Source organism: Lactuca serriola, chromosome 4 (assembly GCF_051521515.1).
Source record: "Lactuca serriola cultivar US96UC23 chromosome 4, Lser_US96UC23_V15, whole genome shotgun sequence".
In the NCBI taxonomy this organism is placed as follows: Eukaryota; Viridiplantae; Streptophyta; class Magnoliopsida; order Asterales; family Asteraceae; genus Lactuca; species Lactuca serriola.
Genome location: NC_136411.1, coordinates 396,363,320 through 396,420,147, shown reverse-complemented (window position 1 = coordinate 396,420,147; position 56,828 = coordinate 396,363,320). Strand labels below are relative to the sequence as shown.

Genomic DNA, 56,828 nt, shown 5'->3' with positions numbered 1-56,828 from the left:
AATTGTTAATTTAAATATAACGTTACAAAGTCAACTTCAATATAAATTTCAGTTCTACTTAAAACTCAAAGAATATTTTGTGAATAGTTAAAAATGAAAAATTGTAGTGCTAAGTACAAAAATAAAATTGTAGTATCAATTTAACTAAAATATTTCTTAAAGATATTCTTATAATCGTTAAAAGTTTTCACACAAGTAGCTTAAAATAATTTACAATAAAAATAGTTAAAAATAACTCTATATAAATGATTATATTGTTACCTTTAAAATAAAAAAAAATTGTTTGATGTTTTAAATAATTACAATGATAGAAATTAAAACGTTAATCAAATAAATTAAAAAAAAATAATTAACAATAACAAAAACTATAAATAACATTAAACCATATATTACATTTAATTTTATTCATGAATAACCCACGGGTAGAGGTCATTCTAAAGATTGAGATTATGCGGTTTTAATAGATGTATATATAATCAATATATTATATCAATTTAATATACGAATTATTATATCAAATTTAATAACCACATTATTGTTATATTTAAAAAAACATATATTGGTAGATATTTCAGCTATATAGATGCTTCTGCGCAACGCGTGGGCATTCGCCTAGTATGTGTGTGTGTGTGTGTGTATATATATATATATATATATATATATATGATACAAAACCACTATAATGAATTTGGGTACCTACGTTTATATACCCTTAAGGATATATTCACTTTCCCTTATATATACAAGGGCGGAGCCAAATTTTTTTTTTAGGGTGTTCCTTATAAAATAATTGAAATATATATATATATATATATATATATATATATATATATATATATAATAAAAATAAATCTAAAAAAGAAAAACTAAAAACTAAATTAAATTAGCTAAAAATGGAATTATGCAAATTTATAAAAGTTGATGTGTGAAATATGTAAATTTTGAAAACTTACTTATTAAAAGAATTTAACCTCCAAATATAGCGAGCCGAACTGTAATTTTAGAAATGAATTACAAAAAAACATAGGAATTAAATGGCATTAGGATTGAACTCTTAAACTATGGAATAGAGATATAGTGCCTTGCCGCTAAGCTACATGTGTTTATTGAATAACTTACCCCCAAATAGGTTCATATATCTATATGCAAAAAAAAAAAAATGAAAATTTGGGGGTGGGCATTGGCCTACCGTGGTTCTAAGATGGCTCCGCCCTTTTATATATATATATATATATATTCACAGGTATAATTTTTTGTTCATGATAAATATTTATGCTAGATTCATTGATCTTCATCGAATAAAACTCAATAATTTTTCCTCTCAAGAGTACTAATGGTTTATTCGCAACGTACCGTTCAATCATGCAGTAAGAATTTAATATCACTAGAGAGTCACAAGGAAACATACTTCGGTCTATTCAAAGGTTATTCAAAGATTTTGAGATAATATCTTTGGGTACTTGTATGATATTTGCAATGTGATTATTAACGTCTTTTTAATTGTTGGTCGTTCATTATGATCTCGATTTGACTATGTTTTATACAACAACACATGACCATTTTTTCATTAGTCCAAATCGATATTGAATACGGAAGTGTGATATCCTCCTTTTTCCATTAGTCTTCCTTTTTTGGAACAACTATATGTATTAAAAAAATGTTAGCTAGAAACTAGCAAAGGAACAAATAATTAGTTCATGAGGGGTTTTGCAACCACGGAAATAGCGGAACAAATAAACTCTTTTCTGTAATTCACGTTCCTGAAAATTATCGTGTTCCGATATGTCCAAAGAACCCAAATCAAAGTAACACAAATCGTCTCCATAATCACCCTTCGGAAACTTGTTACAACTTGGCTATCAATTATTGCAACAAATCTTGAAAAGAATAAAAAAGAGGAACTGATTGGTTTATCGGTTTATCCTAACCGTAAGCTTTTTCCAAAGTTGTCGAGCCAAAGTGTATTTTAAGCACAAATGTTCCACATACTCTTGCTAAACACGACAACAAAGATATATCACTGAATCCACATCACCACTTCTTCTATCTAGTTGCATCTAGTAGGTAGCCTATTAAGAATAAGTCTCCAAATAAAAGGATAACTTTAATCGAAAGAAATATATTCCACCTAGTAATACCATCAGCAAAATGAAGGACCAAAAGATCCAAATGAGATATTGTGTCTTTAACCGAAAAAACATTATCCAACCCAAAATCTCATCTCCAAGTGTCAGTTTGCTCTGAAATATGAAACGGATTTAGCACATCTATTAATTGTTGAAACTGAGAAGCTAATATTCCACCACCAATAGGATGATTCCAAGGAATCTCTCACCTGTGTGATTGTCCCCATAATTACTAACTAAGAAATCTATGTTAACTGGAAACACAAATAATCTAGAAAAATAAGCTCTCAAGATGAAGTAACATCCCAAAATTTAAGGCCAAAAATTTCATTTTTATAATAATAAAACATCATCCAAAACGTGTTCATAATACCACAAAAGAAATTCAGAGTATGCCAATAATCATTCAAATGCATAAGGTCAACAAAATGCGGAACAATATGGTGTGTGCGATGCGATCATCCTGAGCCCTTCCCCTGTAATCAGGAAGTACCTGAAACATAAACTGAAAACCATAAACACAAATCTTAGTGAGTTCCCCAAAATACCCCCATATCATACATATCAAACATAAAATGATCCATTCCCCACAACCATTGTGCCCTGCCCGACATCGAGCCCTACTCGGAACAGATCTGTCAAAACATGAGATAGGCCCCGCCCATCACATTCTTCAGGCCTATCCTAGCATCAGGCCCCACCTGACATTCATACAGACACATAAATACATGCAAGAATCACTAAGCTAAATAGCATACAATACATCCATCAGGCCTCGCCTGACATCAGACCCTGCTCGGTATACATATCATATACTACACATGCAAGATTCATACACACAACTAGCATCCTAATCATAAAATATCACGTGCAAACCCTAACTTAGGGTCTTGGACCTTATTTAAAGGCCTTAACTGATGGGTATTTAGGGTTACAAGATCAATGCCACAAACGGAAAATAATCAAAAAACAATTTCAATTAATTAGGGTACATGCAACCTAATAGGATTTATGTCTTTCATGTAAAGGCAACATACTTTGAATGCAATCCTATAGAACTTTCCTATGAACTAACTAAGTCATAAGAACAAGAAAACTAACCTTTAATATTTTGATTGAAAACAATCTTGAATCCTTACTTGAAAACCTTTGGTAGCAAGCACCACAAGTGTCGCGCCTCTATTCAATTGCTAGGTTTGAGGGCAACCTAAAAGGACTGTGCTATTATAAATTCAATTTTATACCAATTATAGTTATGGTCTTAGATACCTAATCCAATAGTCTCCCACTTGGATAAGTCTAATAACTATAACTGCCAGTATAACTTCCAAACTGTCACACCCCCAAACCAGGATGGCAGAAACGTCCAGGGGCGGGTGACTATCATGTAGTGTATCATAACCGTTGAGTATAAATGTTCAAAGCAAACACAACCAACATATATATAATTGAAAAAGTTACATCATTTTTACGTATTACATGTTTCAAAATATCAATTACAATATGTTGTTAAAAGATTTGTTTAGACGCCTAAGCGTCCCATCCTCAAAGCCAGTTGTTACATGATTTACTGATTTCCTGAGAATACAAGTTATTTGAAAAGAGAGTATCAACATTTAAGTTGGTGAGTTCATAAGCATTTGTATGTATATTTGTAAACCTTTTCTATGAAATGTAGTAATGTTTGTTTTCCAGAAAATACTATATTTTCCCTAAAATGAGATGTGGCCTTAAATGAACCAAGACCGAAGCGTATAAGTAATTTTCCTACTTAAAATGATGTTATGCAGTTTTGTTTGTATATAAAACTGTTTGAAGACTGTCTTCGCGTAAACTAAAAGTGTCATTGTTGTTTTACGTGAGTTTTAATTTTTATCTTATAACCATGCTTGATTGACCCAGACTGCCTTGTTCGCAACTTTCTTCAGGTGTCGATTTCGTTATGACATTTGTCACCCCTAGACCTACTGGTCTAGCTGTTGCAAGCAACTAAGGTGCAGGATTGTCGGTCCCAGTATAGATCTATACACAACTATCACGCTCTCCCTACAAGAGACTCTGGTTATATTTAACAGGACTTTCGTGTGTACTTTCTAAGGTACCGTGAAGACAAAACTCACTAAATTTGTTCAACGAGTTTACGTGTTTTTGTGTTGAAAATGTTTGTATAAATGATTATCCCCTAAGACTGGGATAGCTATGAAAAACGACGTGAAATCTTTAGATATGCATTTGACAATATTTTACCATTTGCTCAACAGGATACAAATGGAGTAGAGTTTCGTAAACTATATATGTATATTTTCGATGTAGAAGACAAGTTTGTAAACAAAACATATATATGTAAATGGTTTTATATATATATATATATATATATATATATATATATATATATATATGAATTTTAAAAGATGATTTGGTATGTTTCGTAATTGTTGTTCATATTCTTACGTTTTTATTAGAAACTTTGCATGAAATAATCCTTAAGTTTGATACTAAAGACCTTTTTGTACTTATCACTTTTGTAAAAATGGTAATTAAACATATTTAAATGATTGTTTTTTAACTTCCTTAATGTATAAACATTGCTCAAAAATATTAGAAGGTGTTAATAAATCTATAAACCACTTTTGACAGTTTTACCCTTTACTGTCCCTATTTTTAGAAAATTCATAGCAAAATCATCGTAAGTCAAAAACTGAATCCGTCACCTCTGAGAGTTTATAAAATGAGTCTACTTTATTCCTAATTTTTATTATGATTTTTAGTGGTCTCAAACTAGTGTGAAAATGAACATCTTCACAGATTGGTCTGAAATCACTTCTGAAATGATAGGCAGTTTTATAAAAATCGCCATAAATTGTAGAAAAATCGTATGAACGCGTGCGAGTAGTCCTTAGAAAGGTATAAACTCTATTTTCATATTGTACAGTTTTGAAAGATATTAAGTTTAAGATGGTCAAAACAGTCCTTGAATAGGACTCAGCTTTTCTGTAGAAAGCTGTCATTTAAATTTAAGTTATGTTTAGTGTTCTAACTTGTATTCCCTCCCTTAAAACTTGAAGAAAACATGAAAATGTAGGGGTATGAACTCACCTTATGTGAATACTTGAAGAATGTAAGCTTGAAGATGAAGAACTTTTGGGTGTTGGTTTGATGCTCCAAAACAGCCACTGTTTTGGCTATGTTGCTGTCACGAAAACTTTACAGCAAAAGAGTAAGAAAAAGGGTAGTTTACTCACTATTTTGAATCAATAATTTTGAGTATCATAACAAGTAGCTTCCAGGGGTATTTGGTGGTAAAAATATCAAGCAAAAGGAGGGTGTAGATGGGTGAAATGGTGGCTGAAACACAAAAGGGACAACAACCCTTTAGTTCATGGTTTTGATGGTTTTGGAAGGAAGTTCTTGTGGCTGAAAATGAGATGAAGGTTGAGAGTAATTCCCTGGAGTATTGGCTGGTGAATTTAGGGTAAAAAGATGAGGAAATTTCGTGATTATGAAGGAGGAAAGGGTGGAAGAGGATAAGGGGACAAAACCTAGACTAGCTTGTGATGGGATGTGAGTTTAAGTGATGTGATCTTGTCTAGCCACTTGCTTGGGTGGTTGCTTAGAGATAGAGTTAGTTAACTAACTAACTACTAGTTATTTAGTTAGTTAGGAGTTCTAGTTAAGGAGAGGGAAGGTCTTAATCTCGGAAATTAGAAGAGGGATTAATAAGCATTCTTAGTAAAATGTCTTAAGTGATTAAGCACTTATAAGTTAAGCTGGCACATATCTCCAGCAATTCTCTTCACTTAAATCATGACCCATAACTAGTCATTCACTAGATAATAATACATATGTACAAATACATACATGTATACTTAGTATAAAATAACAATGTAGTTTTTGTGTATTTGAACTTTAATGTTTATGTTTTATTCTTTTTATTCAAAAACACTTAAATACATTCTAATTATACCTTATAATAATTCATTTTATATTTTTATTTATTTAAATATAAAATTTATTGACCAATGTATAATTTCATGACATTTAATCGGTTAACCATGTCGTTAAACACGTTTTGTCACTTTGGTACGTATATTTGTCAAATTTAGATCCTCCACATCTATTAAGCAAACGTTTTACATAGAACCTAACTTACTTATCAACTAGAGACATGTTGATACAAAAATTAAGATTGTTGCGTTTAAATGATGTTATATGCTAATTTCACAAACCGGTGATGGTTCGTAGTCATACATCATAACGAAATTTATCAATAGTTGTTTTATATTTCACAATAACTTATTTAAATAAAAGAGGTTAAATTCCTTCAACCATTCTTGATAAAATACTCATATTGCTTATTAATCAAAACATAGCATCGTACGATCGTTCCTATTTTTACCAATTGTTACACAAACTGATCAACAAATTGTAACTACCAAAAGCCGTTGTCGAACTTTAACCCAGTCAGTAGCATGTCCTAAGATAAGTGATCAAATATTCCTCCGTTCTACAAGATATCATATAGACATGGGAAAAATCCGTTTTACAATTCCTCCATTCTACAAGGGGCCCAAAAATATCGCTTTTCCCGTTGGGGCAAAAGAAAAGGATAAACTTTGACTTATATGCTTGCACTATTTACTTATCAACTCATGCACAACAATACGTTTTATAACATCATGTTACTGATGCATTTATGTATTATAAATGCACAACCGACTTGTAAACAACAACTCATATATCTCCATTTAAAGAATATAAGATATTATCGTCTCCAAATTAATCATGATAAAATCCATGAAGTAATTCACATAGCGTAGGTTTATCCAATACTTAAAATCCCTATTTTCTAAGTACTCATGAACATTTTAGCAAACAATTGCTATGTCTAATCCCCATAGACAATCTAGAATTAAATTCATGACAACCTTAATTCGCTACTTACTTCCAAAAGTACGATCGACTGTGGAAATTCAAATAATCATATTATTCAGGAAGTAAAACATGCAAAGTGAAACACAATAATAACCTAATTAACTATGGTCTCAAAAATATTTAATATCAATAAGACTCTTATTATTTAATCACCATATTTATTAAGACTTTATTTACTGTATAATGTTTCGAGTAATCAACTAAACACTTGAATTAAAACATCAATCATTCCATGTTATGAAAATGCATACTATGTCTCTCTATGGTCCTTCCTTTGTGAACATATCGACTGGACACTATTCCAATGATGCTCATTTCATAATTCCAAATTCTTGTTACTACCAAATGTGTTAGAATTCCATCTTTACATGCAATTTCCTTTTGTGATGTCGAAGCCTCAAAGTCACAGAGACTTTGCCAACGATATTACAAAAATTTTCCGTTAAAACTTTGTTACTTAAAACAATTCCATGGAAACAAAGTCTCAAATTCAAGATACACTCCTTGAAAACCTTCCTTGCATTAAAGTTCCTAACTCACATGTAGATTTTAATAACCAACTCCCACTATGGAAACATTTCCATATTCCATATAACCATCAATTCTGAATAAGAATAATCTCAATCCAGAATCATGTCAATATGGTCCGTCCAAATCAATATCATACTTCCAGCTGTCTACAAGTAGCCAATCTTTTGGTATAACCTTAGAACGTTCTTGACAGTTCTTCAAGAACTTTAGTCACACAAAGTTCTAGTCCTTTTTCCCTTCTCAATGCCCAAGGAATTTTTTCGAAAAATCAAAACAAGTGAATATTATAGCATACACAATCGATCCTATATCCGAAGCATATGAGACTCGATTCATAAGACCTTGTATCACTTGCTATAATAGTTCCATATATTGAATTTCCTATGTTGAATCATTTCAATATGATATTCATATATGTCCAAGACTAAGTTCTATTAAACCCTTCAATCTAAACTTTTAGATTTAAAGTATGAGTGCTCTCTCCCTTAAGTCTATCATAGAGAAACAATTCCCAAACTTTGCAATTTGCAAATTTGAAAACTTTGTTTCCTATAAATAGTATTGCCAACTTGCAACATTTAACATAACAATTATGCTTCCACTAGCATAACAATTATGCTCCTAATATCACAACAATTATGCTCCTAATAGCACAACAATTATGCTCCCACTAGCTTTGGCATGTACCCAAAAATCAACTGGATTTCTAGAAATCAACACTCTTGACTTCCTTACTAAAGTGCATATTTCTGATACGTGACGCTTTGTTAAGTCTTCAACTAGAATTCTCAATCTTATACACCTTTCATTAGATAGTATACGTGTGTGTGTGTGTGTTCAAACCCTTTCAAAACTTATAGCCATATGTCCTAAACGTTCAAAATAGTTCCTTGCCAATTCTCTCAATTCGAACTATGAAAAGGGATGCTGCAATCATATTGAGAATTTGAGAACTCAATTAACACAACTACTAACCATAATGATATTTATCATATTCTTAAAAACTACTAGCGAAAATGTTTCCTCATAATTATTCTTATAAATTAGAGTGAAACCTTTTGCCACCTAGATTTTATGGTGTATATGTTCCTGTCCGTGTGAATTTATCATTTTCAACCTATCAATCATAAGACAAGGTTTATGAAAAAACCAAATTCAAATTTAGCTTTCATGGGCTGAACTTTGCTTGTTCTTAATTTCTTGTCATCTGGTTGCTCAAGGGCCTACTAGTGCTTCCAAGTTGTTAAACAACTCACCCATATTGATCAATGTACTTTCACTTACCAACATGCTTTGCCTTTTGCAGTCAAATGAGAACTATAGAACTTATAAGCATTGCCAAGTCAACTAAAAGATGTACAGAAACAAGAATGTGGCAATTAAACACAATAGGTTATCAACCTCAGGTCGTGTACTAGTGATAAATAAAAGGTTTAATCTCGATTGACTCTTAAAAATTTTCAAGATCAATAAGACCCCCACTGACTTCTTGACATATAAGTTTTTCTCTCAAGGAACATTCCTTGACGAGCTAATACAAATATTCAAAAGTTAATGTGGATTCTCAACAAGAAACACTTCATGAAACTGGTCTTAGTTTATCATTTGTTTTAACCAAAACACCATAACTTCTAATTCCAAATGTGATAAAGTAAGAAAACATTATTACTCCACATTATATGAGGTGTTATAAACCTACTTAGTATGAAATAAGTTTCAAGATACGATGTGTAGTAACTAGAGCATGACTTTAAAACTTGATTAGAAACGAAGTATGAATCATCGCACGATTGAACCATTTCAATAATATATGATTCCTCTTCTTAGTCAAACAATTGCACTAAGATGTTCTTTGAGGATCAATTGAGACATAGTTCAAAAATCATTAAGATGATCACAAAACATGATACTAAAGTACTCTCCTTTCCTTTCAGATTGGAGAACCTTTATCTTTCTGCCTAAAAGATTCTTCTTATTCGTTTTGCTACTCTTTGAAACTTTTCTAAAGTATCAGAATTATGCTTAATTTTATAAACACAACCACACTTACTGAAACATCAGCAAATCATGACGAATAAAGTTATTCATCCTTTATGGTAGATCTGAATAGTCCATATCATATGAATCAGATCCATTAATCCTTCACTTTGACTCACATAAACATCTGATCAATGAATTAATCATAATCTTCCAACGATCAAGATTCTTATACATCACACAATTCAAATAGCATGACTCCAAGTTTTTTTTATCTAATTGAAACTTGGGTGATGAGAATTATCTTGCACTTTATTAACTAAGACATTACCACAAGCGATGTGTAACAATAATCAAATCCATATTTAACATTGCTAATAATACAAATGCAACCAACATATTCATGAATGCCATTGTAATATAAAGCAAGCCAACAAATAAACCAAAAATTCACTTTTATTGATAATAAACGAAAATTTGGAACTTTTCCTTACAACGAATAAAATGAAAACTTTGTCTCTAGAAATTTCCTAATCAATCTATTAAATTATCATAACTCCTAAGCAGTAGCTTCCAAAATCTAATCATCGAACCATGCGACCGAAATCCATCTCTCACGATTAGATTCAGCTCACTCTTCTTAAGCTTCCTTCTTTCTCTTAGATCCTACAAAACATCAAAATGTGATCATCACATCATGTATTAATAATCTATGAATAAGAACTTGTTAAAAAAAATGGAGTTATATAATGGATGTACCTGAAGTAGAGTCGCACGACTTGACTTTACCATCTTTAAGATCTTTTAGGTAATATAGGCAACTTCGCAACCAATTTCCCTTTAATTGGCAATAGAAACATATTGACTTCTTAGGTTTAACACATGGAACTATCTCAGAACCATCCTTTCTCTTTACCATACGATCAAACGGTTTGACCTTGGTTGATCCTTTTCCATTGGGAAGAGAAATATTTTCTAGACAACCATTGTTACCATTGTTAATGTCCATGGAAACTTTGGAATTAGATCCTTCAAACACTTTTGCTTTACTTGTGCTCTTAAGCATTTCTGCTTCAACAACAATCAACATATGTGTTATATTAATTAGGGTCACGTCGTGGTTGTTCATATAAAAGTCCTCGACGAACTAATAATATGACTCAGGAAGCGAAGGTAGAACCAAATCAATGGCTTGTTCCCTTGGGAAAATGACACCCATCCTTTCCAATTTGTCAATGTACGATTTCATTTTCAGAACATGCATACACACATAGTTTCCATCTCTATGATTACATGCCAATAGGGTTTGAATAGTTTCGTATCTCTTAACTCGTGACATGGGGAGAATTACAGGAGGAGGAAGAGTTGGAGAAGCATGATGTTCAATTCCAGCATTTCCCAAAGAAGAGAAAGCATTTTCACTTCCATTAGAAAGTGGAAGATCATCTTCAGATGGTAGAGGAAAATCATTTCCAAAAGAATGATGAAGACCATTGTTGTCTGAACTTTACATCTATAATAGGAGAAAATAGAATTCAAGTTAGTTGACTTTAATCCGTAATTATTAACCCATAAATTTAAATTAATGCTAGGATCCATATTTTCGATTCGAACTTTGAAGAGGGATGTCGTAATCAATATCAAATCTATTTTAGGTAGGTAATGCTTTTACCAATTTCAATCTTATGAAACTCCTAGATCTTTTGATATTCACTGAATCTAATCAATGACATGTTTAATCTTGTAACGCCCGTAGATCAGGGCTAGTCAATTTAGAGACGATAGGCATCAAAAATGAATTTTTGATGAAAGATTATTTAGAATGAATAATCTTAACTAAGTTGTAGTATATGTTACAAGGATTCCGTACATATAAAGAACGCCGAAATACGAGTTATAACGAAGAACTTATGACATGTCGAAGTTTCGCGACAGAACCGGCACGACACAGCGCGACGTAAAAAGTGAATTTACGTTAGAGCGATATTTAGCCTTAGCAATCTAAATGAAAGTCGTAGAATACGTTAAACCATGAGCGTGCATAAAAAGAACGTCCAAATCTGACTTCGTATGAGGAAGTTATAATTTTTCTAAGTTTCGACTTAGCGGTTTGCAGCCCGAATGCTCGATTTGAGACCGAGCGGTTTTTAGCCAAAAAAATCTAAATGAGAATTGAAGACCTCATTAATTGTAGTAAAACGATAAAAAGATAGGCGAAAACGGACGTCGGATGAAGAAGTTATGATTTTATAACGGAGTTTTCCTGTCCCGGCCTACTAAAAATAAACAATAAAAATAAAGTCAAAATTAGCCGACAGAGTCTAAACGAAAGCTGTAGATAGTAGTCTCACCTACGCGTGGATATAAAGAACGTCGAAAACGGAGTTCATATGAGGAAGATATGAATTTTTGAAGTTTATTTAATATTTTCGAAATTAAATTTAAATATAATTTTTTGATATTATCCAAGGGAGGAGTCACCGGGCTTATCCAGGTTACGCCCCGAGTAACCTAAGAGTACGCCCCGCGTAAATCGCAGATCCAGACCCTATAAAACGGAGTCGAGTGCAGCCGATTCAATTGCTCATTTCTCTTCTTCCTCTTGCGTTTTTGCATCGTTTTTCGTGCAAGAATTATCCCGAAGCCACGGTATTATTCCCGAGCCCCGAAGCAAGTCCCGAGGCCCCGAAGATCCCGAGAAGTGCGATTCCCGAGCCGAAGCTCTGCCCGCGAGAAGTTCGATTTTTGTGAAGATCTTCCAGATCTATCGAAGAATACTACTTCTACAAGCCGTAGTGCTGTCCGATCATCTTCTGATCAAGTGAGTGTATACTACCTTTCATAAACACGATAATAATACAAGTATGGTTTGAGTGTATTAAGTATATTGTTGTTTATATGCGTGAGTGTGTGGTCACTTTCTTCTAACACATAAATATTAAGTGTTTGCTATGAAATACGTGCTATGTGTTTATATATTATTTGTCTATTTGAGATGGGCATGGAAATTGGTGTTTTATACATGTGTTAAATGATTTAAACTGTGTAAGTATTTATATCTACAAAATTGTTGGGTAGAACATAGGTAGATGGAATAGTTGGTGACTATGGAGTTAGCGCCTATTGTATAAACCTTGGCGACGATGTGACTTCATGCTTATTTGATAAACCTTGGCGACTATGGAGTTAGCGCTTGTTGAGTAAACCTTGGCGACTATGGAGTTAGCGTTTGTTGAGTAAACCTTGGCGACTATGGAGTTAGCGCTTGTTGAGTAAACCTTGGCGACTATGGAGTTAGCGCTTGTTGAGTAAGCCTTGGCGACTATGGAGTTAGCGCTTGTTAAGTGAACCTTGGTGACTATGGAGTTAGCACCTGATAACTATGAATTTAGTACTTGATAAATAAACGTTGGCAGCAATGGAATTCGTGCCGATTCCTTATGAATAAATGAATGAAGGATAGTTGGTTTTTAGGGTAAAACCTTAAGAAGATAATGGGGATGGGTAATTGGGTTGATTGTTTGTTGATTAAATATAATAATTATATTATTGTGGGTTGAAAACCCTATATGCTCACCAGGCTCCCAAGCCTGACCCACTCAGTTTTCTTTTCATTACAGGTAATGGCACAAGGGTATAAGTTGGTGGACTTGACGAGAGATTTTGGGATTATAGATCAGTAGTTATAAATAACTATTGTAAGATCTATTTTATATTGTTTATTCTTTTGGTCTGTAACGAACATGACATCCCGAGGTTTTATTATTTAATGAAAATACATTCTTTTCGAGAAATGTTTTGATAAATGGTTATCATATTTTATTTTGGGAACAAATTCCGCAACCGTTTTCTTTAAACGATCACTCTGATTTATAAAACAAAGCATAAACAAATCGGTCTTTTCTGGCCGTGAAATTGGGGATGTCACATTTGGTATCAGAGCATTAGTTTAAGCGAACTAGAAATTTGTAGGATTTCTAGACTCAAACTTAGAATGCTAAGCGATGATTGTGAGATGAGTGTCTACCATGTTTTAGGCACGAGCACTAGTATATTTTAGGAAAGATGCCTAAAATGCTTTTATGTGCTAAATGCTATATGTTTGCCATATATGAAATTTTTGTTTGGATCTATGGTCTGTTGCCAACCAGATCTGGAAACCTTATGTGTTTAGGATTTTAAGCGTTTGATACGATATTAGAACTAGCATGTAAACGTTTCGGGGGTGATAAGGAGATTTATACGTTTATCGTAATTAAAGCTTTCTTATCTTAAAAAAATTCTCGCTTGGTACACCGAATGTCTGCTTGGATGTACAAAAGGTCATGGTGAAGACTTGTAGAGAATTGAATAAATGGACGAAATAAAGAAGGCTTATGATAGTGAATGACACCTATCGGAAGATATCGTAAGAGTGGTATCTTGCCTTTAGAGTATGTCTTATGAAATAAAAGTACGTTTAGAGGAGTACGGTACGTCTAAAGTACACCTTCGATTGGCAGGATGATGGAACGATTGGTGAAATTCTTGAAGTTGTCTCATCGTCTGATATTTTCATCACCAATCGAGTTGGAATAGAGTTGATGATTGAAGATTGAGCAGTGAAGAAGTCCTAGTAGAGTCTAGGGAAATTGTTTATGATTACTTGGACACATTCGTATGTGTTAAATTGTTTTGTGATTTTCTTGTATGGTGACTTGGTCGACTGCGGGACAATACTTGGGACGAGTATGAGTAGGTGTGAAAGGTAGTAGATGCATATACTACCGGAAGCACAGGACTCACACTTGGATCAGGGGAAAGTCACAAGGTTACCAAGAAGCTAGTGATTGATTCCATTTTATTCTGGTATGTCATTACCATTGTTTCGGTAATGACTAGTAAGATGGTTCTTGTTCCGACCCTAGTGGTCATATTTAAATTTGAGTTCGACTACGAGGAGTATGTTATGTGGTCTAGAGGACCAAGTTAGATGTAACATCTGACTTAAGTCAGAAGGTTGAAGTTAATGCGATTGATAATGTCGCCCTCGTTGTTAAAAGAAGTTGTAGGTATAAATGCTACATGCTGAAATGTGATTATATCACATTAGAATATGAAGGAAGGTATATTCCATTTTGGAATTTAACTCTAAGAGACCTGAGTCTAAGCATTGCATCATTCGATGAGAGGTCAGTAGAGCACGACCCATCGGTTTGTTACAATAGATAAAGGAAAGTATTTATCCTGAGAAGAAGAAGGAGTCCATAATAACAACTTATTTGGTAACTCGAGGGTTACGATTGAAAGTACAACATAGTACGATAAGCAGATGCAAGATTGGGCATCGTCTGCGGTCAAGAAAGCCATAGGGTTAAATACTCTTTCGAGGAAACATAGAATTTAAGGTTATTACCAAGGATGAATAAATAACGTGTGGAATCATTATGCAAGTTCTATTTTCGTTGATGATTCCGGGACGTAATCATCCTAAGGGGGAGATAATTGTAACGCCCGTAGATCAGCGCTAGTCAATTTAGAGATGATAGGCGTCAAAAATGAATTTTTTATGAAAGATTATTTAGAATGAATAATCTTAACTAAGTTGTAGTATATGTTACAAGGATTCCGTACATATAAAGAACGCCGAAATCCGAGTTATAACGAATATTTTATGACCTGTCGAAGTTTCGCGACAGAACCGGCACGACACAGCGCCACGTAAAAAGTGAATTTACATTAGAGCGATATTTAGCCTTAGCAATCTAAATGAAAGTCGTAGAATACGTTAAACCGTGAGCGTGCATAAAAAGAACGTCCAAATCTGACTTCGTATGAGGAAGTTATGATTTTTCTAAGTTTCGACTTAGCGGTTTACAGCCCGAATGCTCGATTTGAGACCGAGCGGTTTTTAGACAAAACAATCTAAATGGGAATTGAAGACCTCATTAATTGTAGTAAAACGATAAAAAGATAGGCGAAAACGGACGTCGGATGAAGAAGTTATGATTTTATAATGGAGTTTTCCTGTCCCGGCCTACTAAAAATAAACAATAAAAATAAAGTCAAAATTAGCCGACGGAGTCTAAACGAAAGTTGTAGATAGTAGTCTCACCTACGCGTGGATATAAAGAACGTCGAAAACGGAGTTCGTATGAGGAAGATATGAATTTTTGAAGTTTATTAAATATTTTCGAAATTAAATTTAAATATAAATTTTTGATATTATCCAAGGGAGGAGTCACCGGGCTTATCCAGGTTACGCCCCGCGTAACCTAAGAGTACGCCCCGCGTAAATCGCAGATCCAGACCCTATAAAAGGGAGTCGAGTGCAGCCGATTCAATTGCTCATTTCTCTTCTTCCTCTTGCGTTTTTGCATCGTTTTTCGTGCAAGAATTATCCCGAAGCCCCGGTATCATTCCCGAGCCCCGAAGCAAGTCCCGAGGCCCCGAAGATCCCAAGAAGTGCGATTCCCGAGCCGAAGCTCTGCCCGCGAGAAGTTCGATTTTTGTGAAGATCTTCCAGATCTATCGAAGAATACTACTTCTACAAGCCGTAGTGCTGTCCGATCATCTTCTGATCAAGTGAGTGTATACTACCTTTCATAAACACGATAATAATACAAGTATGGTTTGAGTGTATTAAGTATATTGTTGTTTATATGCGTGAGTGTGTGGTCACTTTCTTCTAACACATAAATATTAAGTGTTTGCTATGAAATACGTGCTATGTGTTTATATATTATTTGTCTATTTGAGATGGGCATGGAAATTGGTGTTTTATACAGGTGTTAAATGATTTAAAATGTGTAAGTATTTATATCTACAAAATTGTTGGGTAGAACATAGGTAGATGGAATAGTTGGTGACTATGGAGTTAGCGCCTATTGTATAAACCTTGGCGACGATGTGACTTCATGCCTATTTGATGAACCTTGGCGACTATGGAGTTAGCGCTTGTTGAGTAAAACTTGGCGACTATGGAGTTAGCGTTTGTTGAGTAAACCTTGGCGACTACGGAGTTAGCGCTTGTTGAGTAAGCCTTGGCGACTATGGAGTTAGCGCTTGTTGAGTAAGCCTTGGCGACTATGGAGTTAGCGCTTGTTAAGTGAACCTTGGTGACTATGGAGTTAGCACCTGATAACTATGGATTTAGTACTTGATAAATAAACGTTGGCAGCAATGAAATTCGTGCCAATTCCTTATGAATAAATGAATGAAGGATAGTTGGTTTTTAGGTTAAAACCTTAAGAAGATAATGGGGATGGGTAATTGGGTTGATTGTTTGTTGATTAAATATAATAATTATATTATTGTGGGTTGAAAACCCTATATGCTCACCAGGCTCCCAAGCCTGACCCACTCAGTTTTCTTTTCATTACAGGTAATGGCACAAGGGTATAAGTTGGTGGATTTGACGAGAGATTTTGGGATTATAGATCAGTAGTTATAAATAACTATTGTAAGATCTATTTTATATTGTTTATTCTTTTGGTTTGTAACGAACATGACATCCCGATGTTTTATTATTTAATGAAAATACATTCTTTTCGAGAAATGTTTTGATAAATGGTTATCATATTTTATTTTGGGAACAAATTCCGCAACCGTTTTCTTTAAACGATCACTCTGATTTATAAAACAAAGCATAAACAAATCGGTTTTTTCTGGCCGTGAAATTGGGGATGTCACAAATCTCGATTATGCTCTCACTTTTGTGATTGGCATGCTGAGTATCACAAACGATATGTGAATAACCATGCATATTAGCTTGCCACTATCGATGACATTTATCATCTCGTTTTAATGTGCCGGTTAACCACACACTCCATTAATCAATGATAATTTCGAGACACCCATTACTACCCTTTATTAGTCCCCCATCAGTGTACCAGTTAACCACACATGCTCCACTAACGACTCATAAAGTGTAATGTCCAATTTCATGGATTAGCATATAAATTCATATTTTCCTAAAGTAACTAAGAATGACATTTTTAAATAGTTTAGTTACTTTTTATCATTATACTTTTAATGAGGTTATGTCCTATCAAACTCATTCGGCTAACGACCCTCCACCATACAAGAGAGCGGTGGGTAAGAATGGATACCAAATGACGGTGATTTTAATAGGCCGATTTCTTAAACTCCACTTATAGTATGACTTCGTGAATGAGGCGTACCAACAGTTCGACTGACTATAATACAAATTAAACTTTTAATTATATACATAGTATAAGGTGTATTCTAAAATATTTTAAAATAACAAGGGTTTAATCTTTTAATAAATTAAACTTTTGATTTAATTAAATTTAAAGCATTTATGGATTTATTAATTATTTTTTTAATTAATCACTTTAATTAAATTAATAGTAAGATCCATAATGAAGTATTTTAAACTTTTTAGAATACTAGGGTTTGTAATAAATTTTAAAATTAAGGTAATTTAAATTTAAGATAAACCAAATATTATTTGACATTTATTAGTAAGTTCCATTAATATTCAAATTAATTATTTAAGCACTTAAAAACTTAATCATATTAATCACAAAATAATAAATCAAGTCAAATGCTAATCTCCTAACATCTAAGCTTTTAATTTATCATACAAGATACATCAAAATCGGATTTAAGGATGAAACAAGGCATGTATTTATCATATAAAAGTTGTTAAGGCAGATTAGCACTAGATTTTCGGATATGGTCTAGGTTCACGACGTGAGCATGCAAGCACACAACGTGAGTTGTGATAAATCGTAAACAGGTTTCTTTGATGATTCACCAATATGCAAATACGTGAAAGAACAACTGGGCTTTGATACCACTGATGGGTATTTGGGGTTACAAGTTCAATGTCATAAGCAGAAAATAATCAAAAAAAATCTCAATTAATTAGGGCAGATGCAACCTAATAGGATCTGTGTCTTTTATGTAAAGGCAACATACTTTGAATGCAATACTATAAAACTTTCATACGAACTAACTAAGCCATAAGAACAAGAAAAAATAACCTTTACGATTGTTATTGTAAACAATATTGAATCGTTACTTGAAAACCTTTGGTAGCAAGCGCCACAAGTGACGTGCCTCTAATGGTCCACACCCAAACCCTAACAACCAGGGGACTTGAAGAGAGAGGGGGGGGGGGGGGAGAGAGAGAGAGGAGAATAGAAGAAAAAAAATCGGAATTTCCTCTAAGGAATAAGGCATGGACAAAATTAAACCCAAAGAGGGGTTTATATAGGTGTTAGGAAGATATTGGATAAGACAGGTATCACCAAGATAACCCTAATCCATTAACTTCCTCCCTATGGCATCCAAAGCACCCTTAAAGCCCAAGGAAACCCTAAAAGGGATCTAGAATTCGTTCCCCCTCTTTATGGGAGGTTCTAGAATTCTTCAATGCTCAACTATTGAACATTGTCACATTTAGTCCTCCTACTTTTAATTAATCCAATTAATTTCTGATTAATTATTAATTAAATAATACTAATTCCAATTAATATATTATTCTTATAATATATTAACAAATTATTTATTTTGATATCTAATTAATTTATTAACCATATAATAAATTAATAAATCATGCTCTCTCTCTCTATCCATCTCTCTAAAAATTATCATATTCAATTGTTAGTTTTGAGGGCAATCCAAAAGGACTATGCTACTGTCAATTCAAGTTTATGCCAATTATAGTTATGGTCTTAGACAGCTAATCCAACATTAGCTTGTGTCCAAACCCTATTATCTCTAGCCTCCATTAATATTAACCCTAAAATTGAAACCATAGCCTTCATTTGAGCATTCTTGAGGCTTTTGAGTGATTTGGAGTGTTTTTGGTCCACACCCTCATGTACTTGTGGTAAGTGCGACAAGGTTCATGAGGGTGTTAGTCGGTTTTCTTCTGGGTGCCACTAATATGGCGGGTAGGGCCATATTTTAAGGATTTTCATTAGCAGGGCCTAGTATTGAGCACCAGGATTTGTTATCACTATGATCAGGTTGTCCATGTGAAGGCAAATTGTTCATTGCTTGCTACAAGACCGGTGCAGCCTCCATCCCCGACTACTCTAAGGATTACGAATGGACGCTAGGGCAGAGCGGAGCCCCCGAGGGCTCGAGGTCGTGCTTTCCCGCTCACGGTAAAGGAGGCCAGAGCGGCGCTGGATGTCATTACTGGTATGTTTCCATTTATTATTCTGTCGAGATATTTATTTGTATGCTTATGATTGTATTTCTGTTAGGTACCTTCTTAGTGAACTCCTTGCTGCTCTTGTCCTTTTTGACTCAGGTGTGAGTCGGTCTTTTGTGTCTCGTTCCTTCAGTATGAGTTTTGATATGTCTCTTGGAGAGTTGGAGTGCCTGTTGCGATTTTCCATCGCCAACAAGCACGGGATTTCTGCATCAAGCATTTTTTGGGATTGTACTTTGGAGATTTTTGGGGTGTCTTACCCCGATCGATTTGATCCCTATTCCTATGAGGGATGTATGTATGATAATAGGGATGGATTAGTTTAGAAAATTTGGTGACATGATAGATTGTGAGGGGCAGCGAGTTGTAGTTCAAACCCCAAGTGGGGGAGAACTGATTATTTATGGAGAGGGTACCAATGTTGGATCAGCCTTTTGTTCTGCTGACAGGGCTCAACAGTATCTACAACATGGATGTTTGGGATATCATGTTTATGTGATTGACACTCGGGTAGAGAAGGGGGTTTTAGTTTCAGTTGTACCTGTAGTCAAAGAGTTCCCAGATGTATTCACATATGAACTACCCGGTGTGCCTCCCGCGAGGCAAGTGGAGTTTAGGATTGATCTGATTTTTGGTGTGGCCCCGATTGCTAAGGCGTCGTACCGATTAGCACCACTAGAGATGTATGAGTTGTCCTCTCAGCTTCAGGAGTTGTTTGGCAAACAGTTTATCAGACCGAGCAGTTCGCCTTGGGAACACTGATCTTGTTTGTGAAGAAGAAGGATGAGTCTCACCATATGTGTATCAATTATCAGGAGTTGAACAAGTTGACTGTGAAGAACCGTTACCCATTTCCACGGATTCATGATCTCTCTGATCAGCTTCAAAATGCATCTTGGTTCTCCAAGATCGATTTAAGTTCATGGTATCATCAGATGAAGGTTAGAGATGAAGACTTAGAGAAAACAACGTTTTAAACTCGTTATGGTCATTACGGGTTCGTGGTGATGCCGTTTGGGCTCACCAACGCACATTCAGAATTTATGGATTTGATGAATCAAGTGTGCAAGCCAATGCTTGATCGTTTAGTCATTGTTTTTATCGATGATATCTTGGTCTATTCCAAGACCAGGGAGCAGCATGAGGTGCACCTTCGAGAGCTTCTGGGAGTTTTGAGACGGGAGAGGCTTTATGCAAAGTTCTTGAAGTGTGAGTTTTGGTTACGGGAGGTCCAGTTCTTAGGACACCTCGTTAACCAGAATGGGATTCTGGTCGACCCTACCAAGATGGAGGTTGTTATGCAGTGGGAGGTCCCAAAGTCTACTTTGGAAATCATAAGCTTTCTAGGTTTAGCAAGATATTATCGGAGATTTATTCAGGATTTCTCCAAGGTTGTTGTACCCCTTACTTGTCTGACGAAGAAAGGCATGGATTTTCGCTTGGGGCTGAGCAACAGGTTGCGTTGATTTTTTTTTTTGCTAAAGAAAATGCTACGTTATCAATAAAAACGGGCTATAACAAGTCATGCTCCTTTTAGAAGGTAATATAGACTTTAAGCCCTTATAAAAATAAAAAAAAACGAAAAAGAAAGAAACATAATATAAGGAACTTTTTATAGGAACGAAATGTTTATTTTCAAAGTGTAGGGATCAAAACGAAATGTTTGTATTTAGAGGGTGTTTGACATTCCTTTTGAAATTACTTTTTTTTTACTTTTGGCTTTTTTAAAAAGTCAAAAGTTTAAAAAGTTGTTTGGTAACTTCAAAAGATCTTTTAAATTGATTTTTTAAGAAGAAGAAAAATGAGGTGGTTAATAAGTTATGAATATGTGACTTTTACCAACTTTTGGCTTATTTCCCTTTGCACCCTCAAAAGTTTACATAAACACATTTTAAAGCTTTTTTTTAGGAAAAAGAAATAAATCAAAAAGTCGTTTTCTAAAAAGGACCTTTTAGTTTAAAATGCTATCCCAAACACCCTGTGATTTGATTTTTGTATATCTCACGTGAGAATCAACGAGAGCTCGGTTGCATCTATTGAAATGGCGGAAGGACAAAAACTTAAAATTGCCCCAAAATGAATAAAGTTTGATAAAATTATGGAGGAGGTGGAAGAAGATCGAATCAGTCTGTTACAAGATTGCTTGCTTCTTGAATTCCTCTCTCGTTTACCTTCTACAAAATGCACCATAAGAACAGGTACACTCTCCAAACGATAGGAACATGTATGGACGTGTCAATTTTGAACGAAATGTTGTTAATCAATCCGGTTCGGATTTCGTTTTGATGGTCAACAAAACCCTACCTCAATGTCGCCAAATGAAGCTCAAGAAATTCAGAGTGCACACCACTTATGATATTCGATTTGAATAACAACTCAACACTTGGATTTGTTATGCTATATGTTGCAACATTGAAGAGTTTAATTTAACGTTTTCGAATTTGTAATGGGGAGTTAAGTTTCTGTAAGATGAATTCTTCTTAACCAATTCATGTTTCACTGATATCACATTAATTATACAAGTAACAAACAAAGTTGATAAGAAGTTTCTTTTATTCATAAAAAAATATACTGTATAATTTAGTCATCTTCATGGTATCACATATACAGAATACAGTATGTAGTTTAATACACATTGCTTCAATAAGAATCGACTGTAATTGTACACAACATACATTAGTAGTCTTTACAAATTACAAACAAAAATTGTCTCCAACCTCTATATTTCATCATTAACACAAGTCAAACACTCAAAACTCATCATCCTGTAATGAAGTTGCCTTTTCCAATTTCACCTAAAACATAACCAAAATTCATCAAAAAACCAAAAAAATCCCACACTTTTAATAACAATCCATCAAGAACCAACAAGTTTATACCTTTTTCAGATACTTTTTGTGAAGTGTCATAGACCCGAGCAAGATTTCTTAGCATCCAAATTCCATGAAGTGTCATTCAATATCTGTCAAAAAAGATGAATCAATCAATCAAGAAACACATCATCATGATGAAAATGTTGAAGGAAACTTTCGTGTTGTTAAGAAATGAAAAAGAAAAAGGTTTGACCTTAACAACATCATCGAGTCCCTTGGCTTCTGTGAGCAATTTGACACTTTTCTCCTTGAGGACACTTGCAACAAGAAACACAGAAATGGGGAGAGTTTCTTCATCTTTAGCCCCACTTCTCAAAATTTCCCTTTCAAATTTGCCACATTGTCGTGATGATTTTGGTTTTGCTTTAGCATCTTCAGGTCTATCAGAATCAGGTTCCTCATATAAATTGTAAAGATCAGGATCATACTCCAAAGCCCACATCCACATCATCTGTTTCAAATTCATTAAGTCATGTATTGAGTAAAGTGGCTAAATGAGTAATGATGTTTGTCTGAATAAAGTTTGGTGTCTTTATAAGGTTATTATTATTATTTATTACCTCCCATAAATACAACGAATCACCAAAAGAAAGTTCTCTTCTGAACAAAACCATAAGCATTCTGAATGCGAATAAATAATCACCACCACCTAGGTGATTTGCATTCGTGTTAATATTAGTTTTTTTAGCATTTTTATTATTATAAAAAAATGTAAAAAGGTTAAAAAGTTATTAAGAAAGTACCCAAGTGTTGATGAAGCTTAGGGTCAACAACTTGAATAACATTTGCTAAATTGCAAAGTTGTGACTCAACCCCAACAGATGCCCCTACGCATTTGAAATTCCCTCTCTTCAAACCCATAAATAAAATCACATTTAATTTCTTGAAATACAATCATTAAGTCATTACTCATAGCTTTAGAAATGATAATACATTAGGGTAAATGAATATATATATATATATATATATATATATATATATATATATATATATATATATATATAAATACCAATGTACGCATTAAACGTTCAAAGCACCAAAATGCATCTGCTTGATCGTCAAGAAGCATAATCATAGGAGAACAAAGATCACTCATTCCTGTTTTGATACGTTTACAAAACATACAAATCATAATTAGAATCTTTCACATACCATTTTCAAAAGGGTGTTACAAAATATAATAATAATAAAAAAACCTTCAAGAAAAAGAAAATTTTTAATGATTAAATCAACATCCACCTTGACCATAACCGACTTCTTTATCAAACCAATCATACACCGAAAGAACATCCCACAATTTTGACAAGTTCTCCTGCTTTTCATAAAACACAAGTGTCATATCTGTTCGAACCACATCAAGACCTATTATAAATAGTAAAATCCAAAGATAAAAAAAAACACTACATTATAATGATTAAACAATGTTGAAACTTGAAAATGAAATGATTTTTAAACATGTACATGATAGAATCTTTATATATCAACCTATTTGATGTAGGGTAAATTTCCATTGGATTATCTTATTGTCTTCTTCCTTTGGGACATATATTTCTTTGCCTGAATTGACTACAATATATGAAATGTATGCATTAGTAAAAGTGTAAAACCATTTAAACAACTATTAATTTGTGACATTTGTCAAAAGGAAAAAAAAAGATTACTTTTTTCTTGAGTTGTTGGTGTCATAAGTTTCTCAAGGTTTGCTTCTAGAAGCACTATTGGATCTTGAGTTGGGGTTCCATCTTCTGATATTACAAGAGCAGTTATAAACTTGCCACTTCCAACAAGTGGAAACATGTATGTGCATAATTCTTTTAGTCTTCCATATTCTTCTCTAAAATCATAAAAACGATATATATATATATATATATATATATATATATATATATATATATATATATATATATATAAGTGATCATCATAAAAAAAAAAAAGAATTATAAAGAGAAAATACTTAAATACCTTCTTGTTAGGCGTATCTCTTTTCTCTCCTCATATGTACTCTTGGGATCAAAACAACCGAGTAAAAATTCTCATACTTCTCCTCTAATCGTTGGATGTATCCCCTTAGTTATATCAACGATTCATCAAAAAATGTCAAATTAAGTACAAATTTAATAGAAATTTCAAATTTACGTTAGTAATTTGGCTGGGAAAATAAAAACGTACACCATGATAAATTCGACCAAGGGTTTGGCCTATATCAAGATGACCTTCTGGACTGAATGCTGATTGCCACTTCCTTACACTAAGAGTCTTCCCCGACTAGATAAGCATTTTACGAATTAGAAGCCTTAAAAAGAATCAATTTAAAACGTTAGGATAAATCAAATTCCAATTTGTAATTTTAAACATGTTCGTCTTCTTCCTCGTAGATCCAACATGAAGAAAAGAACTTTTAGCAAACAGTGAAATTGATTGGTATATATATAAATATGATTATAGAAGAGAGATGGGTTTACCTTGATTTTAAATTTGTTTTTAGGAACATCGGTGCATTCAACTCAAACTTCATAAAATGAATCTGTCGGAAGCCCTGGGTCTTTCCACAATATATTCATCATCTCTTGTTAACTTATCTCTTCAAACAAAACTTGAAATTCGTGAGTTTTTTTTCTTTTTGTTCTTTCAAGAATGGTACACCCCGAACCCTAAAACACCCGACGAAACACAACCCATATGAGATCTTGGTGGGAATACCCAAAGCGACAAACTTTTTTTCTTGTTTTCTCTTCCTTTTCGTTATCAATTATGGGGTTTGTTTGTCTATTTTTCTCTTTGTCGATTTGAGCGGAGTTGGGTACATGTTCTTCGTTCTGGATGGGTGGAGGCGGCGGCGGCGGCGGTGGTGGTGGTGGTGGTCAGATGGTGGTGGTAAAATGAGCGGAGTTACCGTATTTTCTGATTTGCTAAAGCTTTTTCCGAGAAGATCATTATTCTCAAATAATTGCACGATTTTCCTTCTTCTGTGTTGAGTTGTGGAGCGCAAAAGACGTGAGAATGTGGGATCGAGGAATGTGAGGTCCGGCCGCCGTGTTTCGCGGGGAGGACTCGTTCAGTCGTTCGTCGCATTTCATTGTATTAAAGCTGCGGAAAATCGATGGAGACAAGAAGGCCTGAGGAGGAAACGAGTGTTTTGATTGCACGCTCCTGTGGGCGCATGTTTGATGCGAGGAGTTTGAGCATGAGTCGTCTAGTTGACCCATTCATAAAAGGTGTCGTCGTCTTCGGGTGTTGCTATTGACACCCGATTTATGGGTTAAAACCACCGTCAAAAACCATTTTGACTTTGACTTTGGTAAAATAATTTAATTTAATGTGACTGATACTGATGTGACTTAAAGATAATAAATATCGTGTTTTGATTTTCTTCGCAGCTTATCAAACAATCAATTTATATAAATTAAATAATTTTAACATTTTTATCCTTATAGTTAAAATATATATTTACTTTATATCCTTTTCTATTTAAAAAAAATTACTTTTAGTCCTTACTTTAATTTAGTATATATTGATACTTCAACTTTTTCACACATATTATATATATATATATATATATATATATATATATATATATATATATATATATATATATATATATATATATATATATATATATAAATGGTCCCTATGATTTAGGGTAATCTACGAGTTAGGTCCCTAAATTTTTTCTTAACTCGGACAGTCTCTATTAAATCTTTTTGTTGTACGCTTAATCTTACCTAAAAAGACTGTTATTATCTTATTAACTATTTTAATTAATATTTTATTTACAAATAACTATATTTATATTTATAGTCATTTAACTTACCGTATCGGTTAAGGAATAATCGTAGATTAATATGAGCTTAATCAATATAGAAATTAAAACAAAATATTTATATGAAAATAATCAAAGATAAATAAAAATATAATAATTATTATAGTTTATAACAAATCCAGTTTTTATGTATAGTTAAATAAAAATACAATAACTATTTAATGTAGTTTTTTTTTGTCTATTTTGTTATATCATTAGTTTATGTGTTTTATTTTTTTAATTCAGCCTGAAGAGGTTTTATTGTTACTTTTTAAATGTGTGATCTTAACTGTTATGATAAACAACAATCAAAATAATAATTATATTTTAACAACTGTTTGTTAAAAGAATAATCTTAAATAAATCCACCGCTTATTAATACCTATTAAGTATATATTGTCTGAAATAATAAAACATTCTCTTCATCTTTATTTTAACAAAAGAAATATAATTTAAATTAAAATACGAGGGGATTTTTTTTTAATATTTCAGACAATATATACTTATTGGGTATTAAAAAGTGGTAGATTTTATTTAAGATTATTCTTTTAATAAATAATTATTAAAATATAGTTGTTATAACAGTATAATAGTTGTTTTTTCTTATATTTAAGATTATTCGTTTAAAAAGTAACAATAAAACCTCTTAAAGCTGAATAAAAAAAAAGTAAAACATATAAACGAATGATGTAAACGAAAAACATATAAAAAAATTAAATAATTATATTTGATATTTGATAGTTATCCGGAGTTCTATTTTAATTTGTTTATTCGAGCATATATATATATATATATATATATATATATATATATATATATATATATATATATATATATATATATATAATGTGAACGAACAAAACTTAAAAAAAATATTAAAAGTAAAACATATAAACGAATGATGTAAACGAAAAACATATAAAAAAAATTAAATAATTATATTTGATATTTGATAGTTATCCGGAGTTTTATTTTAATTTGTTTATATATATATATATATATATATATATATATATATATAATGTGAACGAACAAAACTTAAAAAAAATATTAAATTGTATATTTGATTATAACATCAAAAATATTAAAAAAAATTTAAACCCTAAAAGCAAATATGAATAAATAAATGTAAGAATAAATGACATAATAATAATAATAATAATAATAATAATAATAATAATAATAATAATAATAATAATAAAATGTTAAATAAAAATGGAAAAGAAAAAGGAAGAATAAGTTAGTATTTTTATATGAAACAAGGACCAAAACTATAATATTTATAAATCATAGGGATATAATCTGTTAATTTTTAAACTTAGGACCAAAACTATGAATCAGACTAAAGCTCAAGGATCATTTCTGTAATTTATTCTAAAAAGACATGAAAATGCTTTTGAAAAACGGACACTGTCTGTGTGTCGTTAACTTTTAATGATTTTTTAATTAAGTTTATCGGATGGTTTGAATCGGTGGTTTTGACTCGATGGTAATTCAATTAAAAAATTATTAAAAATGTAATGAGTGTAGATATGATAACCGTGTCCACTTTTAAAAAAATAGTTTATGTTCTTTTTAGAATAAAGAGAAAATTACACGGTTGGTCCCTATGGTTTGCTCTTACTTGCACGCTTCGTCCCTGGAAAGAATTTTTAACTCGGACAATCCTTATAACTTTATTTCGTTACCCGCCTAGTCCTTCAGTTAACTTTCCGTCTTATTTGGGGTTAGGAACTACTCACGTGAGTGGCACGCTGGGGGCATTTTTGTCCTTTCAACCCTACAATATATTAGCGCCATTTAGAATACAGACCGATGGTTTTACGATTCCGATCATCGTCAAACCAAAACACACACAAACACACACTTGTCAGACGAATTCCCTTTCTTCTCTCAAACGAAAACCCTAGTCGCTAGCTAAAACTTTGTATGCTTTTCCAAATAATCAACAATGCCGGTTTGGAATTTAAGTGAAGCACGAGGACGGATGATCAGTGAAGCAGAAGTTCGTCTTCAATATGGTAAGTCCGCCTAGTCCCTAATCTCGTTTTTATTTGCATTTGCTTCGTGAAATCCTACAACCCTAATCAAATGTTAATCAAAATTTTTGGGGCATTTCCTTAATAGGTGATCATCCGACCATGTTTTGCATGCTATTAAACCATGGTGGAAAGTTTACTGATTTTCCTAGAAGGAAGTATGTAAACGGAAAGAGACATTACGTTGACTTAATAGACATCGAGACTTTCTGTGTTCACGATATTGATGACATGATGGTGAAACTTGGGTATATCGATGAAAATCTACATGTGGAGATGTACTATCATTTTCGAAGGCCACTGTGCGATTTGGATTTTGGCTTGTTTGCTTTAGCTTCAGATGATGATGTAAGGCATTTAGCAAAATATGTTGGCCAGCATAAGCTAATAGAGGTGTATACAGAGCACGGGCAAACGAAATTACACACATACTCGATGTCACCAAACCCATCTAAGGTACGTATAGTTGAGATTGATTGTACCCCAAAAAGATTGTTTTTGGAATGGCATGATACACAAGTTGAGCCTAATGATGTGTTGACATTTGAGCCTAATAGAAACAACCCTCCTGTTTCACCTACTAGAAATGAGCCTTCAATTGACAAGGTGGACATGGTAAGTGATAATGCAAACATCATGGAAACTGAAATTGAACATAGTAGTGATGATAATAGCAGTGGTGATGATAGTGAGAGTCAAGATGGTGACTTTCTTCTAGACGAAGACAATATCATTGATGATGTTGAAGTTGACATGAGAGAATTCCACTTGAATGTTGACCCAGATGTTGAGTGGATTGGAGGTGCTTCTAAAAGAAAGAATCATGTAGTTACAGAAGATGGGAATGAAGCAGACCTTGAAGTTATAGATATGGAACTTTTCTTGTCCGACTCTTCATCGGATGATGGGATCGAAGGAGAAAGAAACAAAAAGATTAAAGCTATTAGAAGGGCGCATGAGAACGAAAATGCTCAAGTCAGTGAGCCTTTCTATTTATATCAGAAATTTAATTCGTCAAAGGAGTTTAAAGATATGGTTAACCAACATGCAATAGATACAAGAAGGGAGTTGGATTTTGAGAAGAATGATAAAAACAGAGTAAGGGTTGTATGCAGGGGAACCATAACAAGCCTAGGTGGTGGGACCGGTCAAGAAGTAGTCAATGAAGAAGGTAAGTGTCCTTGGGTTCTTTTAGCCAGTAAGTGGAAACGCGACAAGGATTGGACAGTTAAAACATATGTTAGTGAACATAAATGTCTTCAAACAAGAAAGGTTAGGTCTTGTGATTACAAGTTTCTTTCAAAGCAAATTTTACAACTGGTGGAAGCAAACCCAAAAATTCCAGTCAAGGCTTTAAGGGAACAACTTCAACGTATCTACAAAGTAGATATTTCTAAGATGAAAGCCTTTAGGGCAAGAGAAGCAGCCTTAAAAATTATCAGGGGTGATTATGCCACTCAGTACAAGATCTTACAAGATTATTTGTTAGAAGTGCAGACTCAAAACCCAGACACCACTATCAAACTTGATGTCGAAAGTGAACCAAATCCTGATGTTGAGACAAGAACCTTCAGACGCGTGTACGTGTGCCTTGGTGCTTTGAAGCAAGGATTTGCAGCAGGGAAGAGGGATTTTCTTGGGGTAGACGGGGCTTTCATGAAAGGACCTTTCCATGGTCAAATTTTATCTGCTGTGGTACATTTTCTCTTATGTTGTGGTTGAACCATATATTTTGATTTATTTTTTACTTTTATTTATTGGATTGTATTGCACAGGCTTTAGATGGGAATAATGGAATATATCCTTTAGCATATGCTGTGGTTGAAGCTGAGACACTGAACTCTTGGACATGGTTTTTAACTCACTTGGGTGATGACCTAGGGTTGGCTTCAAATTCAAATTTTACATTTATATCAGACAGGCAAAAGGTTATTTTCTTGTGTTTTGAATACTAATATCTAAAGGAAAAGAAATCATTGACATAATGTATCTTTCTTGTAGGGTTTAAGTTCTGCCATCGCAGATTTGTTTCCTTGTGCAGAGCACCGTTATTGTGTTCGCCACATACACGAAAATATGAGGTCACGTTGGAGAGGGGATAAGTTTAAAGAACTGCTTTGGAATTGTTCAACAACATATACTGTGCAAGAGTTTGAAAAAGAAATGGAAGAAGTTAGAAAATTAAACCAAGAATGTTATGAGTGGCTTAAACAAATACCACCTCAACATTGGGCACGTTCTCATTTTACAGGTTTGACCATGTTATATATTATAATATATGATAACTATTGTTGTATACTTGTTATGCACCCACTCTGGTCACCTTATTTTAGATAAAGGGTAGTTTGGGGTAATCATCAAATAAAGAGCATCTTGTTGGTACAGGGGCATTATGGGTATTTTATATTATTTAGTTGTTATGACTGATAGTATAAGAGGGTAGTGGGATAGGAATTGAGATATCGATCTTTTCTGTTAACCTGGAATTATTTTCTTTTGCATTCTGTTGTTTACATTGTGTTCTTGTTGTGGTTACTCATTAAATTAAGTGAGTTCATAACAATACTCTAATGTTTGCTAACCAATTATACATGTATTCTATTAATTAATAGGGAGAGCACATTCTGATATTGTGATAAACAACATATGCGAGTGCTTTAATAGCAAAATAATAGACGGACGTGACACACCAATTATCAATTGCTTAGAGTTCATCCGGGAGTACATCATGAAGAGGATTGTGAATGTTGAAAAAGAAATTGACAAAGCAACAGGCCCTTTGACTCCAACAGCTACCAAGCTATTGCAAAAGATCAAAGATCAGGCAGAGGAGTATACAGCATCATTTTGTGGAAATGGGAAGTACCAAGTGAGTGGACCTTGGCAAGATCAGTGTGTAGTGAATGTGAATCAACGAACGTGTTCATGCAAGAAGTGGGAAATAACTGGAATGCCATGCAAACATGTTGTATCTGCAATCTGGGACATGAGGAGAAATAATGGTGCAATTGGTATTCCAGAAACCTTTGTTCATGAATGTTATTGGCTATCAACCTGGAGGAACATGTACTCTTTCAAAGTGGATCCGATAAATGGTAGAAGATTGTGGATTAAGTCACCTTGTCCAACTACTTTGTTGCCTCCAAAACACCATGTCCCAATAGGAAGACCAAAAAAGAAACGAAGGAAGTCAACTACAGAAAAAGAGAATATGATCAAAGGGAATACAGTTTCTAGAGCACAAAAAACTGTTACATGTACCAAATGTAACAACAAAGGACACAATGCCAGGACTTGCAAAGGGCAGTTACCAACTGTTGGGAAGAAGGGAAAAAAGAAGAATGAGAAAGGAAAAGAGAAGGATAAAGGAAAAGAGAATGAGAAAGGAAAACAGAAGAAGAAAGGAAAAGAGAAGGATCCATTGTAAACTCTTTTATCATGTGATGCTCTTATTTTGGTTAAGCTATTATGTAATGTGATGTTTGTATTGTGGTTAAACTATTATGTCATGTGATGTTTGTATTTTGATTAAACTGTATTGTGTTTAGTATCACCAAAACAATTGCAGTTGGTACTTAGACATTTGTTTTTGGTTAAACTCTTATGTAATGCTTTTGTTTTAATGTTATCTAATGGATCAATTATTGGTATGTTTTTGGTCATTTCATTTGGCATGTTTTTGGACATTTCATTTGGCATGTGTTTGGTCATTTCATTTAATGTTATATAATGGATCATTTGGCATGTTTTTTGGTCATTTCATTTGGCATGTTTTTTTGGTCATTTCATTTGGCATGTTTTTGGTCATATGTTAAATGAAAAATACCAAAAGATTATAGTTGCATTGCATCTATTAATTGTACCAATGGATACCCTTTCTCTCCCAATTCCAGCAATACAAGATGGTAATAATCCATTGTAATCTTTTATAAGACAACAAACTGCAACTATTAATTGTACCTAAATATACCATTTCATTAAAATGCAGCAATACAAACATGCTAATATTACCCTTTCATTAGATTATCTTCAACCAAAAACCATTACTGAAATACCTAATACTACAACTTGTAAACAATTATCCCAAAAAACAAAATCCAACTGACAATTAACAACATTTTAAGGTTCCGATTTTGGATTTCAAGTTCTTCATTCTGGATTTCAAGGTCACGATTTTGGATTTGAAGTTCTTCATTATGGATTTCAAGCTCAAGATTTTGGCTTTCAGCCTCATACGTATGCTTTTCTTCATCTACCCACGAAATAAATCCACTTCTTGGTCCCTGAAGTTTTCAATACCCTCGATTAGCACAAACTAGGGTTCATCCTAGAAATTACCAAAAAAATTGATAACTCAATACCTGTAAAGGGCATGCATAAAAAGGCCTACCAGGATTTCTCTTTGTTCCTGCAGTTCGTATGATCCCTACAGCTCCACACTTGCATTTCACCATAATCAATTTTGTGGATCTTCAATCTTCACGAGCAAAAGAAATGGAGTAGAAGAGGAGAACTGGAAGCACCGATTGAGAAAAGAAGGAAGGAGAAGTAGTTTTAAGTCCGTTGTAGGGTTGAAAGGACAAAAATGCCCCCAGCGTGCCACTCACGTGAGTAGTTCCTAACCCCAAATAAGACGGAAAGTTAACTGAAGGACTAGGCGGGTAACGAAATAAAGTTATAGGGATTGTCCGAGTTAAAAATTCTTTCCAGGGACGAAGCGTGCAAGTAAGAGCAAACCATAGGGACCAACCGTGTAATTTTCTCTAGAATAAATTATAGAAATGGTTCTTGAGCTTTCGTTCTCATTCACATTTTTTGTTTCTAAATTTAAAAATTAACAGATTGCATCTCTATGATTTATAAATATTACATTTTTGGTCCCTGTTTCATTTAAATATAATAACTTATTCTTCCTTTTTCATTTTCTTTTAACAATTTATTATTATTATTATTATTATTATTATTATTATTATTATTATTATTTATTCTTACCTTTATTTATTCATATTTGTTTTTAGGGTTTAAAAGTCTTTTAATATTTTTGCCATCATATTCGAACATACAATTTAATATACCTTTTTTTTAGTTATGTTCGGTCACATTATATAATATTTTTTTTAATATATTTTGCTCGAATAAACAAATTAAAATAGAACCTCGGACCAAACGCACAACAAAAAGTTATAATAATGACTGTTCGAGTTAAAAAAAAAAGTTAATGATCAAACTCGTAGATTATCTCAAACCACACAATATATATATATATATATATATATATATATATATATATATATATATATATATATATATATATATTTACTCTATTATTAAACATATTACCAATTTCTTGAAAATTAAGAGGTATACCCATTACAACATAACGTACAATCTTATCAAACTTCCATTCTAACAGTATACCTCGTTGTATCTTTACGCTGTCTTTAGATCTTGAAAACACTAAACCTTAACTTCCTCTAGCCGTCAAAACACACACCTCTTTTGTCTCATTCCTTGTTCTTTCAAGTTTCCGGCAGCCCTCCGGTGCCACCACCCTCCTCACGCTTCCGCTACAACCTGGAATAAGTCACCGACCATTCCTTCCTCCGTTAACCTTCTCTACCTCTGTTTTTCTTCATAAAACTACAAACGCACACGTGTCTTTGCTCAAGAAAAAGGTAACAGATATCCTACTTTTCAAACCCTAATCTAGCCACCGCCATCGCACCATTCATTAGTCACCAACTTTTTCTCTCTCTTAATCTCTCGATCTCTCTTCCTCAATTTCTTTAGTCTAAATCACCACCGCCACCTGACCAATAGAAAATACAATGTACAGATGTTACACTTGTGTCTCTACTCAAGGAAATGGTAATGAAGATGTAACTTTTGAAGCCCTAATCTAGCCACCTACCATCGCACAAATCATCAGTTGACAGCATATTCTCTCTCTCTCTCTCTCTCTCTCTCTCTCTCTCTCTCAGACAAATGGACTTCACGACCACCACTGTCATCTTCTGGTGCTTACATTTATCCCCATTAATGAGAAATGTAAATGAGGCTTAGCGTTATCCAGGTTAATTATTCTCCTTTCTCTATCTACTCAAAGTCGATGTAATTCATATTTCCCATCAATTTCAAGGATACCAAAGCTTTCAATCCCGATAGGGATTTTGGTAAAATGCTTTCATCTTTTCAAAATTGGGTTTTAATCAACAAGAATCGATCTAGAACTAAGATAAATGGTGTGGTTGTTTTTATTTAATACGGTTTTTTAGTACACTTGCTCTAAATTTCTTCCTGTTGTTGTCAATTTTTGTTACTGCCTCCAAAGACAGGTCATTTCCACCAAGGGGAATGGTTTTGGTGCTTATATTTCTTCTTGATGCAACATGTCCAACAAAACAAAGTGATCAAACAATTCCTAATGAATGCCTAACTGAGGCTTTAAGGCCAACTGTTCACAATTTCTACAAAGTCTTAACAACTTCAGACATATTGGTAAATTTTCTTATTCTTATGTTCTGTAACCTCTAACCCTCTACCCCTTTCATTACTCTCTTTTTCATGCTCCAATTCGCCAAATTCTTATATTTTCAGGACGTGACACAAAAAACTCCTACTCAGGGGGTAACAGGAAAAGATCTTCATGGAACTGAGTGGCAATTTAATATACAAGGTTCTTATACTTAACTTTGTTTCTTTATTTTGTTTTCTAATATTCTTTTACTCTTTTGTGAATATCAATACTGATGAATATAAGCTTGTCCAACTGGGTAGGCCCTGTTGGATTGGACCTTAGGCATGGGGCAATACCAGCTACTGAAACAATTGACAAAGGGACAATAAAAGCAATAACCGATCCCTACCGATCCCTCCCTCTCCCTTTATCTCCTAGAAAAACAAAAATATCAGCATAAAAAATATTTCATTTGGATTCTGTTTCACTTGCTCAATATGTGTTTATTTGTTTAAAGTCCTCAATTGTCCCAAAGTGAAGCTGTTTAACCTTATTATTTGGGTTCTAATCGAAAATGGAATTTTAGATTTTCTTTAGTTTTAAATTTGTGATTTGCCTTTTAATTTGGTCGTTGTGTCTTTTGGCAGGAGGGTCAGTTCAGCAGACAGTAGCCAAACATAAGTATGCATCGAAAAACCCAGTCCTTCCATGATAAGAAGACGTAGTGACCATGTTGTAAAAGGATATTGAAAGCCTGTCTTAAGGTAATATGGTGATGATAGCAACAATTACTTGGTCTTAAAGTAACTCATGAGGTTGTAGGATTCCATTTTCATTTGGATGAGATGATTTTGACTTGCAAATAGACAAAACAATTTATGTTTCTCATCATTAAGCTCTAATGGAAGTGTACATTTAAGTTCTTTTTTTGTCTATTGTGAATTTTAAGGTCTGATGCTTAATGCCGGTGTCAAAAAAATGTATTATTTTTGGTGTAGCAAGTCAGGTCTGATGCGGTTTTAAAAAATGTTTTAGGGCTAATGTTTTTTTTTTTTTTTTTGTTATTGTTTAATGACTTAGTAGAGGTTTGATTTTTTTGTTGAAAAATGTCTGATGCGTGAAGCGATTAGTTGTAGAGCCTATGTATGCTTGGGATGGTGAAACACATCACAGTGTTGGAAGAACTATTGAGATAGAAAGTGATGGTCTCCTAATAATGAGATTCCAAACCATGGCAAGCTGATCCTTTTGACATGGAAAAACTAGAGGACTTTAAGGTAAATCAACAAACACATCTTTCAAATTTTTTTAAGGGAATTTTATGTTCTTTAACAAATATGACTTATGAGCAAATTATCTGATATGGAATGGAAGGTTAGAGATTGGTTGAGAGTTAAGGCTTCTGTGTCCTCAATACAGGTGGGAGGACATAACCAGGAATAATATTAGGTTCATCCACAGTTTAGAGGAAGATGGTGACATGGGAATTGCCTTATGCTTAAGAAGGCTCTAATATTCTAACTTTTTTTTGAGGATATTTCAGAAACTTATCAGCGACGAGGCTCTTTGGTGGAAATGCAAAAGTAAATTGCTATTTATTGAAGCCGTGAATCTATGAATTTGAGTATAGTAGGATGTTTTGGTAATTATAACATAGTACTTTGAATATGTTAATATGAGTATATTCGATTGGTTTAATAATTCCTAAAATACTGAAGTAGGTTGTTATTGTTTAACTCTCAATACATTACTTTTTCTTGCATTTGACCTCATCGGAGAAATGAAAGTATTTTGATTTTATCTTGCACACACAAATCCTATGGTAGCCTTGGGCTATAAAGTAATAGAGTAGAAGCATCTACTAAAATTTAATAAATCATTTATAAAGAATTGGGAACATATGATTTATTAGTTTTTTTAATTTTATTTCATGGATTAATGTTTATTTCTCTTTTTAGGTATGTGTTGATCATAATGATGTTGATCTTGACAGTGAACCATGCTTATTGGTGAAAGATACAAGTTATACATGTTTGAAACATAGTTGGAAGCCTCTCCTAATTGGAGACCATATTTGGACGATTTTTGCTCCTAATGTTGTTTTGTCCCTGATGTTAAAGTTGGTTAATTTCGTTCTTCTGTTGCTTTGCCTCACTCAATTGGAGATCATTTGGGACCTTTCTTCCGATGGGGTGGTTGCATGATAAATATATGTCCTTTTAAATGGTGTTGTGTTCCTTGTTCTAGAAAATCATAATTCTTAAATGTTTTTTTTTTAATATTTCTGTACTTGGTCAATCCTCTTTCCTGTTAAAAAAACTTATTTATGGTGAGGTTGTTGCCAATTTGCATACCCCCCCCCCCCCCTCCCTCTCTAAAATTTGTTTTATTAATGTTGTTTTGTATATGTGGTCTTTTTAGTTCCTTATACTATCTTTTATGGTATCTTTTATGGTGATATGCTCCGGTTAGCTTTATATACACAAAAAATAACAATAAAAAAGAATTAGAGCGTTATTTATGGTGACATGCTCCGGTTAGTTATATGGTTTTAGTAACGGTTGTAAGGATTATTCATCTTGTTACCACTTCAACCATTTAATTTAACAAAGTGGTGTATAACATTAAAATGAGCAAAAGAAAATGGAATTTACATGCATTTTGGTGAGCCAATTCTTCAATCACTAAAATATTTTTTTTTAACCTTTTAACTATTTAGGGTATAAAAGTTTACTTATAAAATAATAGAATAAATCTAAAACATTAATGGCAAAAAAATCGAGTACTTAATGGAATAACCTTAAAATATCGTTGATTTAATTAAAAGATGATAGAATGTTTTCTAAATATTCATTGCACAATAGAAATAATTGACTCTTGAAACTATTCACTTAAACGAAAAATTTTACCATCCACCGCCTGCATGTCGAAAGGAATCTAATTGCTAAAAGGAAACTATTCTCCTAAAACTATTCTCCTAGGCCACTTATATAACAACGTATTCCTGTCAAAATGAAAAAATTCGTTGAAAACAAGATTACTCACCCCCTCCTTCCTCCATTATTCACACCTGTCGCTTAGTGCGGGTAAACGACTACTTATATATATATATATATATATATATATATATATATATATATATATATATATATATATATATATATATATATATATATCAATGTATGGTAAATTGAAGTAATAAGGATTGAAACAAACTTTTTTAAATAGAAAATAATATAAACTAAAAATATGTTTTAACTGGTAAAAATGTTAATATTAATTAACGTTTGATAAATTGATAGTTGGATGGGGTGGGAAGAAAACTGTTCAATAAAGATGCTGTAGATAGGGGGATTTTAAAGATACCGGAATAAAAAGTCACAACCACCGATTCAAAACCATTGACAGTAAACTTAATTAAAAAATCATGTAATAATTAACGACAAACAGTGTCCGTTTCAAAAGTATATTCATGTTTTTTTTTAGAATAAATTACAGAAATGGTCCTTGAACTTTGGTCTGATTCATAGTTTTGGTCCTTAGTTTAAAATTAATAGATTACATCTCTACGATTTATAAATATTACAGTTTTGGTCCTTGTTTCATATAAAAATACTAACTTATTCTTCCTTTTTCTTTTCCATTTTTATTTAACATTTTATTATTATTATTATTATTATTATTATTATTATTATTATGTTGTATTGTTATTTATTCTTACATTTATTTATTAATATTTGTTTTTGGGTTTAAAAATCTTTTAATATTTTTGACGTTATAATCAAATATACAATTTAATATTTTTTTTTAAGTTTTGTTCTTCCACATTTTATATATATATATATATATATATATATATATATATATATATATATATATATATGCTCGAATAAACTAATTAAAATAGAACCTCTGATAACTATCAAATATGAAATATAATTATTTAATTTTTTTTATATGTTTTTCGTTTACATCATTCGTTTATATGTTTTATTTTTTTTTATTCAGCTTTAAGAGGTTTTATTGTTAATTTTTAAACAAATAATCTTAAATATAAGAAAAAACAAATATTATACTGTCATAACAACTATATTTTAATAATTATTTGTTAAAAGAATAATCTTAAATAAAATCTACCACTTTTTAATACTCAATAAGTATGTATTATTTGAAATATTAAAAAGAATCCCCTCGTATTTTAATTTGAATCATATTTCTTTTGTTAAAATAAATACGAAAAGAATTTTTTATTATTTCAGACAATATATACTTAATAGGTATTAATAAACGGTGAATTTATTTAAGATTATTCTTTTAACAAACAGTTGTTAAAATATAATTATTATTTTGGTAGTTGTTTATCATAACAGTTAAGATTACACATTTAAAAAGTAACAATAAAACCTCTTAAGGCTGAATTAAAAAAAATAAAACACATAAACTAATGATATAATGAAATAGAGAAAAAAAACAACATTAAATAATTATTGTATTTTTATTTATCTATACATAAAAAATGGATTTGTTATAAACTATAATAATTATTATATTTTTATTTATCTTTGATTATTTTCATATAAATATTTTGTTTTAATTTCTATATTGGTTAAACTCGTATTAATCTACTATTATTCCTTAACCGATGGGTAAGTTAAATGACCATAAATATAAATATAGTTATTATATATATATATATATATATATATATATATATATATATATATATATATATATATATATAAAGTTATGAAAGATTTTAATAGGAAAGTGACACATTTTTTTGTCAATTTTGGTCTTCCATCTTACAACATTGACCCTTCATCTTTATGTTTTTGTTCACAAACAACCCTTTCACTTTGGTTTGATTTTTTCATAACCCTCTTCTTTTATTACATATTATTAGTATTTAGTCTTTTGGCAGAAATGGTCCCTTATTATTATTATTATTATTGTTAGACAAAATTACACGATTGGTCCCTGTGGTTTACCTGATTTAACATTCTCTTTTTGGTTTTAAATTAATGTTTTATTTATTAGAAAATACCCACCCAATACAATAAACCCACCCACCATCTGCCATCATCACCACCATCACCACCGCCAAAATTACATAAATGGTCCATATGGTTTACCCATGGTGACAAATTCAGTCCCTACTACCTGAAAAGACCAAATTACCCTCACATTAACGGACAAAAAGCAACCAACATGCTACTTTACTTTACAAAGCAATACCTTCTGACCCTGACAACGCTGGGGAATCTTTTCTAGTTTGTAAATAAAATATTAATTAAAATAGTTAATAAGATAATAACAGTCATTTTAGGTCGGATTAAGCATACAACAAAAAGATATAATAGGGATTGTCCGAGTTAAGAAAAAATTTAGGGACCTAACTCGTAGATTACACAAAATCATAGGGACCATATATATATATATATATATATATATATATATATATATATATATATATAATATGTGAGAAAAAGTTGAACTATCAATATATACTAAATTAAAGTAAGAAGGACTAAAAGTAATTTTTTTAAATAGAAAATGATATAAAGTAAATATATATTTTAACTATAAGGAGAAAAATGTTAAAATTATTTAATTTATATAAATTGATTGTGTGATAAGGTCCGAAGAAAATCAAAACACGTTAGTCAAATTAAATTATTTTACCAAAGTCAAAGTCAAAATGGTTTTTGACGGTGGTTTTTACCCATAAACCGGGTGCCAATAGCAACACCCGAAGACGACGGCACCTTTTATGAATGGGTCAACTAGACGACTCATGCTCAAACTCCTCGCATCAAACACGTGCCCACATGAGCGTGCAATCAAAACACTCGTTTCTTTCTCTGGCCTTCTTGTCTCCATCGATTTTCTGCAGCTTTAATACAATGAGATGCGACGAACGACCGAACGAATCCTCCCCCCGAAACACGGTGGCCGGACCTCACATTCCTCGATCCCACATTCTCACGTCTTTTGCGCTCCACAACTCAACACAGAAGAAGGAAAATCGTGCAATTATTTGAGAATAATGATCTTCTTCTCGGAAAAAGCTTTAGCAGATCAGAAAATGCGGTAACTCCGCTCATTTTACCACCACCATCCGACCACCACCACCACCACCACAACCGCTGCCTCCACCCATCCAGAACGAAGAACATATACCCAACTCTGCTCAAATCGACAAACTGAAAAACAGACAAACAAACCCCATAATTGATAACGAAAAGGAAGAGAAAACAAGAAAGGTTTGTCGCTTTGGGTATTCCCACCAAGATCTCATCTGGGTTGTGTTTCGTCAGGTGTTTTACGGTTCGGGGTGTACCATTCTTGAATCAATTGGATCGATTCAAAGAACAAAAAAAAAACTCACGAATTTCAAGTTTTGTTTGAAGATATAAGTTAACAAGAGAGGATGAATATATTGTGGAAAGACCCAGGGCTTCCAACAGATTCATATTATGAAGTTCGAGCTGAATGCACCGATGTTCCTAAAACCAAATTTAAAATCAAGGTAAACCCATATCTCTTCTATAATCATATTTATATATATACCAATCAATTTCATTGCTAAAAGTTCTTTTCTTCATGTTGGATCTACGAGGAAGACGACGAACATGTTTAAAATTACAAATTGGAATTTGATTTATCCTAACGTTTTAAATTGATTCTTTTTAAGGCTTCTAATTCGTAAAATGTTTATCTAGTCGGGGAAGACTCTTAGTGTAAGGAAGTGGCAATCAGCATTCAGTCCAGAAGGTCATCTTGATATAGGCCAAACCCTTGGTCGAATTTATCGTGGTGTATGTTTTTATTTTCCCAACCAAATTACTAACGTAAATTTGAAATTTCTATTAAATTTGTACTTAATTTGACATTTTTTGTTGAATCGTTGATATAAATCAGGGGATACATCCAACGATTAGAGGAGAAGTATGGGAATTTTTACTCGGTTGTTTTGATCCCAAGAGTACATATGAGGAGAGAAAAGAGATACGCCTAACAAGAAGGTATTTAAGTATTTTCTCTTTATAATTCTTTTTTTTTTTTATGATGATCACTTATATATATATATATATATATATATATATATATATATATATATATATATATATATATATATATATATATTCGTTTTTATGATTTTAGAGAAGAATATGGAAGACTAAAAGAATTATGCACATACATGTTTCCACTTGTTGGAAGTGGCAAGTTTATAACTGCTCCTGTAATAACAGAAGATGGAACCCCAACTCAAGATCCAATAGTGCTTCTAGAAGCAAACCCTGAGAAACTTATGACACCAACAACTCAAACAACAAGTAATCTTTTTTCCCCTTTTGACAAATGTCACAAATTAATAGTTGTTTAAATGGTTTTACACTTTTACTAATGCATACATTTCATATATTGTAGTCAATTCAGGCAAAGAAATATTTGTCCCAAAGGAAGAAGACAATAAGATAATCCAATGGAAACTTACCCTACATCAAATAGGTTGATATACAAAGATTCTATCATGTACATGTTTTAAAATCATTTCATTTTCAAGTTTCAACATTGTTTAATAATTATAATGTAGTGTTTTTTTTATCTTTGGATTTTACTATTTATAATAGGTCTTGATGTGGTTCGAACAGATAGGACACTTGTGTTTTATGAAAAGCAGGAGAACTTGTCAAAATTGTGGGATGTTCTTTCGGTGTATGCTTGGTTTGATAAAGAAGTCGGTTATGGTCAAGGTGGATGTTGATTTAATCATTTAAAATTTTCTTTTTCTTGAAGGTTATTATTATTATTATTATATTTTGTAACACCCTTTTGAAAATGGTATGTGAAAGATTCTAATTATGATTTGTATGTTTTGTAAACGTATCAAAACAGGAATGAGTGATCTTTGTTCTCCTATGATTATGCTTCTTGAAGATGAAGCAGATGCATTTTGGTGCTTTGAACGTTTAATGCGTAGATTGGTATATATATATATATATATATATATATATATATATATATATATATATATTCATTTACCCTAACGTATTATCATTTGTAAAGCTATGAGTAATGAATTAATGATTGTATTTCAAGAAATTAAATGTGATTTTATTTATGGGTTTGAAGAGAGGGAATTTCAAATGCGTAGGGGCATCTGTTGGGGTTGAGTCACAACTTTGCAATTTAGCAAATGTTATTCAAGTTGTTGACCCTAAGCTTCATCAACACTTGGGTACTTTCTTAATAACTTTTTAACCTTTTTACATTTACTTTTTATAATAATAAAAATGCTAAAAAACTAATATTAACACGAATGCAGATCACCTAGGTGGTGGTGATTATTTATTCGCATTCAGAATGCTTATGGTTTTGTTCAGAAGAGAACTTTCTTTTGGTGATTCTTTGTATTTATGGGAGGTAATAAATAATAATAATAACCTTATAAAGACACCAAACTTTATTCAGACAAACATCATTACTCATTTAGCCATTTTACTCAATACATGACTTAATGAATTTGAAACAGATGATGTGGGCTTTGGAGTATGATCCTGATCTTTACAATTTATATGAGGAACCTGATTCTGATAGACCTGAAGATGCTAAAGCAAAACCAAAATCATCACGACAATGTGGCAAATTTGAAAGGGAAATTTTGAGAAGTGGGGCTAAAGATGAAGAAACTCTCCCCATTTCTGTGTTTCTTGTTGCAAGTGTCCTCAAGGAGAAAAGTGTCAAATTGCTCACAGAAGCCAAGGGACTCGATGATGTTGTCAAGGTCAAACCTTTTTCTTTTTCATTTATTAACAACAAAAAAGTTTCCTTCAACATTTTCATCATGATGATGTGTTTCTTGATTGATTGATTCATCTTTTTTGACAGATATTGAATGACACTTCTGGGAATTTGGATGCTAAGAAATCTTGCTCGGGGGCTATGAAACTTCATAAAAAGTATCTGAAAAAGGTATAAACTTGTTGGTTCTTGATGGATTGTTATAAAAAGTGTGGGATTTTTTTTAGTTTTTTGATGAATTTTGGTTGTGTTTTAGGTGAAATTGGAAAAGGTAGCTTCATAACAAGATGATGAGTTTTGAATGTTTGACTTGTGTTAATGATGAAAGATAGAGGCTGGAGACAATTTTTGTTTGTAATTTGTAAAGACTACTAATGTATGTTGTGTACAATTACAGTTGATTCTTATTGAAGCAATGTGTATTAAACTACATAAAGTATTCTGTATATGCGAAACCATGAAGATGACTAAATTATACAACATATTTCTTTATGAATAAAAGAAACTTCTTATCAACTTTGTTTGTTACTTGTATAATTAATGTGATATCAGTGAAACATGAATTGGTTAAGAAGAATTTATCTTACAGAAACTTAACTCCCCATTTCAAATTCAAAAACGTTAAATTAAACTCTTCAATGTTGCAACTTATAGCATAACGAATCCAACTGTTGAGTTGTTATTCAAATCGAATATCATAAGTGGTGTGCACTCTGAATTTCTTGAGCTTCATTTGGCGACATTGAGGTAGGGTTTTGCTGACCATCAAAACGAAATCCGAACCGGATTGATTAACAACATTTCGTTCAAAATTGACAAGTCCATACATGTTCCTATCGTTTGGAGAGTGTACCTGTTCTTATGGTGCATTTTGTAGAAGGTAAACGAGAGAGGAATTCAAGAAGCAAGCAATCTGGTAACAGACTGATTCGATCTTCTTCCACCTCCTCCATAATTTTATCAAACTTTATTCGTTTTGGGGCAATTTTAAGTTTTTGTCCTTCCGCCATTTCAATAGCTGCAACCGAGCTCTCGTCGATTCCCCCGTGAGATATACAAAACTCAAATCACGGGGTGTTTGGGATAGCATTTTAAACTAAAAAGTCCTTTTTAGAAAACGACTTTTTGATTTATTTCTTTTTCCAAAAAAAAGTTTTAAAATGTGTTTATGTAAACTTTTGAGGGTGCAAAGGGAAACAAGCCAAAAGTTAGTAAAAGTCACATATTCGTAACTTCTTAACCACCTCATTTTTCTTCTTCTCAAAAAATCAATTTAAAAGATCTTTTGAAGTTACCAAACAACTTTTTAAACTTTTGACTTTTTAAAAAAGCCAAAATTCAAAAAAAAGTAATTTCAAAAGGAATGCCAAACACCCTCTAAATACAAACATTTCGTTTTGACCCCTACACTTTGAAAATATACATTTCGTTCCTATAAAAAGTTCCTTATGTTATGTTTCTTTCTTTTTCGTTTTTTTTGTTAGTTTTGTAAGGGCTTAAAGTCTATATTACCTTCTAAAAGGAGCATGACTTGTTATAGCCTGTTTTTATTGATAACGTAGCATTTCTTTAGCAAAAAAAAAAAAAATAACGCAGCCTGTTGCTCAGCCCCAAGTGAAAATCCATGCCTTTCTTCGTTAGACAAGTAAGAGGTACAACAACCTTGGAGAAATCCTGAATAAATCTCCGATAATATCTTGCTAAACCTAGAAAGCTTATGATTTCCAAAGGAGACTTTGGGACCTCCCACTGCATAACAACCTCAATCTTGGTAGGGTCGACCAGAATCCCATTCTGGTTAACGAGGTGTCCTAAGAACTGGACCTCCCGTAACCAAAACTCACACTTCGAGAACTTGGCATAAAGCCTCTCCCGTCTCAAAACTCCCAAAAGCTCTCGAAGGTGCACCTCATGCTGCTCCCTGGTCTTGGAATAGACCAGGATATCATCGATAAAAACAATGACCGAACGATCAAGCATTGGCTCGCACACTCGATTCATCAAATCCATAAATTCCAAATGTGCGTTGGTGAGCCCAAACGGCATCACCACGAACTCCTAATGACCATAACGAGTTTAAAACGTTATCTTCTCTAAGTCTTCATCTTTAACCTTCATCTGATGATACCATGACCTTAAATCGATCTTGGAGAACCAAGATGCACTCTGCAGCTGATCTGAGAGATCATCAATCCGTGGAAGTGGGTAACGGTTCTTCACTGTCAACTTGTTCAACTCCCGATAATTGATACACATATGGTGAGACCCATCCTTCTTCTTCACAAACAAGATCGGTGCTCCCAAGACGAACTGCTCGGTCTGATAAACTGTTTGCCAAACAGATCCTGAAGCTGAGAGGACAACTCATGCATCTCTAGTGGTGCTAATCGGTACAACGCCTTAGCAATCGGGGCCGTCACAGAAATCAGATCAATCCTGAACTCCATTTTCCTCGCGGGAGGCACACTGGGTAGTTCATCTGTGAATACATCTGGGAACTCTCTGACTATAGGTACAACTGAAACTGAAACCCCCTTCTCTACCCGAGTTTCAGTCACATAAACATGATATCCCAAACATCCATGTTGTAGATACTGTTGAGCCCTGTCAGCAGAACAAAAGGCTGATCCAACATTGGTACCCTCGCCATAAATAATAAGTTCTCCCCCACTTGGGGTTTGAACTATAACTCGCTGCCCCTCATAATCTATCATGTCACCAAATTTGCTAAACTAATTTATCCCTATTATCATACATACATCCCTCATAGGAATAGGGATCAAATCGATCGGGTAAGACACCCCGAAAATCTCCAAAGTACAATCCCAAAAAATGCTTGATGCAGAAATCCCGTGATTGTTGGCAATGGAAAATCACAACAGACACTCCAACTCTCCAAGAGACATATCAAAACTCATACTGAAGGAATGAGACACAGAAGACCGACTCACACCCGAGTCAAAAAGGACAAGAGCAGGCAAGGAGTTCACTAAAAAGGTACCTAACAGAAATACAATCATAAGCATACAAATAAATATCTCGACAGAATAATAAATGGAAACATACTAGTAATGACATCCAACGCAGCTTTGGCCTCCTCTACCGTGAGCGGGAAAGCACGACCTCGAGCTCTCGGGGGCTTCGCTCTGCCCTGGCGTCCATTCGTAATCCTTAGAGTAGTCGGGGATGGAGGCTGCACCGGTCTTGCAGCAAGCAATGAACAATTTGCCTTCACATGGACAACCTGATCACAGTGATAACAAATCCTGGTGCTCAGTACAAGGCCCTGCTAATGAAAATCCTCAAAATATGGCCCTACCCGCCATATTAGTGGCACCCAGAAGAAAACCGACCAACACCCTCATGAACCTTGTCGCACTTACCACAATTACATCCCCTATACCCCCTAGATTGTGAATCATCGGGCTAGAACCACTTCACTGCAGGCTATGACTGAACGGTAGCCTACCTATGCTCCCTCATTTGAGTCTCAATCTCAATCTCCCGTTTCCATGCGGCATCCTAAAGCTCAGAGAGGGTACTTTAATGTTGAGTAGACACAAACTGCCGAATGTCAGTCTTGAGCATGCTAAAGTATCGTGCCATCTGAGCCTACTCTGTAGTAGCATACTCAGGACAGAAAACAGCCCTTTTAGTAAACATCTTGGTGATCGCCGTCACCGAATTCGTCGTTTGCCTCAAATCCAAATACTCTTGATCCAACATCTCCCTCTCCACTAGGGGAACATACCTAATACGAAACTGAAAGGTTTTCAGCATTCTAACACTCCTATGGTGTACATGCAACCCTAGAAACCTTGGATCCATGTTTTCTATAAAATACATGCAAATAATAATTTTCCAAGGTTTACTTCCTAACTAGCATGTTATGGGGTACTTGAATCATAAAACACTAATAGAATTACATACCAATTGTTAGAACAAAGTTCTTTTAGGATCGTATGATTCTAAGCAGGATATTAAATACGTATGTAATAAAGAACACAAGAATGACACTGAATATGTCGTATGATTAATGTGATAACACCTCAGAAGAGCTTGTCCTTCTCATCCTGTGGCATCTTCTCAACATTCGTCACCAACTTGTTGTAATCCGTTTGCGACTTAACAGTCGTGTTTGTTCCTGAATGAACAAACGGTCCAAGAGTGATAGCTTCCCAAATGAGATAGCCATTGTCTTCAGATCCAACCACATAATCTTCAAAGTGATGAGCCCATACTTCGTAGTCTTGAGTATAGAGTATGGGTACTCTGGTTGTTGATCCAATGCTGTTTGAGATGTTAATGGGGTTTGTATGCGAATCATCGTGAGACATGGTGAGCTGCTAGAATCAAACCTGTAAACTTGAGATTAGGGTTTTATCAAAAACAGAGTTGTCGTCGTTATGAAGACGACGACTTCTATTTATATGATAAAAGCGGAAACCCTAAAGTATTATGAATACAGAAGGAGTGTGTATTGATCACACAGTCTCCTGCTCTGATACCAATTGTTAGAACAAAGTTCTTTTAGGATCGTATGATTCTAAGCAGGATATTAAATAAGTATGTAATAAAGAACACAAGAATGGCACTGAATATGTCTTATGATTAATGTGATAACACCTCAGAAGAGCTCGATAAAGAACTTCAATCTGTAGAGGTGTTTAGGGTTACAAGAATCAACGTGATTAACAGCTTTTTAATATACGCATACATGCATGCATATATATATATATATATATATATATATATATATATATATATATACTATAACCCTAACAACTAATCTAGATAACAATGAAACTAATCTAGATAGACACGGATGGACAGGCCCAATCCGGATACAAAATATATGGCCCAAGACGCAACACAAATGGACTCAACACATACCTAATACGAAACTGAAAGGTTTTTAGCATTCTAACACTCCTATGGTGTACATGCAACCCTAGAAACCTTGGATCTATGTTTTCTATAAAATACATGCAAATAATAATTTTCCAAGGTTTACTTCCTAACTAGCATGTTATGGGGTACTTGAATCGTAAAACACTAATAGAATTACATACCTTTTGTGTGTGGTTGATTGCTTGGAGTTTGAGAGCCTAGCACCAATAATGTGGATGCCTAAAATGGAAGTCACAAGTCACCACAAACTTTGGAAACTTGAGAGAGTAGTAGAACACTTCAAGAAATTGGCCACCTTTAGTTCTCACACACACTAGTGCCAAGGACCCCTTTATATAGTGTGGTGGATTAGGGTTACATTCATGTAAACACTAATACCCATGACCTTTCATTTCCATAAGATCCATGGGTTAAAGCTCCATGGACTTTCCATGCAAGCCTAGCCCATTCTAAATAAGCATTAGTCCACACTATATAAATACAAGAGCCCATATTTAATTAGTCACCCTTTTGATCACCAAATTAATTCTAAATTAATTTTAGATCAAAACTAATTAAATAATATGATTTCATATTAATATATTAGAACTTATAATATATTAATAAATCATAACTTATACTATTCTCAAAAGATTATCCATATAAATTGTTCGGGTGAAGTGCAACCCAAATGGACCTTGTCGGGTCGGATCAAGAACATCTCAAATATAGTTATGGACTTAGACACCTTATCCATTAGTCTCCCACTTGGATAAGTCTAATAACTATAGTTGCAAGCATGACTTTAGGAACCGACCATCAATCGTAGCTCTTAAAACTCTGTTGAACTATGAAGCGCCATTTTAGATAAGGGATCATATAATCATTTGTTCTAGATATCAATCGGAAAAAATACATGGAACAATGTCTTACTTATTGTCCAACGGTTTGTTTCCCGATTTCCGATTTGTTTGACATAGTACTTAATCGAACACATCAATTTAGTTCTGACGGGCCCCGGTACATAGGTCAAAACAAAATCATCGAGGGGCCCATATATCGCTTCTAATCCTAGAAGGAACAGATAAACTTCGAATCATATGCTTGTTCTACTATTTGTTGAATTATACATAAAGATACGTTTTATGACATCAAGTTACTGATGCGTTTTCGTACAATCAATGCATAACCATCTCATAGGAAACAAACCATATCTCTAGGTTTGAAGACTTATATGATATTACCATCTCACGATCACTTGAGAGAAATTCCATGAAGTGGTACAAGTGAGCGTGGGTTTAATCCAATATTCAGAACTTATGAGTACTCATGAATGTTGTAGCAACTCTTGCTATGTCCAACACTTTAGACATCTACAAGCCAACTTCATGACAGTCTTGATTCATACTTACTTCCTACATATGACCGACTGTGGAGAATTTGAATAATACGATATCCCATAACATAATTATTCTGGAAGTCAAAACATGCAAAATGAAATGATAGTAAATGATTTACAGAAGACAGAAACACTTTACTTATAAATAAACAACAACTTTTATTTATCATCAAATGTCAATTACACTTTACAAATTTCAGAGCTATCTAATCTGTAAAACTAATATCGTCCTTCAGCCCGATGCGCCTTGCATGCTGCAAATGCCTAACCCTAGTCAGTCCCTTCGTGAGGGGATCTGCTAGGTACTCTTCTGACGATATCCTCTTTGCTACGAGGAGTCCTTCTTCTATCTTATGTCTTATGAAGTGATATTTTCTGTCAATGTGTCTGGATCTGCCTTGATCTCTCAGTTCCTTGGCTAAGGCAACCACACTATTGCTGTCACAAAAACTCTCCATAGGCTCCTTTATAGCTGGTACAACTCCAAGGTCTCTGATGAAGTTCCTTAGCCATATCGCCTCCTTTGCCGCTTCACTCGCTACTATATACTCTGATTCACATGTCGAATTAGCTACTGTCTCCTGATTGGAACTTTTCCAAGTAACTGCTCCTCCATTCATGGTAAAGACCCAGCCCAACTGAGAGCGGAAATTATCCCTATCAGTCTGAAAGCTAGCATCACTATACCCCACAACTCTCAAGTAATCACTCCCACCAAGGGTAAGGATCCAATCCTTAGTCCTTTGCAGGTACTTAAGAATGTTGTTTACCGCAGTCCAATGAGCCTTGCCAGGATTCCCATGATATCTGCTGACCATGCTTAAAGAAAAGGCAACATCAGGGCGAGTACAAGTCATAGCATACATGATCGAGCCATCTGCGGAAGCATATGGTAATTGACTCATCTCAGCTATCTCATCCTCTATACTCGAGCTTTGAGCCTTGCTCAGTTTGGCATTATGCTAGATCGGAAAGTCACCTTTCTTAGAATTCTGCATGTTGAACCTTTTCAACACTTTGTCCACATAGGTGCTTTGACTAAGTCCAATTAGTCTTTTACTCCTTTCTCTCAATATCCTTATCCCTAGGATATAGACAGCTTCTCTAAGGTCCTTCATAGCGAAACACTTCCCAAGCCAGAACTTAACCTCCTATAAAGATGGGATGTCATTTCCCATGAGTAGAATGTCATCCACATACAGTACCAAAAAGCTAACTATACTCCCACTAGCTCTGACATACACACAGGACTCATCTTCGCTTCTCGAAAAACCAAACTCTTTGACTTTCTCATCAAAACAAAGGTTCCAGCTGTGAGATGCTTGTTTCAATTCATAAATGGATTTCTCAAGCTTGCACACTCTATCAGGGTACTCTGCACTGACAAAACCCTCTGTCCGAATCATGTAAACATCCTCAGCCAACTTTCCATTAAGGAAAGCGGTTTTGACATCCATTTTCCATATTTCATAATCATGAAATGCAGCAATGGCTAGCATAACCCTAATAGACTTAATCTTTGACACTAGTGAGAAGGTTTCATCATAATCAACTCCCTGAGTTTGAGTGAAGCCCTTCGCAACCAGTCATGCCTTATAAGTGTGCACTTTTCCATCCATGTCGGTCTTCTTCTTGAAGATCCATATGTACCCGACCGTCTTACGAACCGGTACATTGTCAACCAAGTTCCAGACTTGATTATCATACATGGATTGAATCTTGCTGTCCATAGCCTCTTTCCATTTAGCAGACTCAGGGCCTGCCATGACTTCCCTATAGTTGTTAGGTTCATCCAAATTTACCAGTGTGCTATCACTGATAAATGTATCACCTTCTGAAGTAATATGGAAACCATAGTAATGCTTAGGTGGATTCCTAACTCTAGTTGAACGCCTCATAGGTACAGATTCATCAGTTGGTTCTACAGGAGTTTCCTCCTCAGGTTGATTGCTAGGGTTTGATGTTCCTTTACCACTTGACTCTTGAATTTCTTCAAGATCAATTTGCCTCCCACTGTTTCCTTGTCTTATGAACTCTCTCTCTCTCTCTCTCTCTCTCTCTCTCAAGACTCCTCTTCTTGCTACAAAGACCACCTTATCACTGGGTCTGTAGAAGAGGTAACCAAAGGATTTTTGTGGGTAGCCGATGAAAATACACCTCTCACTTCGAGGTTTGATCTTATCGTGAGTCCCGCGCCTCACGAAAGCCTCGCATCCCCAAATATTGATGTGATCTAGATTGAGAACTTTTCTAGTCCACATCTCGTGAGGTGTTTTGGCAACCTTCTTTGTAGGGACTAGATTAAGGATATGGGTGGCAGTCTCTAAGGCATACCCCAAAAATGAGATTGGTAGCGAAGCTCGACTCATCATGGAACGAACCATATCCAACAAGGTTCGATTACGCCTCTCAGCCACACCATTAAGCTGTGGTGTCCTGGGAGGTGTCAATTGTGAGACAATCCCACATTCCCTAAGATAGTCAAGGAACTCTGTACTAAGATACTCACCACCTCGATCGGATCGAAGCATCTTAATGTTCCTGCCCAACTGATTCTCCAATTCCTGTTTAAACTCCTTGAACTTTTCAAAGGTTTCTGACTTATGCTTGATTAAGTAGACATATCCATATCTACTATAATCATCAGTAAAAGTCACATATAAGCGATTAGCATCCCTTGTGGCGGTTCTGAAGGGTCCACACACATCAGTATGTATGAGGTCCAACAAACCCTCACCCCTAGCACAATACCAGTGAAGGGTGACTTTGTCATTTTCCCAAGTAAACAAGATTCAAAACTATCATCCGACTTTAGGTCAAATGACTCCAAGACTCCATCCTTTTGGAGTTGGCCTATGCGTTTCTTACTTACATGTCCAAGACGACAATGCCATAATGATGCTTTATCCAAGTTAGTGGAAGAATCAATACACAACACATTATTTCCTAGGTTATCTACAACCGACACAGTTTCATACACACCATCACAAGGTAATGCTTTAAAATAAAGAACATTATTAAAGAAAGCATTAATACCACGACATTCGTTATCAAACGAAAAGGTAAACCCTTGTTTGTACAAACCATGAAAGGAAATAATATTTCTCGCCATTTCAGACGAATAACAACATTTATTCAAACCTAATGTTAACCCACTAAAGAATAATCTCCAATCTTGGTGACAGGTGAAGCTTTCCTATTCCCCATGATTAAGTTTATCTTCCCATGCTCCACATTCTAACTTCTTCTAAGTCCCTGCAAATCAGAACATATGTGAATACCATAACCAGTATCAAGGACCCAAGAATTAGAATGGGGTGAGTTATTAGACAATATATTGTAAATACCTACATGGTTGGGTTTTACTTTCCATCCTTAACATATTGCAGGTACTTTGGGCAGTTTTGCTTCCAGTGCACCTTTTCATGGCAATAGAAGCATTTAACCTCTTTAGGGTTGGCAAAAGGAGTGACAGAACCTCTTTTGGTTCTACTTGAAGAGGAGTCATCAAGGGACTTTCCCTTGGTACCCTTCGAAGGGCTCTTCCTCTTCTTCCCTTCACCTTGCCCAATAGCTAAAACAGGGGCGGTGGTAGGCGTAGGAGTAGTAACAACCGATTTACTTTTAAGACCACTTTCGGCAGTCTTCAAAAGTCCTTGAAGTTTGCTGAGTGTAACTTCCTCCTTGTTCATGTGATATGTCATTCGGAATTGATCATAACACGAAGGTAAGGACTGCAAAATGATGTCAATTGCCAACTCCTCGGGGAAGTTCACATTCAATTTCAACAAACGGTCCATGAATCTTTTCATTTTCTACATGTGGCCCGTGATGGGTTCACCATCCTTCATTCGGGTTGTTATCATGGAGGAGATTATTTCATATCGCTCTTGACGAGCACTCTGATGGTATCTGTCCATTAAATCCTAGTGCATCTCAAAAGTATAATAGCCCTCATAGGACTTTTGGAGCTCAGCTATCATCGTGGCCAACATGATACATGCCACTTTAGTAGCATCTCTCTCATGTTCCCTAAAGTCAACGATCTCCTCGGGAGTAGCGGTAGACTCATCAAGATCCTTAAGCTCCTTGTTGAGGACATATTCCTTGTCCTCATACTGAGTGACCATCCTGATGTTCCTGATCCAATCATTGAAGTTGGATCCATCGAAGATGACTCTCCCATAAAGGTTCATGAGAGAGAAGGAGCCAGTAGGGTTTGAGCCAGAAGCAACATTGTTGGAAGACATCTGAAAAGGAAGAAGGACAAGTTTAGATTAGATATAAAGATAGTCCTTAATAAGACACCCAAATGTAATATTAAGGCTAAGACCCAACACAATATTTTATAACTTAGAAGAGAGATGTCGTAATCCAAGCTATAAAATATTTGAAGGTAGGTGAATGACGATTCACCAATTTCCACCATGAAAAACGAAATAAATTATTAGGTTTTAATTGGTTTTGAAACTCCTAGATTCTTTTGAGATTCATTGAACTTTTCAATGACAAGTTTTAATCTCGAATGTGCCCTTCAAGTTTTGTGACTGGGATGCCGAGGATCACAGAATTAGGTCTGAATTAACCATGCAAATTACTTGGTACTCTTAATGTTTATCACCTAACCGATGTGCCGGTTAACCACACACGCTCCACCGATGTATGATAAACCTTAAGCCACCCTTTTCCTACCTTGTTAAGTCCAGGTTAGTGTGCCGGTTTGTGACATCCCCAATTTCACGATCAGAAAAGACCGATTTAATTTATGCTTTTAAAATAACTTCAGAGTAATCATTTGATTAAAAGTGTTGTGGAATTTGTTCCCAGATAAACATGATAACTATGTTATCAAATCATTTCTGAAGAAATATATTTTATTCACTTAAACCATTGGGATGTCATTGTCAATACAAAAACATAATCATAAACAAGACTTACATTCATTTACACTAGTGATCTACTTCTCTTTTAATCTCTCAGTGTAAAGCAACTTCGTATCGATACCTGTGATACAAATAAACTGAGTGGGTCAGGCTTGGGAGCCTGGTGAGCATATAGGGTTTTCAACCCACAATAAATAATAAACTTATTAAGTTCTCAATCAACAATAAATTTATTAATTTCATCAGCCAAAATAACCCTAATTACCCATTCCCATTATCCTCAGTTTACGTCCCTAAAACAACTTTCATAAGGGACCTAGCCTAAGGATTATCACTAGGGTGACAACATTGCTTTGGGGGTTCCTCAGCAAGTTATGTCAAATAAAACAAACATCGGAGTGACAACATTGCTTTCCCTCAGCAAGTTATGTCAAACAAGACATCCTAACATAAAACAACCAACAAGGTAACAACATTGCTTTCCTTCAGCAATTTATGTCAAATAGGCACGAAGACACATCGTCGCCATGTGCTAGTCCATAGCTCTTATTCATCGACGGTATTTCCCACGGGGTTTCCCCGCAATACATGTCAATGGGTTTTCCATACAACTGATGAACATACTAAGGGGTTTTCCCCAGCCTTACTTGCCCTAAAGGCACTCATGAGGGGAATAGAGTACAACGAATGAACACTTAAGTCCATTAGCACCTATAGGTTACGAGCCTGCTAGTGTTCCACAGACCATCAAAACAGTCCATGGTTGTCATCCCTACTCTGCTGAATGACAGGGGTTTTAGAGTATATCGAATGAACACTTAAGTCCATTAACACCTACAGGTTACGAGCCTACTAGTGTTCCACAGACCATCAAAACAGTCCATGGTTGTCATCCCTACTCTGCTGAATGATGGGGGTCAACCTTGGGTAAGGGCTTTTCTCATATTGCACCACTCACGCCAACATCTGGGTAAAAGCTTTTCCCATATTTCACCACTCACTTTCAACTCATGATCTATCTCATCTATCCAACTCACTTTTCATCACACACCCACTATTTAAATCATGATCTATATCACTAACTCATGAAGCTTGTCCAATCACTTCATAAATGAACAAAGACTCCAAAGTTCTTCCAAATAAAAGTATAGGGAAAATATTGATGAAGTACTCCCGTACGCTCCCGTACCCCGACACGTAATAGTGTCAAAAGGAAGAACTAATGGATGAACACATAGTTCAAAATACCTAATGAGCATATAGTTCAAACATACGTACCGATTACAAGTCTATTAACGTTCCATTGGGCTATCTAAAATAGTCTGTGGCCGTTGTCTATACTCTGCTAGATGACTAGATCATCTTAAACATCGGTACCTCTCATCACTTTTATTTCACCAACTATCTACCCATGTTCTACCCAACATATTTGTAGATAAAATATATATATATATATATATATATATATATATATATATATATATATATATATATATATATATACAGTTTAAAACTTGTATAGAATATCAACACAACAGTCACCTCAAATAAACAATTAATATATTTACACATAACACGTATTTTAAGGTAAATACTTCATATCTATGTGTAAATTGAAAGTGAATATACACTCACTTGATTTGATGATAATCGGGCAGCAATTCGTTTCCTAAAACGATCGTTTCTAATAAAACCGGGAGTTTTATTGAGAAACCGGGCTCTGCGAAAGGTCGGGCTTCAAAACCAAAAAAATAAATTTTCCGGGCCTTCGGGCACTCCGGGATGTGTTCCGGGCGTTGGAAATGATCTCGGGGCATCGGGGGAGGTCAAAATAACCAAAATATTGAAAAAGGGGTAAAAATGGGCAATTTCCCAAAATTACCCGGGAAGTCTCGCAAGGCCACTATTTATAGGGGAGAGCTGCGAGGGTTCGGCCGAGAAGGAGG

The 56,828-nt window shown here is 34.1% G+C and overlaps 2 protein-coding genes, 2 long non-coding RNA genes and 1 pseudogene across 5 annotated transcripts; 3 read left to right on the top strand and 2 right to left on the bottom strand.

The window, feature by feature from the left end:
• Positions 1 to 22,620: 22,620 nt before the first annotated feature.
• LOC145100837 (rab GTPase-activating protein 22-like) lies at positions 22,621 to 25,669 on the bottom strand (annotated as a pseudogene).
• Positions 25,670 to 30,005: 4,336 nt separating this feature from the next.
• LOC145100836 (uncharacterized) lies at positions 30,006 to 32,005 on the top strand. Its single transcript, XM_079037960.1, has 3 exons — positions 30,006 to 30,376; positions 30,450 to 30,699; positions 31,061 to 32,005. The coding sequence occupies exons 2-3, from the start codon at positions 30,525 to 30,527 to the stop codon at positions 31,873 to 31,875; spliced, it is 990 nt and encodes a 329-aa protein (XP_078894086.1). The 5' UTR covers positions 30,006 to 30,376; positions 30,450 to 30,524; the 3' UTR covers positions 31,876 to 32,005.
• A 445-nt stretch (positions 32,006 to 32,450) lies between these two features.
• LOC145100835 (uncharacterized) lies at positions 32,451 to 33,202 on the bottom strand. Its single transcript, XR_013705269.1, has 2 exons — positions 32,810 to 33,202; positions 32,451 to 32,731 (listed from the first exon to the last, which is right to left on the bottom strand). It is a non-coding gene; the product is annotated as an uncharacterized LOC145100835 (long non-coding RNA).
• A 708-nt stretch (positions 33,203 to 33,910) lies between these two features.
• On the top strand, positions 33,911 to 37,233 carry LOC145100834 (uncharacterized). 2 transcript variants are annotated; one of them, XR_013705268.1, is made up of 5 exons: positions 33,911 to 34,946; positions 35,046 to 35,124; positions 35,553 to 35,669; positions 36,036 to 36,182; positions 36,325 to 37,233. It is a non-coding gene; the product is annotated as an uncharacterized LOC145100834 (long non-coding RNA). The 2 variants fall into 2 exon arrangements; XR_013705266.1 differs by having other exon boundaries at positions 36,036 to 37,233.
• A 3,603-nt stretch (positions 37,234 to 40,836) lies between these two features.
• On the top strand, positions 40,837 to 43,926 carry LOC145100833 (rab GTPase-activating protein 22-like). Its single transcript, XM_079037959.1, has 11 exons — positions 40,837 to 41,434; positions 41,628 to 41,723; positions 41,827 to 41,930; positions 42,070 to 42,242; positions 42,337 to 42,417; positions 42,540 to 42,662; positions 42,805 to 42,893; positions 43,042 to 43,147; positions 43,235 to 43,332; positions 43,442 to 43,693; positions 43,798 to 43,926. Exons 1-11 carry the CDS (start codon positions 41,336 to 41,338, stop codon positions 43,885 to 43,887), a joined length of 1,311 nt encoding a protein of 436 aa, XP_078894085.1. The 5' UTR covers positions 40,837 to 41,335; the 3' UTR covers positions 43,888 to 43,926.
• The last annotated feature ends 12,902 nt before the right edge of the window (positions 43,927 to 56,828 follow it).

Bases quoted from the DNA above. Each gene is read 5' to 3' on its own strand.
- LOC145100836 (XM_079037960.1), top strand. From the start codon at position 30,525: ATGAGGTCACGTTGGAGAGGGGATAAGTTTAAAGAACTGCTTTGGAAT. The intron at 30,700-31,060 runs GTTTGACCATGT...ATTAATTAATAG, and splicing joins GGCACGTTCTCATTTTACAG to GGAGAGCACATTCTGATATT.
- LOC145100833 (XM_079037959.1), top strand. From the start codon at position 41,336: ATGAATATATTGTGGAAAGACCCAGGGCTTCCAACAGATTCATATTAT. The intron at 43,333-43,441 runs GTAATAAATAAT...AATTTGAAACAG, and splicing joins ATTCTTTGTATTTATGGGAG to ATGATGTGGGCTTTGGAGTA. The intron at 43,694-43,797 runs GTCAAACCTTTT...CTTTTTTGACAG, and splicing joins GACTCGATGATGTTGTCAAG to ATATTGAATGACACTTCTGG.